The 72,089-nt window shown below is 36.0% G+C and overlaps 1 protein-coding gene across 1 annotated transcript; it reads right to left on the reverse strand.

The window, feature by feature from the left end:
* Positions 1-12,830: 12,830 nt before the first annotated feature.
* Positions 12,831-37,586, reverse strand: AADACL2 (arylacetamide deacetylase like 2). The gene is made up of 5 exons (XM_037055554.1): positions 37,164-37,586; positions 34,055-34,277; positions 27,191-27,260; positions 26,044-26,215; positions 12,831-13,767 (listed from the first exon to the last, which is right to left on the reverse strand). The coding sequence occupies exons 1-5, from the start codon at positions 37,302-37,304 to the stop codon at positions 13,165-13,167; spliced, it is 1,209 nt and encodes a 402-aa protein (XP_036911449.1). The 5' UTR covers positions 37,305-37,586; the 3' UTR covers positions 12,831-13,164.
* Positions 37,587-72,089: the final 34,503 nt, after the last annotated feature.

Below are 72,089 nucleotides of genomic sequence, written 5' to 3' on the forward strand. Positions count from 1 at the left end.
CAGAATATACATATGCATATATAACTGTGTATGTAAATATGTTTGTGCACTGCACAAATTAATGAGAAAAGAATGAGCAACAGACAATCAAGCAGAAAACTTGAAGAAGTACTTCATGAAAAAGAAATACCAGTGAACAGAGGAAGATAACCAAACTCACTGGAATTTAGAAAACCACAATTAAAACTACAAAATATGCTGCATTGCCCAAATTTGATTGCAAAAAGAGAGGCTTAACATGCAATTATTGGAAAAGATACAGATTAATGGGAGTGCTTTTGAGAATGTAAACTGTTACAGCTATTTAGAAAATAATGTGGCACTACATTTTCTATGAGTCAGCAATTCTACTCATATATACATATACATATACATACATACACACACACACACACACACACACACACATATATATATATATATATATATATATATATATATATATATAAAACACAGAGTCCATTCATAACCTTCCACATTTTCATAGGCTCTCTCTCACCCTCAAAACTCTGTGCTGCTCATTCAAACTAGTTTTCTAGCTACCAAGGGTGGGGGATTTAAAAATGTATAACTATTTAAATGAGATTCTTATTTTTTTACAAATAATTAAAATGCTATAGCCACTGATAGAAGTCTATAAAGCAAGAATGGAGTCCAAATGGAAGTAATGGTCAGTTTATAAAGGGTATGAGTAAATCATGTACTGAGATTAAATTTCATAATAGGGATTTGATTTCTGAGGCAAAAAATAAGGTAAAAAGACAGTCTTCTAGGTAGAAGGGTGTGTATGAACACAAGTCTATAGGCATGCTAGTTTGGTGTGATTTGGAGGTTTAAGGTATTTTGATGACTGGACCTTGGAAGGAGGAAGAGGATTCTGTAAAATACAAGCAGAAGAAAACTTAGACGGGTCATTTAGCTCACTGATAACTGTCCTCGTTTCTCTTCTAGTGTGTGAGCTTTAGTTGTAAACCCCCTTCTAAGGCCAGGTTTAGCTGCGCCGCCCAAGTTTTGCTATGTATGTGGTGTTTTCATTATCATTCAAATAAAATAGATTTTAATTTTTATAGTGAATCATTTTTATCATAAATTATTTAGTAATACATTTATTTTTTTAAATAGATGGAGTTCTTGTCACTTTCAAAAAATTATTGTTCAATTACAGTTGTCCCCATTTCCCCCATTACTTTCCCCTGCCCTACCCACCCCCACCTCCCATATTCAATCCTCCCCCTCGCCGTTGTCTTTGTCCATGCGTCCTTTATACATGTTCCTTGACTTGTCCCTTCCTCTTCTTTTCCCTGTTATCCCTCTCCTCTCTGGTCACTGTCAGTTTGTTCTCTGTTTCACTGTATCTGGTACTATTTTGCTCACTCGTTTGTTTTGTTCATTAAGTTCACTTCTAGGCAAGATCATATGGTATTTGTTGGGGATTTCTAATTATTATGTTGTTATTAATTTCTAGCTTAGTCCCATTGTAGCCAAAGAATATTCTTTACCTGGCTTCAATCATTTTAAATTTAAAAATAATTACTTATGGCCAAGGATATTTTTTAAAACTTCCATGTGTACTTAAAAACGTGTATCATGACATTATTTGCTACTGTGGTTAATATGTATAATTTAAATCAATGTTATTAATTATATTTTCAAATATACTCTATTTATTAATTTTTATGGTTATCCTATTAGTTATTGAAAAATGAGTCCTTAGCTTTTAAAAATCCTTCTGTGTCCCAATAAAGACCCACAGAGAAACTTGGATCATACAACCCAAAAAGTGTGGGCAACATAACATGAAGCTTAATGTTTACATTAAGTCAAAATGTAAACAACTTGCACGAAACTTCAAGGATGAGCTGTGGGGACAACGCACCAACAGCTTCAGGACCTGTGCAGCCACAGGGGACCAACAGAGAAGATCTTACTGACATGTATTCAAAAGTCTTCATAACAAATTGAAGAGCAGTTGAAACTAGCAAGCATTTGAGCATCCTGTTAGTGAGTGGGTACAAGCTTTCTGCAATTAGATCTGGAGGGCATGAAACAGTCTGGGCCCTACTACCCAACATTAATCAGTCAGAACCTCTGCCAGGGCAGAGCTCCAGGCAAGGAAGAAACAGCTGAAAATAGAATCTGGTTGAACGGGACAGGGTAAAAGATGATGCAGATTACATGGGGAATACAAAATGTAATATTTCACCAGAACAGAAGAGGGAACTCGAGAGCCAAAAGCTAAAAAACATACAAAAACTTCTAAAAGTTAAGATAATGAATTTCATGAAAATGAGCATCAGAAAATGACTAACATATATTATTCAAATGTCTGAAGTATATCACTCAGAATTAATGTAAGAGGAAGTACAATAGGAAACAGAATAACCTATCTATAGGCAATGAAAAAATAATAGAAAGTCTTGCCCAAAAACAGATGAAAAACTATGAACAGATGTTTTAAAATCACCTTAAGTTATTAAGACAATGATGTACAATGTGAAGAAGCAACATGAACCTGAATGACAAAACACAAAAAGTTATTAGTAATAGCCAAGAAAGAATTCAGAAAACAAAAACAAAACAAAACAGTTTTGTAGAGTGAACACAAGGGAGACCAAGGAGTAGAGATAACAACATCGGGGAAATATAGCTGAAAAACTAGGAAAAGTTTAAAATAGATAAAGAATTTAATGCTTTCGTACTATATGATCCCATTGGTATGATAATCTAGAAAAGGTAAATTCACAGAGATAGGAAACAGATGAGTAATTGCCAGGGGCTAGGGAAAAAAATACTATGATTTCAGTTGATGGAGCTGTTCAATGTTTACATTGTAGAAGAATTTATGTGATAGTGAGCATTTTTCAAAACACATAGGATTGTATGCCTAATATAATTGATTTTAAAGACTATACATGTAAAAAAGTGTGAAGAAGAGATTAGAAACAAGTTAAAGTGATATTTAATTTTTAATATGTTTAAATTTATTTTAGTTTTAGAGAGAGGGGAAGAGAGGCAGAAAGAGAGGAGGAGAAACATCAATGTGTGGTTGCCTCTCATGTGCCTCCCACTGGGGACCCAGCCAGCAACCCAGGCATGTGCCCTGACTGGGAATAGAACTGACAACCTTTTGGTTCACTGGCCAGTGCTCATTCTGTTAAGCTACGCCAGCTGGGGTTAAAGTTTTTTTTTTTTTAATGAACAAATAATGAATACATAGAAAGAACATCAAAGATAGATATGGTGAATTTTCCCATAGAAGAAAAACTAAAGCAAGGGAATGGATCAAGTAGAAAAATACATATATATAATTCAATAAGATGTCCCTGAAATTAAAAATAAAAATTTGAAACTACATACTGATAAGGTACATGAAAATACTTGAGAAAAATTAAACCACAATAACCAACACTGAAATGTTATTAGACTCTAAATTATAAAATAAGAATCTCTTGCCTATGAAGGACAAAGACTAAATAACTTATAGGGGAAAGAAAAATCAAATTGTCTTCAGATATCTTATAGCAATTTTTAGGCCAACATGAAATTTTATATACATATATCAATGATTTTATAGCCTGTTTAAATTAATTTCAAGTATAAAGGTTGAAGAAAAACCACCACCAATAAGAAAAAACTCAAGAAGTATCCCCCCAAGTTCTTCCTTTGAAATGTTAATGTGAACACATCAAACAGCATTGAGAATGCATCAAACAACCAAATGCTACAGAGACATTGAAATAAAAACTGTTGGTGAACATTAAATGTTCACTTGAGAAACTGAGAACAAACAAGGGCCATGAGGAAGTATAGCAAGTAATGTTTCGTGCTTGGAACTAGCTACAGTGCAACTGTACACTTAAAAAAAAGCACTAATGAGCATACTGATTCCCAGATGTTAGTTTCCAAATAGCACTAACTGAAGAAAGAAATCAGGACCCCTTGAATAAATGGCTCATTAAGGGACTGGCAAAGGATAAATACAAGATGAGCCTGGAGCTTCTTGTAGCCCCAGGACTAAGGAGATGCCCAAACACCAAAATGATAAAAAGGTATGTTTAAGGGGGAGCCAACCGGAAAGAGCTGCCAATCGACAATGCTAAGGTAATGTGAATGTCAAAATAAATAACATAGTGTACCTCAATGAAATATTACCAAACCAGATACTGTATTACATTGAAAAGATCATACAGAATAATCAAAGGAGATTTATTCCGTGGATGCAAGGTTGGTACAATTGCTGCAAATGTGCTAAACAAAAGAATCAAAATGGAGGATAAAAATCACATGATCGTATCAATAGATGCTGAAAAAGCATTTGATAAAACCCAGCACCCATTTATGATAAAACTCCCAGCAAAGTGTTAATACAGGGAACTAACCTCAATGTAATAAAGGCCATATATGACAAACCCACAGGTAGCATCATACTCAATGGGCAAAAACTGTATGTGCTTTCCTTAAGATCAGGAGCAACACAGTGTATCCACTTTTGCCATGCCTATTCAACATGGTACTGGAAGTCCTAGCCACAGCAATCAGACAAGAAGAAAAAATAAAAGGCATCCAAATTGGAAAAGAAGGAGTAAAACTGTTATTTGCAGATGACATGATACTGAGAGAGAACACTAGAGGTTCCACCAAAAAAAAAAACTACTAGAACTGATAAATAAATGCAATAAAATAGCTGGATACAAAATAAGTATCCAGAAATCAATTGCATTTTATACAGCAATAATGAGCTATTAGAAAAGGAAACTAAGAAAGCAATTCCACTCACAATTGCTTCAAGACGAATAAAATGTCTAGGAATAAATTTTATCAAGCATGTAAAAAAACCTATTCTTAGAAAATTTTGACACTGGAGAAAGAAATTAAAGAAGATACAAATAAGTGAAAGCATATACTATGTTCATGGATAGGAAGAATTAACGTCATTAAAATGTTTGTACTACCCAGAGGAAACTATAGATTCAACATAATTCCTGCAAAGATATCAATAGCATATTTTACAGAACAAGAACGGATATTCAGAAAAATGATATGAAACAACAGAAGACCCTAAAGATTCGCAGCAATCTTGAGAAAGAAGAATGCAGTTGGAGAAATCATGCTGCCTCATATCAACTATACCACAAGGCCATGGTTATCCAAATGACATGGTTCTGGTATAAAGCAGACACAGATCAGTGGAACAGAATAGAGAGAACAGAAATAAACCCATATCTTTATAGTCAATGGATATTTGACAGAAGGAACTAAAACAGACGGTGGGATAAAGATAGTCTATTCAATCAAGTGGTGTTGAAAGACTTGGACATGTATGTGCAAAAGAATGAAACTAGACCACGTTCTTATATTATATACAAGAATAGACTCAAAATGGATTAAAGACTTAAATGTTAGACTCAACACCATAAAAACTCTAGGGGAAAATATAGGTGGTAAAATCTCAGACATTTCCCATAGGAATATTTTTTCTGATATATATCTCCTCAAGTATATGGAACTATATCAAATTTAAAAGTTTTTGCACAGCAAAGGAAATCATCAATGAAATCAAAAGACAATCCACCGAATGGGAGAATATATTTGCCAACAATACATCTAATACAGGGAAAATATCCAAAATTTAGAAAAACTTACGCAACTGAACATCAAAAAAAATCTAATTAAAACATGGGCAAAAGACTTGAATAGACACTTCTTCAAACTGGACATATAGATAGCCAATAGACACATGAAAAGATGCTCAATGTCACTAATAATCAGGGAAATAAAAATTAAAACCACAATGAGATATCGCCTCATGCCTCTCAGAATGCCTATCATCCATCAATCAGCACAGTGATTGTTGGTGAGGATGTGGAGAAAACGAATGTTGGTGGGGATGCAGATTGGTACGGCCATTTTGAAAAGCAGTCTTATGACCAGTGATTCCACTTCTGGGAATTTATCCAAAGAAACCCAAAACACTAAATCAAAAGAACATACGCACCCCTATGTTCATTGCAGCATCATTTGTACTAACTGAGATTTGGAAGCAGTCCAAGTGTCCATCAGTGGATGAGTGGACAAAAGAGCTGTAGTTCATTTACACAATGGAATACTACTCAGCTGTAAAAAAGAAGGAAACCTTACCCTTTTTGACTGCATGGATGGACCTGGAGAACGTTACGTTAAATGGCATAAGCCAGTCAGAGAAAATAGGAACCACATGATTTCACTTACACATGGAATTTAATGAACAAAATGAACTAATAGGCAAAATAAATAGAGTCAGACTCTTAGAAAGCAGGCAGACAGCAGTTGTGGAGCTGGCTAAGGGGCTAGGTTGGGGGTCAAGGGATTGAGCAAAAAAGAAAAAAATCTCACAAACACTGACAATGGTGTGGTGATTGCCCAGGAGAGGGTGTGTTGGGGAAGGTGGAAGGAGTATGGGGGGAAAATAGTGATGGAGGGAGATTGACTTGGGATTGTGAGCACAATCCCAAGTAATACAATGTAGAGATGATGTGTCGTGTAATTGTGCACCCGAAATCTGTGTAATTTTAACCAGTGTCATCTGAATGGAACACACAATACAATGTAGAGATGATATGTTGTGGAATTGTGCACCCGAAATCTGTGTAATTTTAACTAGTGCCACCTGAATGAATTTAGTAAAAACAAAAATAACTAAATAATATATATAAACATAGTCTAACTTGTAATTCCAAATACAAAACAATTATTTATATATATATGGGACATGTATATGTATATATTTTAGGAATATATATGTATTTATACATATATATACATACATGTTCCAACTGATACACAAAAATAATTGAATAAATAAACAAATGGGAAAGAAAAGACAAATCTTGCTTTAGAAGAATTCCAAATAATTTCTGTAAGAGATCTTGGTCTGTAGGATGTAGAATTTAATTCTCCCTGTGCCTTGAGTTTGGATGCTCTGAATGACTTCCTTCCAAAGAACAGAATATGGAAAGATGAAGGAAAAAGTAACTTTACAGTGGAGACTTTTGACCCAAACTACCTTGGCCAATGGTTAACATCATCAGTTATGAGTTATATTGACAGCATTGTATCCCTTAATATAAAGATATGGTAAGGGCGTTTCACCTCTGAACTCTTTCTTCCAAAAGCCCACAATCCGGTCTGATTGTGAGAGAACATATCACAGACCCAAACTGAGGATACAAAATACTTAACTTGTGCTCCTCAAAATTGTCAAGGTCACAAACAACTAAGACTGAGAAACCAGGAGACTGACTAGACATGAAACAAATGCAAATATGGTATCCTGGATCAGATCCTGAGATAGAAAAAAAATTACATGAAAAAAACCAGTGAAATTTTAATAAAACCTGGAGTTGGTTAATAGTAATATACTAGTGTTGGTTTCTTAGTCGTAAGTGTATGATGGTTATGCAAGAGGTTAAGACTAGGAAAAAATGAAAGAGAGAGGTATACAGGATTCTCTGTGCTATCTTTGCAATTGTTTTCTGAAAATATAACACTTTCAGAGAACAAAAGTTTTATTTTTTAAAATGGAAGCAAATAGAACAAGTACATGGAAAAATTTCAAACATTTTCAATCACTACATCATTGGTAGTATATTATTCTGGAAATGATTTCTGTGTAATGTGGAATAAAGCAGGTGAACAAATACATGACATAATTCTGAAACCTCCAGTATATGCAAGAATTCCAGTGTCAAGAAAAGAAGATAAAGATGTAAAATAGAAATGTGGATAAACACTCTATAGTCTGTCTTTGAATTAGAGATATCAGTATCAACTCATGAGTTATTTCAATCAAGGAACAAACACTATTAATTACCATTTCAAATCAAAATTTGTAGTCATTAATTATTTGTAATAATATTTTTTGTTGTGTTTGCTAATTTAGCCTTTACTGGGTTAACAAATTTTCATCTGTTATTTTCCATGTATACATGGCCAGCAATTAATTTTATTGTGCCTTTTTCAAATTTCTCTTTTTTATTGTTGTTCAAATGCAGTGGTCTCCATTCCTCCACCACTACTCTCCCCCACTCCACTGACCCTCACTTGAAGACCACCTTCAGTTTTGTTTTACCTCTTCCTCATCAGTAAAATATTTCCCTTTGTGGACTTTTTCATCCATGGAAACAAAAAATTTGCTTGTGGCAAGACCAGGTGAATAAGGAGAGTGGGGCATGGGAGTCATGTCACTGTTGGTCAAAAACTGCTGAATACTCAGTGTGGTGTGGGCAGGTGTGCTTGTAACTCACCCATCATGAAATGGGCAAATATGTTGAAACAGTCTAAAAAAAATTCACTGAAGCTGAACACAGCCTCTCACAATAACACCATCTGGTACCCTGATACAGATGGGTTCCTAGGGCACTCACCTAATGGGGGAAGCCTGTACTATAAGGGGCCCACCCTCCAGAAGAAAAAAACCTGTTTGGGGGGTCCCCTTTGTATGTTGAGTTACTCTTTTTTATACCCATGTTATTTAGTGTCTTAATCATAAATAAATGTAGTATCTTGTCAAATGCATGTTTATGCATCTATTGATGCTATCATATGATTTTATATGGAGTATCACTTCAATCAATTTGCACATGTTGAACCATCTCTGTGCCCCTGAAATTAACCCCATTGATTGTGATGTATTACATCCTTTTAAAAGTATTTTTGTGCCCTGGCTGGTGTATGCGCTCAGTGGATTGAGCGCAGTCCTGCGAGCCAGACGATCGTGGTTCGATTCCCAGTCAGGGCACATGCCTGGGTTGCAGGCCAGTTCCCAGTGGGAGACACATGAAAGGCAACCATACATTGATATTTCTCTCCCTCTCTTCTTCCCTTTCCCTTTAAAAATAAAAATGTATAAAATCTTTAAAAATAAAATCATTTTTGTATTTGATTTGCTAATATATATTTTTTAGGGTTTTTGTGTTTATATTCAACAGAGATGTGTATCTGTAGCTTTCTTTTTTTGTATTATCTTTGCCAGATTTTGATATCAAGGCAATTTTGACCTCAAAAAATGAGTTAAGGAAGTATTGCTCCTTCTTTAAATTTTTGGAATACCTTTGGAAAATAGGTATTAAATATTTTTGAATGTTTGGTAGAATTCACTAGTGAAGCTATCTTGTCCTAGACTTACACTTTTGAGAGGATCCGATGAATTTTTTAATTTCCTTACTGTTGATCAATCTACTTTGATTTTCCAGTTGTTTTGTGATTCAATCTAAGATTATATATTTCTAGGAACATGCCCATTTCTTCTAGGTTATTGAATTTTGTGTTATATTGGTTTTATATGTTTCTTGTATGTTTCTTTGTATTTCTGTGGTGTTCATTTTACCTTCTCTTTTATTTCCAATTTTGTTTAAGTCTTTCATCTTTTTTCCTTAGTGAGGCTAACCAGAGGTTTGCCAATGTTATTAATCTTTTCAAAGTACCAGCTTTTTATTGCATTAATTCCTCTCTATTGCCTTTGTTTGTTCCTTTTCTAGTTCTTTAAGGTGAAATGTTAGGTTTTTTATTTGGATTTTTTGTGTGTTTTTGAGGCAGGCCTATAATGATATAAACTCTCTTATTACTGCTTTTGCTGCATCCCCAAAGTTTTGATGCGTTGCGTTGGCATTCTCGCTGGTCTCTACACATCACTGGATCTCTCCTTTTATTTTTTCTTCGACCCAGTTGTTGTTGAGCAGCATGTGGTTTAATCTCCACATTTTTGTAGTTTTATCCACTTTCTTTTTGCGGCTGATTTTCTATTTTAAAGCATTTTGATTGGAGGATACACTTGGTATGTCTTCAGACTTTTACAATTTGTCTAGTTTTGTGTTGCAACATATGACCTATCCTTGGGAATGTTTCACATACACAAGAGAATAATGTGTAACTTGTTGTTCAGGATGAAGGGCTCTATAAATATCAATTATGTCTGTTTGTTTTAATATGTCATTTAAGACCAATATTTTCTTACTGATTTCCTGTTTGGAATATCTACCCACATCTGTCTGTCAATGGGTTAGTTAGGTCCCCTGCTATGACTGCTCGTTTCCCCAGTTTCTTTAGTTTTGTTGGCAGTTGCTTTACGTATTTTGGTGCTCCCAGATTGGGTGCATATATATTGATGTTTTATGCCTTTTAAATGTATTATCCCCTTTATCACTATAAAATGCCAATCTTTGTCATTTGTTACATTTTTTATTTTGTAATCTTCTTCATCTGATGGAAGTATAGCTACACCCAATATTCCCCTGAGGCCCTGTGAATACCTTGATCTCACACTTCTACCCTTCATAGCTGTACGGCAAAAAAATGCATGCTGTATAAAGCCACTTGGTTTGTGGCACTTTGTTATGGCAATTCCAGCAACTGATACAATGCCAGAATGGATGTTCGAGGAGGAGTAAACATAGATCTTTTTCTATATGTTGGAGTATTGCAATTATACTTTGGAAGTTGCTACTTATTTACATTTTGTTATTTGTTTACATTTTGGAAATCTGTGCTTCCTATGTTTCTGGGGTACATAGATGACTTGAATAAATTTGGACAGATGAGGCTTAGAATTTCTTCTGTGTAATTTCCCAAGGTGTTGCAAAGGTGAATTATGGAGATACATCAACCAGGTGTAGGTGTAGCCTAAGACACAAACTACAATGGAAATCTTTCTCTTGATACCTAAGTAATATTTATCCTGATTCTCAAATACCACCTCACTATTTATCTTTGGGAGAGATACAGCATGTAGAAATAAATCAATGTCTCAGTAGCGTAGCCATGACAGTGGATGAAAATCTTGGAACTTTTAGTTGTATGGTTATGGGATGTAATCAGGTCGTCCCATAAGCTGACAGTAAAAAAATTAGAACAGATTACTTTTATTTGGATGTTTCCAAACTTAATGGCTCTGCTTAATCACACTGCTCAGGTCCATGACATAAAAGACAACCAACTTCTGGAGTATAGCCCCATAAAATGAACCCCATAGCATGTGCACAGTAACCAATGCCTGGATAAAGCCACGGAACAGGATAGCCGGCTGCCTGTGTTCTGTTAGGGGCTGCACTGAAAGCCTGCCCAGCAGTGCCTCCTTTAATAGGGCTCTCTTCCAGAAATAGTTGGGACCAAATTTGCAAAATAAGTAAGTGAGGATTAAGTGGGCTACTTTAGCATACATTTCTGACACATTTTTTAAAGGCCAAAAAAAAAAAAAAAGGAAAAGTGTTTTCTTGCTTTGCAGGATGTAGGGTTTTTCAGGAATTAAGACTTCAACTCCTGGAGCTTTTCTCTAGCTGTGAGATAGACTTCCTCTCCAAGATGTGAAACTGCATGCTAGTGAGGCTGCATGCTGATGCTCACAAGATCGAGAGTCTTCTGTCAAGATCACGATGGAGAATGTTGACAGTAGGACAATCAACAAAACGTGCATTTGGAGAGCTGCACCTTTATGCTTTGCTTGCACATCAGTTACTTCTGCTGAACATGCTGTTGTGACAAAGAGGTTCCCAAGAGGTTTTGATTTTTCCTTGATTAGAACTGGTGGCCAGTATACTAAATGATGAAAAAGACTGGAATCAGATTCAGTATCATGAAATAAATTATAATTTAAAAATCTTTTAAAATAGTTTAAAGGAAATTAAATTCCAACTATGACTTTATTGTTCCAATATCAAATTTCTGTATAGATTTTATGAACCTCAGTGGGGAAGACCAACTGATTCCAATGCCATGCATTTTATTTGTATTTGCTATGATTATCGATGCATCTTTCATCCTGTGGGTGCTGAAACTGAGCTGAAGGAAAGCAGCTTTTTGCACACAATTTCTTTCTACATTAAAATCATATATGGTTTATGGATTATTGAAATTGTCATTTTTAATTGCCTTTTTAAAAAGGTGGTAATGATATAATGTCTGGTCTCAGCTGAACAAGTTAGGTATCTCTGTGGCTCTTAGGTCAGTAGGCTTGTACATTTTCACCCCTGCCCCTGCACCCCATAGGTACACATATTCCCACACGCACACACTTTTTCCGCCTTTTTATTTTTAACCACTTAGCTTGTTTCAATCAATTATGCTCAATACCCAAGGTTCATACTACTGTACTACGCATATTTTTCACACCAATAAATCTTCAGCTTTAGTTACATGAGTCCAGTAAACAAAAGGCTTACAGAAGTGATTTACTTTTGGGGTATTTTGAGATGATATGTGTGAGCACGTTTGCAGAAATTTTTTTCACTATGTACCACATTGCCAAATACATATTTAGATAAACAGAATTATAACATTGACCTGTTGCTTTCTAAGAAATGAAATTTGACCAAAATGTAAAAAATAGTGTCCTCAAAATACGTAAAGCCTGATCCCTTTGAATGTTACCTTATATGGGGATTAAAAAGGGGGTATTTTTGAATGTAATTAAATTAAGAATCTCAAAATGGGGAGATTATTCTGGATTATAGGATAGACCCTGAATGCAAACACATGTATCCTCGAGAAGACAGAGGAGAAAACCATGCGAAGATGGAACAGAGAGAGTTTTAAGAATACTGGCTTCGGAGCTGAAGGTGATTTGGCCACATCAAGGCATGCTGGCAACCACCAGATGAAAATATAAGGCGCACAGCATATAGAACCTTCAGAGTGTGCGTGTCTTCTGCCAGTGCCTTCATTTTGGCCCAGTGATACTAATATTGGACTTCAGGTCCAGTACATCTAAGAGAATATATTTTTTGCTGTTTTAAGCCACAAAGTTTGTAGTAATAGCCGCAGGAAACTAATATAATTACTTTGCACCTTTTCCCTTATTGTTTCTCTTCCCACTTATTACTACAATTTCTGTGCTTGCCTAGAAGTTGTCTCCTGTAACTTGCCAGTGTTGTTTGATTTCTAAATTTGAATAAGCATTGGCCTCTATTAGGACCAACATACTTATAATAACTATAAGTAACGGGAAAATAGACAGGATTATAAACATTTTATATACAGAGGTTTTCTGAGTCAAAAAATTTACTAGTTCAAGGATAAGCAGTATTATAACGACTGGTTGAAATCTAGATTTAGACAACAAAAATGACATTGTTCTTTGCACTACAACTACAAAATATCACTATCACAACCAACTAAGCGATGGTCATATATATTTTATAAATTATTATCCAGCCAACTAATATACATATCTTTTATCCTGAGACCCAGATGTAAATAGGTGGGTGGTGTTATATATGATAAAACTCCATGGAATCCATTCTCAATATGTTCATGAACAACTTGAACTCCAACATTTTGAAGTCTTGACACATACATAAGTCCGTCATCTCTCAAAATATCGTGCTGACAGGTCACAATGTAGGTTAATGGCAAATTCTGTAGCTGGGAATCACTGGCCAGCAAGGGCGACTCTCTGACATCCATAAGTGCTGGCAATGAAAAATTAGTTCTTCCAAGAATTGGTTCATTATAAACATGGTCCTTCCTGTATTTCTTGGGTAAGAGAATGCTCCAGTTAACATACTTGAACAAATGTCTTGATTCCAGAGGCATATGTTGGTTTTTTCTCATTGCTTCGGGCAATGTTTTATCCTCACTGAGATATAAGCCCAGGAGTTTTATGGCTATGTCCCGTGTCACAATGATACCGTTTTCATTTTCTCTGAGAGATGGCAGATAAGAATCAATTATCTGTAAGCTAGGGTAAAATAAAGCTTGTATCTTGATTTTATGTTTCATTTCAAGATCATTCTGCACCTGGAAAACACATAATAATATTTTGTATGGCAGAGACTTTCAAAATATCAAGAAAAGAACATTTTATTTTATTACTTCAAGCAATATTGAGACAAACAAATCTATATAAGCTAAGGTTATGTTATAATATTTCCACAATACGTAGAATGTCTTCCAGTGGCATTGGAAGACAAAAAAAATGTCAGGTTAATTTTAACGGTGAAGTTTTTAAAACTGTGTGTGAGAAAGAGACAGAGACACAAACTCCCAGTGACAAGATACACGAATTCTGAGGATCTAATGCTCAGCATGATGCTTAGAATTAATCATACTGTATTGAATAGCTCAAGTTCCTAAGACAGTACAACTTAAAAGTCCTCATCACATGAAAAGAGCTGACTACGTGAGGTGATGGGAGTTAACTAGACAATATGGTGACCACCCCACAATATCTCCATTATTTGGGGGGTGATTATGTTGTGCACCTGACACACAGATAATGTTATCTATCAATTATGTCTCAATTAAAAAAATAAAAACATAAGGCAGGACTTTAGGTACTAATGAGCTGTATCAAAGAGGGACTTGAAAGGCTGGGAGCACACCACAGTGAGATCTTCAATCTGAGATAATGACAGAAATAGCAGCAACCTGGCTTCAATCTATTGCTAGATTGGCTCTAGCAAATTGGATGCCTCAATATCAATGGAATTAGTGCACAAAATGAGTTCAGCAGAGTAGGCAAGGGGGAGGCAAAAGAAGAGAGAAATATTATACTGTTTTTGTCAAAAATCGTCAGTTCAAAAAACACTAAATACTATAGCTTTGTAAAAACTCTTATTTTTTTTAGGCATAGCTTTTTTTTTTTAAACTTTCAGTCTGGATGGCAAAGTAGGAGAGTAGGTAAACTCTGAGATTGCCTCCTCCCACAATCACGTCAAAATTACAGCTAAATTATAAAATAACCGTCAGTGAGAACACCTGAAGACTATCTGAACAGAAGTCCTATAACTAGCGATATGAAGAAGTCATATCGAGACAGGTAGGAGGGGTGGGGAGGCAAAAAGGGCAGGTCCCATGCCCACATGTGGTTAGTAAGACAAAGGAGAGAGATCTCAGTCAAAGCCCTCATCTGGGCTCCCAAATTCAGAGCTAGGAAGAGTAGTCACCATGACATGTGGCTTTAAAAACCATTGGCAATTGTGTCCCAGAGAGACCAAGACATGCTGCTCTTAAAGGGTCAGTGCAATGACTCATTTATTCTAAGTTCCAGCACAGAGGCAGCCACTCAAAAAGTGCTAGGAATATATGGAGAGGAGCTAAATTGACTAACTTCTGGGTTGGAGCTGGAGGTGCAGGGATTGGGGTATTTATTCTCTCCAGGAACAGAATCACTAGCCAGTACCATTGTTCCTTTGTTGAAGTCTCCTCCCATCAGCTGGCTCAGCATAGAAGGATGCCCAAATCCATGCTCTCCATTAACCTAGCAAACATAGTGCAACCCTACCCTAGTGATCCCCTGAGACCCCGTCCAAACTCCCTCACCTGGCCTGAGCCTCTTCCAGAAGTTCCTCCATATGAATGGCCTATCTTGGCTCATGCTGCAGATACACTAGAAGGACTGCAAACTCCACATGTGTGGTGGATCCCTTGGGCTTCTGCTGAAGACTTGTTTTAAAAGTCTACAAATTCTGTGGAAGTGGTTGCCCTAGGCTCATGCTATAGATTCTCTCAAAGGTACCAAAATCCCACACAAGCGGCAGAAGGCCTTTGCTTAAATTTTAAGTCCTGCCAAGTGGTCATAAGCTTAGCAGAAGTGATGATCAATCTCAATGTGCATTATAACTCCTATTAGGTGGCCCTAAATCTCCGTAAGTGGAGCCAGTCTTGGCTTGTAACATAGCTCCAACTAAGCAGCTGCAAGCCTGGCACAAATGACAACAGGCCTCAGACTGCATCATTGCATCCACCAAAAGGTATCAAGTCCAGCGCAAGTCACAGCTAGCTTTTGTTTGCAGCATAGCTTCTTCCAAGCACCTCCAAGTCCAACACAAGTGGCAACCAGCCACAGGTCACTTTGTATTTCCTACCAAATAGCCCCAAGACCTGACAAGAAATGGCTAGCCTTGGTCTACACCAGAACTTCTCCTGAGAGGTTCCAGACCCAACAAATGCAGTAGTAGGCTTCAGACTGCACCAGAGTCCCACCCAATGAACCTCACAATAGACACACCAAAAGAGCAGAGTTGGCTGGAACGAGAGGCCCTGCTAAAGTGACTCCCACTCCATGGGGTCAACTCTTGCACCACTGTTCATCTATGGTAGTCACGGCCAGTCCTAACAGCCAGGTCACCTGAGAGTTAGCCCCACCCACTGACATACAGGCAACAATCAAATACCAAGTACAAAAAGAGGGCACACACAGGTGACACCCCCTGGAGCACCCAGCTCAAGTGACCAGGGAGACTGTGCCACTGAGCTCTATAGGACACCTTCTGCATAAGGCCATTCTATCAATACTGACAGAGAGAGCAAGGAATTAAAAACTTTTCTGAAGCAATAATGACTTGTAAACCTCCCTAACCTGGCAAAAGAAATAGCTATACAAGACCAGGAAGTACATAAAGTTTCAAATAATTTGAACACAAAGTAGTTCAAACCAAGACACATCATAATTAAAATGCCAAAGGTTATAAACAAGAAAGAATCTTAAAATGAGCAAGAGAAAAGTAATCACGTAGGAGGGAGGTCTCATAGTGGTGTGAGCTGATTTCTTAACAGGAACTTTTCTGACCAGAAGATATTAGTGTACGATATTCAAAGTGACAAAAAGCAAAGACTTACAACCAAAGTTACTCTACCCAGCAAAGCTATTAGTTAGAACTGAGAAATAAAGATTGTCTCAAACAAAACCTAAAAGGAGTTTATCACCACTAAACCAAAATTACAAGAAATGTTACAGGCTTCAAGTGGAAGAGAAAAGATAAAAAATATAAAAAAGAAAATATAGCAAAGGAAAAAATCTCACTGCCAAAGGCAAACATTTTGTAAAAACAGTGTACTGGCCAATTATAAACCCTATACAAAGATTAAGGGACAAAAGTAAGAATGCTATGTGTAATTACAATAAATGAAGGGATACACACAAATACACCAAACAAAAAAAATAATGACTAAAAACATAAACATGAGAGATGAGTATAGATTAGGGATTGTAGATGTTCAAACTGAATTAATACTCGTCAACTTAAAATAATTATTTTTAGACAGACATAAAATTTTTATTGATTTAATGAGCAATATTGGTTACATTGGATTGGACAAAGTGACATTGCATTGCACCTCTATTTCAAACACAAGCTTCACTCCTTGAAGTTTCCTGTCTATTGGAACTCATATACTTTCTGAGAAATCATAATTGCTAATATTCAGTGAACAATTGCTACAGGTGGGACACTGGCTAGTGAATCATAGTGAATTTCTTCTTGTATATGTCACAAAACACCCCTTTCTCATCACCCCTACTTGACTCCTCTTTCTTCATTCCCCACAAATCAAATTAGGCCTGTTGATTCCACCTCTTTTTATTTCACTAATTCATCCACTTTTCTCTGTTCCCATAGACATTACCCTAATCTGTAACTCTCCTTTGCTTAAATACTGCCATTCTTTCACTATGTTCTCCTTTCCACTCTTTCCCCACTTCCAATCTACTCTTCATTTTGCAATGACAATAGTTTGAAAAAAATACAAATGGGATTAAAATTTTTCAATGACTTTGCAATGCTTTGGATGTTAAGTAAAAAATCAATCAATAACAAGACCGCTCAATAATTTGCCTTTGTGAAACTTTCTTACCTCCTCATTTACCTTACTTTCCTTTTTCCTTTGATGTAACATTTACAAACTTCTTCCATTTTATTTTTTACCAAGTTCCACACAAATAAACAGTGACTATGTAAACAGGTAGGGAACAAAACGAATCCACCTACACTTTCCTCAGGCAAAGGACAAAACCAACTTAATTCCAAAGATGAGTAATCAGTTGCTGCTCATTCCAGTGGTGTGAAGGATTGTTTTTCCCCATGAAGAAACATGGAGGGTGAATTGTGAAATGGTGTCATGCTGTTGCAAACGGGATTAGCTAGATAAAATAATCAGGTAAAACAGGATGAAGAGAGGTAGACGCTAAACCCTGAGGTGTTTTGAAAGGTGAAGCAAGAAGACAGGAGGTGTGCAGGTATAATGTCAGCATTTAGAAATAAACAAATTAAAACTATTGTCCTAGCTTTCAAAATACTCTGAGTTCCCTTGGGAATATTTTCTTTCTTTCTTTTTTTAAGTTAAGAAATATTTTTAATTGTGCAGAATGTCCAATGACTTTGTTTACAAAACTTGGTAAGACCAGTGAAACATTCGATTCAGATTGAGCTAATACTCATTGCAGACACTGTTCTAGATACTGTTCCATACACTTTATAAGAATCCTGTTGGCTATTTGGCCAAATTACACATGATAAAATTGAGGTACACAAAGTTTCAGTAAGTTGCTTATAGCTATACTTTATTATAACAAATGGGAATTCTGAGCCTTGAACTTAATGAGGGCATCAGACTGAAAAATCTAAATGTTCTTTTCAGTAAACCATGTGGCCTCCCTAAATATATATATTTTTCCAATTTTTTATTTAATTATTTTTCAAGTACAATTTTCTGTCTATTACTCCCATCCCATCCCACCCCCATCCTCCCCCCTCCCTCCCATTTCCACCCTTCTCAGTTGTTGTCCATGTATCCTTTATATAGGTTCCTCTAAATCCCTCCCTTATTTCCCCTGAAATTCCCTCCCCTCTCCCCTCTGGTCACTGTCAGCCTGTTCTCTATTTCAGTGTCTTTGGTTATATTTTGCTTGCTTGTTTGTTTTGTTGTTTAGCTTCCTGTTAGAGGTGAGATCATATGGTATTTGTCCTTCAACACCTGGCTTATTTCACTCAGCATAATGCTTTCCAGTTCCATCCATGTTGTTGCAAAAGGTAGGAGCTCCTTCTTTCTTTCTGCAGCATAAAATTCCATTGTGTATATGTACCATAGTTTTTTGATCCATTCATTTACTGACGGGCACCTAGGTTGCTTCCAACTCTTGGCTATTGTAAATTGTGCTGCTATGAACATTGGGGTGCATAGGTTCTTTGGGATTGGTGTTTTAGGGTTCTTAGGATACAATCCCAGCAGTGGAATTGCTGGGTCAAAAGGCAAGTCCAATTTTAGTTTTCTGAGAAAATTCCATACTGTTTTCCATAATGGTTGTACCAGTCTGCAATCCCACCAACAGTGGACCAGAGTCCCCTTTTCCCCACACCCTCTCCAACATTTGTTGTTTATTGCTTTGTTTATGATAGCCATTCTCACCAGTGTAAAGTGGTATGGGAATATTTTCTATATGGCAACTATGTACAAACTGCTGCAGGCAATATAGAGGTATAGAGAGGAGGTCTTCCTGGAGACGTTTGGGAGCTTGTGGAACACCCACGTGGAGAAATCTACTCAGGTATAAAAGTTCTGAGCTCAGGATAGTAGTGGCAGTGGATGATACAGACTTGAGAGCCTTCAGCAGGTAAATCAGAACTCAGAGTTGAGTCAGTACACCATGGAGAGAAAAGGATAAAAGACAGAATCATCCAAGAGTTGAGCCCTGGGAAATACCAGGGAGAGTGAAAAAAGAGTTTGTCTCGCATAAAACTGAATAGAAGAAAAATAATAGAGAACAGAGAGAGGGCCATTTTGAACCTCATGGGAAGAAAAAGTTTTCTCAGATAAAAGTTGTCAAATGTTTTAAATGATGAAAAGACATTATATACGAAGAAGAACAACAATTTCCTGTAGATTTAAGGGGAAAGAAGATGGATTGGCACACTTAGCCACATAAAGTTAAAAACAATCTGTAGGGCAGACACAAAGTAATGAACTGAGGAGAGTAGATATTATAAGTATGTAGAAAAAGAGAGGAAAGTTTGTTTTTAATTGAAGTTGGGTACAAAAAATGATTAGTGATAGGATAGAATATTACAAGGGTTAAAAAGCTTATTAACTTTTTGTTTTGATTTTAAGATACAAAAAGCTTAGATATGATTATATGTTGAAGTAAAAGAGCAAAGAAAGTTAGAGATTTTGAAGATACTGCAAAAAAAAGAAAATAAGTTTTAGAGAAAGATCCTTAAGGAGATGGGAGATGGAAGGCAAATAATGCAGCAGAGGTGGTGGGATAATTTCAGATGGTAAAATAAATGGAGAAGATAAGAATTTTTTCTGTAATTATTCCTTATCAGGCTAACCTCAATGTGTCTTACCCTTAAACTTTAATATAAAGAAAACTGCCTACTTAAAGAAAATAATGCCCCATTGAAAACATATTCAACATAATCATGAACCAACTGGAATCTAAAATTCTGTGGCATTAAAATACATAGACCCTTCATGTCTTATGAGTTCATGTCAAACAGTAAGTTAGTGGCAGATTAATTACCTAATTGTGAACTATTGTCCCATTCATAAGGGAGAAAACAACCTAAATTTGAAAAGAAAAACAAAATTATGATGGTTGAATTTCTGACGTCAGGCTGGAGCAAACTAACTTTTTTTTCTTTTCTCTGCCAAATTGACATCACAACGTGTCAGTAAATAGCTTTCTCATGTTAAACAACAATAATTTCAAAGCCCTATTTATTTCAGCCTTCATCAGCACTATTGATAAAGGTTATTTCAGTTTTAAAAACTGGAGAAGTCAGCCAATGTTTTAAATGTAGCGATTTTACTGAGATATTTCTTTCCCTGAGATGAGGATACACATCTCAAGACAAGTTGCTTTTCTGAGACAGGTAATCTATTAGGCAGATATAGAGAGAGGGAACTAACTGACCCACGATAGAAGAGTTAAGGAATCATTCTCGGTCTTAGGGTTACTCAGTTCAAGACCTACCCACTTAAATTTTGAAAAATTCAATTAGCTTGATTTTTTTAGCAAAAATTTTATCTAACCAGTGGTGATAGGGGTTATCCTGGGACTGTATGTATTAGTAGCTTTGGCAATTCATCTTGATTCTGTTAGGACAGATGGATAGAAGCTTCCAGAACAATCATGATGCAAGATTCAAAGTAACAGAAGACAGGTATTTTTGTTTTCAATGGATGTCAGGTAGTTGCATAACCCAGAGATGTTGTTATTATTACAGAGATAAAAATGGCAGAAAGTAGTGTCCCATATCCAAGGGTGCTGAATGCCAAGTTTTTCTTAAAGCATCACCATTAATTACAGTTTCTGATGATTATTTACTATTAAGGCTATTTTGTAAAGAAATTTTTAAAAAAATTTAAGTGTCAAACATGTAAGATCATACATGGCCATGGAAATGTGGTCTGGAGGGGCCACAGAGAACTGTTGCAAGTCATATCACAAGGCCACATTGCCACCTTAAGGCAAATGATCCAAATTAGTAAGAATGCTGCATTGAGAAAGGCCAAAGCTATAAACTTTAATAAATATACCTACTTTATATCCAGCTTCCTATGTAAATGATCTATATTGGAAAATATGGTTTTTAGAAATTAAAGAGAGTGGGACTTAGTAATTACTTCAAAATAGAAATAAGTTCACATTAGTTTCTCAATTTGAAAAGATATTTAGAACTCTAGATTAATAAAAAGCAATGCATAGACTACTTTAAAATAAAATCGGGAGAGATGACAATGAAATTGGATTTAAATGCTATGAATAGATTTTAAAAATATTGTCCCTTTTGATTAAATCTTAATTAAAGATTGAGGAATTATGTCCAGAAAAGTTTCCTTAATTATTGTGAACCTCCAGATCATTGTGATTGATAGTGATCAATAGTTAATAATTATTAATGATTAATCCGTGAGAACATCTTTTTGTATTATGAATTCTATCTGAAATATTGAGTCATTTTTTGTATGCATGTAGGAAAAATAAATCTAACATATTCTGTTGTAGTCTTCTTAGAGTATACAAAAATAATGATCTCTTTGAGGTGCATTCTTATTGAAACAGATTTTTAATCTATAATTCCAAACATACTATTAGCCACAAGCTCATGAGATATTAGTAAAAAAAGTTTAGAATAATTATAAAGTAAAAGTTAGTTCTGTTAACCCATATCAAGAATAAACCTAGCCCTGGCTGGTGAAGCTCAGGGGATTGAATGCCAACTGCAAACCAAAGGGTTGCTGGTTTGATTCCCAGTCAGGGCACATTCCTGGGTTGCAGACCAGGTCCCCAGTAGAGGCTACATGAAAGGCAATCACCCACTCATGCTTCTTTCCCTCTCTTTCTTCCTCCTTTCCCCTCTGTCTAAAAGTAAATAAATAAAACCTTTAAAAAAGAAGAAGCCTAGTTCAGAAAATAAAACTTTTTAATGAAAATATAACAGATGTAGAAAGTTTAGCATACCATGAAGGAGAAGTAACTTAAAGTGTAATCATAAAAAAAATCAGAAAGAGTGAAGAAAATCACTTCTTTATATTATTAAAGAGCACTGAGTTTTTAATGCAGTATTGTCAGCTGTAACAATCTCTTTGAACATATAGATCAGAAACTTATCTGTATACTATATTCTGATATAATTAATTAAAAGAAAAATATAGTGCCAAATTTTAATTTACTTCAAGAGAACAATTTGTACTGACCTACAAATTTTACTTAGAATTGCATTTATTTTGGGGGGCTGTGTTAATATTTAAGATTACCCTGCTGGAAAGCTGTGAGGTGGGTCTTTATGTCTTCATAACTCTCTATGGATATATCAAATAATCATTTCAAAAGCTTTTTTCATTTACACAACCAAGCAAACATTCCATTGTGTATATGTAGAAATTATAGGTGTGGCAAGGGTTGCTCATCATTATAATCATTGGGTGACTGTTGGACAATTTTCAGAATCTCTACATCCACAAAACCAGCTTTTGATAAAAATCAAGGTCAGAATGCCACATGACTTGGCATAGCAACTAGTATAAGAATCTGAAGGTGGGGACAGTCTCCAATTTTCTTTCCCCATCATATGCCCCACTCATACCAACAACATTCTTCAAATGAGTGACATATTATTTCAAATACACAGCAGATCAGTTCAGGTTGAAAAAGACCTCAGGACATAAGTGTAATGGTTATAAACTTTCTTTTTTCCCCTAAGAAAACTTATAAAGTCCTCTAAACATGAAAGGCATTAAAGTGGAGCATCTTGGGTTAAAAGAGGCCCAGGATACAGAGCAAAAGGTGAAGTTTGCTACCACTGCCATACTGGCTCCAAAGCGGGGTTTTATATAGAGGTGTGTGTACGGTTTTACAGATGTATATACATATAGGCATAAGTACATATGTGTATGCATGTGTACTTGTGTACAGTATATGTAAAAGTATACATATGTATGTCTCTGTGTATGCCTGTGCAATCTTCTTTTAAGTTTCCCAGCATGACTAATTTATTTTCATATTTAAGAGAAAAGAAATTTCTAAAAATAAAATCAGAGTGCTCCTCAAATGACTTAATTAAGCCAGAATAACCCTTATATCAATATTTGAAAAGAACATTAAAAAATAGAAATCAGGCCCTGGCTGGCGTAGCTCAGTGGATTGAGCGCGGGCCTGTGAACCAGACAATCGCGGTTCGATTCCCAGTCAGGGCACACGCCTGGGTTGCAGGCTGGTTCCTTGCAGGCTAACTCCCAGCAGGGGACGCACGAAAGGCAACCATACATTGATGTTTCTCTCCCTCTCCTTCCCCTCTAAAGACAAAGAAATAAATAAAATCTTTAAAAAAAAATAGAAATCAATCCCTCAAACAATACTTCATCTTTAAGTTTAGAAAATGGAAACAAGGAACATATATAATTTTTATTCATCATGACCAAATGAAGTTCATGTCTGGAATGTACACATAATTTAGTATCTGAAAGTCAATTGACATAATTTATCAAGTTAAAAAATTAGAGTGAGAAATCATATGGCCATCTGAATAGATGCATTAAAAATATTTAGCAAATTCACTATCCATTTATGCAAAGGCTATTAGTATACTAGGAATAGAAAGGATTCTTCAATCTGATAAAACCCAGCTATGGAAAACATTCAGTTAGCATAATATTTATTGGTGAAATACAGAACAATTTCCTCCTAAGTTTCAGAGCAAGACAGTTATATTCAATATTTTATTAGAAGCCCTAGCCAGTGCACTTATTAAGAAAATAAAATAAAAACATAAAAATTGGAAAGGAAGAATTAAAACTATCTCTGGTTGCAAAAGATATGATTACATAGAAAATATAAAAAATTTCCCAGAATCTCTAAGTAAATTTTTCAAGAATATGGTTGTAAAGGCTAACTTAAAAATAAAGTGCATTTCTATATATTATTGATAAACATTTGGAAAGTGTTATTTTAAATGAAGTTTTCCAAAGTAACTCTGGAATAAACATGAGAAAATATTTGCAAGACAAAAGAGAAAATATTTGCAAGACTGAAAAAAAAACAATGCTAAAGAAATTGAAGAGGTCTAAACAAAATATGATATACCATGAACATTAATTGGACAAAATGAACAAAAGACATACAGAGACTGAAAGTGAAGGGATGGAAAAAATATTCCCGGAAAGTGAGCAGGAAGAAAAAGCTGGTGTAGCAATACTTATATCAGACAAAATAGACCTCAAAACAAAGGCCAAGAAAAGAGACACACAAGGACATTTCATAAACTGAAGGGAAGAAATTATCAAGAAGATATAAACATTATCAACATATATGCACCCAACACAGCAGCACCTAAATGTATAAGGAAAATCTTGGAGGACTTCAAGAAAACTATAGACAGCCAAATACTTATAATAGGGGGTTTTAATACCCCACTGTCAAAAATGGAAAGGTCTCCCAAACAAAATATCAACAAGAATATTGTGGCATTGAACAATGCCCTAGATCAAATGGACTTAACTGATATTTATAGAATCCTTCATCCCAAAGAAGCAAGACACACATTCTTTTCAAATGCTCATGGAACATTTTCATAGCTAGAATACATGACAGGACAAAAACTAAGCCTCAACAAATTCAAGAAAACTGAAAACATATCACAAATTTTCTTAGACCACAGGAGCCTGAAATTAGAAACCAACCTCAAAGAAAAAAAGTAAAAAACACTCAAATTCATGGAGATTGGATAGCATGTTATTAAACAATGAATGGGTTAATAATATCAAGGAAGAAATAAAAAAGTTTCTGGAAAAGAATGAAAATGGACGCACAACAGTCCATAACCTGTGGGACACAGCAAAGTCAGTCCTGAGAGGGGAGTTCAAAGTGATTCAGGCCTACCAAAAAAATAGAAACATTTCAAATAAACAGCCTAACCCTCACCTATGAGAACTGGAGGAACAACAACAAACAAATCCCAGAGCCAGTAGAAGGAAGGAAATAACCAAGATCAAAGCAGAATTAAATGGTGTAGAGACTAAAACAACAATCAATAAAACCTGAAACTGGTTCTATGAAAAAAACAAAACCAACAAGCCTTTAAGCAGACTCATCAAGAAAAAAAAAGAGGAAAGACCCAAATAAATGAAATCAGAAAGGAAAAAGGAGAGATTACAATAGATATAACACAGATACAAAGGATTGTAAGAAATCACTATGAAGAACTACACGCCAAGAAATTTGAAAACCTGGGTGAAATGGACAAATTTCTAGAAAAATATAACCTTCCAAGACTGAATCAAAGAAGAAGCAGAAAGCCTGAATAGACAGATAACAGCCGGTGAAATCAAAGCAGTAATCAAAAAACTTCAGGCACATGAAAGCCCTGGACCAGACAATTTCAAAGGAGAATTTTACAAAACATTTAAGGTAGAGCTAACCCCTATTCTTTAAAGACTATTCCCCAAAATCCAAGAAGTGGAACCTAATCAACAAAAGAAACAAGCAAGCAAAATATAGCCAGAGACATTGAAATAAAGAACAAAATGTCAGTAACCAGAGGGGATGCAGGAGAGGAATAATGGGGGAACATAGGGGAAGGGCCATCATCGAATATGTATAAAGGACACATGGACAAAGTCAAAAAGGGTTGGATTGTGGGTAGGAGGTGGGCATGGATGGGGAGGAGGGAAGTGGTGAGGGTCAAATGGGGACAACTGTACTTGAACAACAATAAAAAAAGAGAGAGTTCAAAACCAAAAATAAATAAAATACTTATTGAAATTTTTTTTAAAAAAAGGAATAACGTAATGTACCTGCTGCGTCACTGCGGCGGCTAATCTGCCTCCAGCGCTGTCTCCTGAAACACATATTCGGGTGGGATCCACTCCATATTTTGTAAGAACTTTATCTTGAAGGAAAAACTTGACTACAGCAATGCTGTCTTCAAACGGAGCTGGTGAGAGGTGTTGGGGAGCTAGTCTATAGCTTTAAAAAGATTAAACAGTTTAATAAAGTACCATTATGCTTCTATCTGTCTATGTAGCTTTTACATACCAAACAGATGCAATTTAACACCATGCTTTATTGCTTAGTCTTCCAAAAATCAAACCTGAGTTTTTTAGTATATGAAAAACTAAAAACTTATATAAACTTTTCAATATCATATCTCAGGTAGATGGATGGCATTGCACATGAGGGGGAAGGAAAGTGTTATGAACTGCCTGATACTGCAACGATAAATTTTAGCCCATTTTGGATTGATGACACTCCATAGCTTACATCAAATTCTCAATGTAATTGGTGGCCTAAACTTTAAAAAAATATTCATAAAGCACCATCAATGTTTAAAGGCAGAAGATCTGAACCATATTCTAGGCAATGTCCTATTTTTCCAAGGTCCTTTATTCAATAGATAAAAGTTTTACACACTGTAATACACATAACTCATCATGGATAATGCCCAGGAGTTGAATCTAGATAAAAACTTTGAAATAAAAATAACATTTAAATATGCTAGAAATCTTGCTAGTTTCTGGTAAACATATTTAGAAGGCACAGCATTTGAAATAAAAATAACATTTAAATATGCTAGAAATCTTGCTAGTTTCTGGTAAACATATTTAGAAGGCACAGCATCAGCAAATTCTTTTAATACATGCAAATAGATATTTCCTCATACCTGTGGGCAAGCAAAAGCAAGAGAACACCTCTATACAAACACTTCCCAGAGGTAACTTTTTCTTTTTGTTCTTTAGAATGTGAAACTTTGTAAATATCTTCACTTAATATTAAATGTTGGCCAGATAATTCTTTGAGGATTACTTAATGTTATAATGGTGACAAATAAAATATCTTAGCTTAAAAACGTTATATTTGAGGCATAGCTGACTTGATTTTGTAATCCAACCTCTACTTTCTAAAAGCAAAAATCATAGTAGCCAAAGAAAATCATTCTCTTACTCCACTGCCACAACCACGGCATCAAGTTTGTTTGCTGTCTCTCTGTTGAGCAAGTCAAAACCCGAGTGCTCTGAAATGAAGAAATAAATGTTACAGTACTCCCTGTAATGAAGCAACAGAAAAGTCATAGCTATAAACTAGGGGGCAGGGGGGGGGAGGGGGATGTGATTTGAGTCTTACAAGCAACCTCTTTCCCCGCGCCGTTTTCATGCGTTTTCATGCCGAGGGACCTGAATTGACATGCCACTTTCCACAAGAGTGGGACTTCAGTCACTCCCTCTGATGATCTGAGGGTGCTTTGGGAAGTTGCAGTGCAGGTAGCCCATTCTAATGTTCTCTTGTTATATGCTGTCTACACATACTGATCCTCCCAAGACCCCACCATGGCTTGGGGCTCTGCTCCTCGGGGAAGCTAGTTTCAGAGGCAGCAGGGCTGTGCTTGCTCATCAGCCGGGCCAGCCACTGCAGCTGGGTTAATCTCTCTGACTCAGCAACATCTAAACCCACATTCTCCAAGCTTCACTAGAAACAGTGGTTATGTTTTGACTTCCATTTACCTGAATTCTGTGGATAGCTTAGAACACAGATAAACAACAACATAGTGGATGTATTGACTTTCTAAAACTGTAACACTCAATAATGTGTTTCCTTAAAACCTTCATTTTCTCCAAATACGTCACATAATGATGGGGCTCAATAACCTTGGCTTTTAAGACCGACCTGAGGAAAAGCAGCTAGATTTTGAGAGATGCTCTGGCAAGTCAGTGTGTGGACTTAGGTGTACGTATTGGTTTTGGCATGCTTGGCACTCAAGCCATCTCCTCCCCCATGAACATACACCCCCCATATCTATCTCCATGTACCCACAAATCCAATTGACCAGTGCTCTGACCATACCACTTTGGCAAATCTGTGACATCTGCTATTACTCTGTTCATCACAAGATTCTAGAAATTCAGAGAATTCTAGAGTCGTGATTAAATTCCAAACTATTCAAAGGTGTCTACTGCACATTATCAAAATTTCAAATTAAATACTGGGTATGTAACTACCTTGAAATCAGAAAAGTGAATCACCTAGCACTGTAGGAAGAAAAATAATGTTTTCATTAAAGATGGAAGTGATAAGTATTGAGAAAAGGCAATGCACAGATGAGGACCAAAGTGTACAAGATACAAGGACCTTCAGACACTTGCCCTTAAAGTCCCTCAATGATGTATTCAAATGTTTTTATTTCTATCTCCCAATGCTTTTTTGTCCTTACAATAAGCCAATTTAATTTTTTGTTTTCCATTCTGTATCTTAAACTGCCCAAATGCACACAATATTGGCTGATAGCAGTTGTCAGATCATGTTTTCCTCTTCTTGATGCCCATTTTGAATTTATAACAATTTTAGGACCAGTTAGAAACAAGACAACATGAGGATAAATGTTGAAAATCAAGCACAGAAGTACGTAAAAAGTGTACTAGAGTATTTTTTTAAAGATTTTATTTATTTATCTTTAGAGGGGAAGGGAAGGAGAGAGGGAGAGAAATATCAATGTATGGTTGCCTCTCGTGTGTCCCCTGCTGGGAACTGGCCTGCAACCCAGGCATGTGCCCTGACTAGGAATCGAACTGCGATTGTGTGGTTCGCAGGCCCACGCTCAATCCACTGAGCTACGCCAGCCAGGGCTCTACTAGAGTCTTTTAAAAAGTATTTCTTAATTCTTAAAGCAACTTTGGCAAATTTTAATTTAAAAAAAATAGCCTAGAGAAAAAAAAGGAAAATCAACATTTGTAAGTACCAGAAAACATTTGTGTGTGCATTCTGATTTTTCAAAAACTAAAATGTATCTAAGTCATTTATAGTTTGTCTATGTGAATTTTGGAAGATCCAAAAACAAATAATACATACATATAAAATAAAAATATAGAAAAATGAGTCAACTGGAATTTGGCTGAGAAAGATGTTGGAATGTTATTTCTTGAATAATAATAATTCTCACATTTTCACATTTTATTGACCATAATCACTACCCTTGACAATGAAAGGGAAATCAACCTAATAATAAGGAATACTTTCACATTCCAAATTCCAAGGTGATATTGTCCCCTCTGTGGGCATTTCTCTTCTCTTAGCGAATCCTGAATAATATGAATATGAACACTTGGGTATTTCGCAGACCTTATCAAAACTTTTGCAGAATTAATTTTCCTCTTTGGAGTCAAATGAAGTTAACTTGGCATTTAATATATTTAAAAGGAAGCATAATATTTTGACCATCTTAATGTCCAATGTAGATTGAATTATAGATAAAATCTAATTTACTGAAAACATTAAGGAGATGAAAAAGACATGAGAAAAGTACTGGGAAAAATTCTGGATAATGACAGGAGTCCATTCAATCATTCAATTTTTTGTTCCCCAAAGACATTTGTTGGATATTCACTGTATGGGGAGTGCTTTGTTAGATGGTAAGCGATGATGCCACCTCCAGGGAGGTACTAAAACAAGCATGAAACAACAAGAATTGTCCCTATCAAGCTTATACAAGCTGCCGTGGACATCCAGATTGCTAAAATATTTCAGAACAAGGGGAGCCTTCACACACACATGTGCATACACACATCCACATATATGCACACACACGCACGTGCTCACTATTTAGGTAAGGTGAAATGTGAAAGTGTACCTTTCCTAAATACGGAAAGATGAAAGAGTTTTCTAGAGGTAAGATCTGAAAGACATTCTAGGAACATGTAGCCATGGAGAGAAATGAGAATGCATGGAGTGTTTGGGGAATTAAAAGCAGCTCAGTATAGTAGAAATGAAATTATGAGGAAAGCATTGCATTGTCAGGGACAAGCAAGTTAAAGAATGTAAGAACATCGGAATCTGAGCACTATGCTAAGGGGTTTAGATTTATTTCATTAAATGATGAAAGCCCCTGAAAATTGAAACAAAGAAATCATATAATCAGGTTTGCATGTTAGAGAGGCCCAGAGTACTAAACATAGAAGATGAAATAAAGTTGAGTCAGAGAAAGGCAGAGACATCAGAAAGGAACATGTGTAAAAGATCATGAAGTACTAACTCGTGTCAATGAGGTCGAAATATTCAAACAGGGAATGTATGGGATGTTGTAATTGAATGTGAGCATTAAGGAAATATAGAGAGTTGACAATAATTGCTGTTTAGTAGATCCAGACTGGTTGTCAGTAGCGTGGGGGTATTTGGAGAATTAGGAAAGAGAGCATGTAGAGTTGAAACTGGAAGGTAGAGATTAAATTCTGGGGGACAAGAATACACACAAGGAGTCAATATAGACAACCAGTCATTTTGTTTGTTTGTTTTTGAAATGAGAGATGGAAAAGAGTGATTGAGAAAACAATGAACAGCAGAGAAGACGCAGGAGATCATTTGTCACCGAAAACCAAAGGAGGACCAGTGAACATTAAAAAGGAGGAAAAAGTGGGTGTCATCAAGTGCCATAAATTATAGAGCTTGAGGAACTAATTAAAGGGGGGAAATGAGGAAACAAGGGAGAACAAGCGCTTATAGTGCATAGAGATTAATCTGAAAAGGAAAGGAAAATGAAAGAGGACTAGAAAGAGGAATTCACGGTCAAGTAGGAATATTTTTAAAGGTAAAAATGGACATAAATTATTCAGGAGGAATCATGTAAAAAGTAAAAATAAACAAACAAAAACATTAAGACAGTGGATTGACATAGATATACTAATGCCAAATAATAGGGTAAGAGCCCTGTGATATAAAGCAAAGGTAGAAAGACTACTTTTGTCAAAGGGATTAGGCCTCTTCTGAGAGTACTAGAAAGAAGCTAAAAATTGGGTCTGGTTGATAAGAAGTTCACAGAAAAGAGTAATTGACTAGTGACCAAGGGTCCAAAAGTTTGAGGACATGCACTCTCTCATGTCCTCTATTTCCTCTAAAATAGCAGTAAGTTTGATCTCTGGCTAAGTGGAGGAGCTGATGTTGCCAGTGAAATCAAGCTCTTCCCCGGGATCATGAAAAAAGAATTCCAGGGACCCACACATGGGAGATTGTGATGTGTAAAGTTTATTCAGGTGGAAATAGAAGCGCCCCCTGGGTTTCCATTTTCCCATCTGTTTCTGTCCCACCATGTAAAAAGTCCAACTGTGTCCTCAGCAAGACCAAAACAAAAGCCAATGTTCAGAGTTTCTGCCTCATATTAAAGCTTAGTCCTTTGGGCCCCACACAGTCTGCTGCTGGCCCTGGTAGCTGCTAGACCCACCCAGTCGTGTGGTCCTGGGTGAGAAGTTGCACAATGCACAGGGCAAGTGTGGGTCACCAAGGTGGGAAGAAAGAGAGAGTGTGTATTTCAGTTCCCCTTGGATTATATTAGCTTGGATATGGGATGGACTAAGTGCCTTTTAAAAATAGCCAATCACTTCCTAAGCTTTTGCAAGGTTTTTGATAGAAGGCCCTAATTATACTAACAGGTCTCTATAGTCAAGAGCCTCCTCCTGTGCCCTCCAACAGTCCTGTACCAGAAGGGAGAAAGGAGGAGTGTTCATCTTGGTGGACCAATGCTATGAACCCCTGCATGTGAAACTATAACTTCACGGTCAAGCAAACAGCCTCATGCTTCCCAGTTCATTAAACTCAAAGTCTAATTCCCTTAGGGGGCTTATTAATAACTAGTTAACTACCTATGGTAACACTCAGAGGCCTGGAGTGACACAGTCTCAGAAGAGTCATTGACAAAAAGAGAGACAGAACCGATGAGCTACATGGGACAGGATGTCTGAGCCACAGCAGGACAATAGGTGGCAGTGGTTCCCAGCGTAGTGTGGTGTCTAAATCAGTAGCATCAGCATTAACTGGAAATCAATTTGAAAAGCAAATTCTAAGACCCCCCTTTGACTTACTTACTTAGTCAAAAATTCTGCAGGTGAGGCCTGACAATCTTTTAACAAGCCTTCTAGCTGATTCTGGGGCCACTAAAGTTTCTGGAGTGCCACTGTCTTAAGGTTTTATATCTCACTAGCAATAGAAAATGACCATTGTTCCCTTCCTTGTCACAGTGTTTTTGAATTCGCTTTTTCGGGTTCATTCAAAATCTTTAAGAAAACAATTTTTCTAGTATTTCCCAAAGGATATACAGACCACCTGTTTCACTGGCTGTTACAAAAGTCACCTCTGAATCACACCCCAACAGATTCTTTGCCTTTTATTTCATCCTGTTACCTGCTGCTAAAATTGCTTTTACTTATCTTTCTATAGCTATGCTCCCAGCATGTATTTACAAGGAGGATCATAAAAATCATATGTGTTCTTCATAGAATAGGAGGTCTTTTTCTAGGATGAAAAAACTGAATTTCTCATCTCATTTTGGAAATCATTTAGTTTTATATTGTGTTTGGTTTCCACTAAGCAGACTGTGCAAGGAATAAAACAAGCACGAGAGAGGGTCCCTGTTTCCTCGAGCCTTCTACATTCCCCTCCTTATTTTTCCTGTATTGATACCATCTTACCTACCCTGTAAACAATGAGTAGTTAACAAAACATAAGGCTTGCAAAAGCAATAATACACTCTGTTGGTTTTCGTGATTCTACCAATCAAAGCAAGCGTGGGACATGAGCCCATACATGCCTGGTCCTCGACCACTGGTTTTTGTTAGAATTGAATGGTACTGCCTGAACAGTACAAGGGCACATACTTACTTCACTTTTCCAAGCCTATTTAAAAAAATCCCTCCACTGAGAAGCCATGTAGTCTTTAACTGCTTCCTGAAGCGCAACTAAATCAAGTCTTTAGCCTCTATTTGAGTCATTTAAATTATTTTATTTTGACAAGTCACTGTAAATTTTGGAATTGCTTATGGTTCCCCCCTCAATATGTTAGCTATCAAAAAGCTGGAGAGGAGAAAACTAGGAAGCCAAAATTGCAGCTTAACTATTTTAGCATTTTGCATATTAACCAAAGCCTTTGAGCTTCATTAATTTTTCATGCTTATTTTCTTTGACTAATCCTCATTGCCAATATTTGGTTCAATGTCGCTTAGTATATTGCTTATATGTTAAGATTCTAAAACTACTTTGAATCAAGTGAGGATGAAAGACAAAAGGTGAAAAATGCATTTATGAGCTATTTATTTTTCTTCTATTCTACTCATTTGTTTACTGTTATTATTTTAATTAAATAGAAAACAACCCTGCTAAAATACTACCACCATTCTAGGATTTTTCCAGAGTTTTCAAAAAGGTAAATTTATTCATGTATTTGTTTTGAAGCTTCAATATTTGCCTCTCAGAATCGTCGCCAGATGTAAGTAGGGACACTGGACTTCATGAGAAGAGTTTATTATTACATAGTTCTATTTTGTGTGTTTATTTCATAATTGAGCCAACAAAAGCCTATTTAGGCTTTTCTGCAGTTAGTATTATTGTTAACAGTAACCACAAACTATTCTTGTAGCAACCAACAGCTTTTGCTTTCGATTTACAGTTTAAAACATCTGCACCACTCCACTGTTTCTGTTCCTGAATATAATTTGATCCCAAAGATAAGGAGTTTGCTAATTGACTTGCTCATGCCCTACTCACTTGATATAAGTTCTTTCAATAACAAAAAGAAGCTGAGAAGAAAATGCTTACCAAAAAAACCAAAACAAAACAAAATGGAAATACCAATCTCTGTGATATATTTTTTTAGGCATGTCTGTCTCTCTATTAGATACTTAGAATTTAAAGCTATACTTACATATAGTATATGAGTACCTCTATAAGTTTGTATACATGTATGTGCACATAAATACGTATATTTATATAAGATAGATCTTATAGCAGAAAACATATGAACAGTTACACTTCTTGCTTATATGATGAACTTACTGAAACTTCCAAAACAGTAAGCACCACCATGAAGATAGATTACCGCTCGTCTTGGGGTTTCTGACTTTCTCTTGGGCAAGTACAAACGTACTGGAACATCAACAAATGCCGTATCCATCACTGTTACGTGTTCATCTGAAAGCGGTTGGGTATAATCCAGCCTGAATATCATGGAAATAAACTCTTCATATTTCATAATACCTATATGTTCAAGACATCTACCCTGTAAGAACAAAAATAAATATTTTCACCTTGAAAAAATATCAAATGCATATAGAAAGTGAAAACATAAGCAAAATGAGCAGAAATAGAATGCCTATAAAATTATTTCCAAATATAGCTCTTACTGAATAACTTTATTGCCTTTGAAAAATTTTTGATGAGATGGCTATTTTTGATAAATAGCTATCTCATTCAAAAGTTGCAATTTACTAACAGTTTATTTTATGTCTGTCATAATTATTACTTAATTGTAAATTCTTATCTGAAAAATTTTGAGGTCTTATAACATCTTTCTTCTTTTTTTCTTTCTTTCTTTCTTTTTCTTTTTCTTTTCTTTCTCTTTCTATTGTCATCTTTTCTTATTTTATTTTTCATTTTATTCAATCCAGAATCTTAAGTGTCATTTTATGACTACTCTACTAATGATTCAAACATCCTGGTTTTCAATTACAAACAGATTCCCGTTTCCTGCCCTTCTGCTCTCCCAATTCCCAAATCCCATATTTGATTGATAACACTGGAAAAAATCTCTCATTGATATTTCTGACCAGCTTCTCCTGGACCCTTGTGGCATGTCACTTGACAATTTATTCAAAGGAAAAACCTTAAAAAATACATAGTCAATAGTACATTAAGCAGCCTTTACCACTACAATTATTCCAAAGAATTTAAGGTACTATCGGGTCTTAGAGAACATCTAATCCCTATACTTTAATGATGAAGAAGCATACAGAAACTATAAATTGCAGTCAATAATCCATAGCAAACTATAAACTACAGTCAGTAAATACTGAAGTCCAATTGGAATCTATTTTTCTAGACCAACCTCCTACTACCATGGACCCAAGCAAATTACTCTGTATACTTCAATATCTTTGATCTGTAAAACTGTAGTAATAACAATAATTAAATTCCTCAGTGAGTTTTAGAAAGTTTTAAATGAATTAGGACTTTCAATTCACTGGAGAAGAATGCCTGGTCCAAAACGCCTTGTTTTACTATTTTGTAAGTATTCCTCACTAAAATGAGTTTTGAATAAAGTCACATAAAAATCCCTTAAAGCAAGTTTTTGGTAAATGGTTAAATTAGGTTAATTTTCATTTGGCAAATTGGCTTTTAAAAATTAGATTTTTGGCAAAATGTCTTGTTTTTATTTTCTAAGAAATTACCTGTTTTTTAATGCATACTTAAGTATTTATGGAACAATAATAAAACCTACCATTTTAGAGATTATTTTGTGCTCTACTAGCATATGAGATCTCTAATTCTCAGAGTAGTGCTGCAAAGTATTTATTATTAGTACCTTCTTTTTAACAATAAAAATTGCATGAAGAATTAAGGAAGTTTTTTAGGATTGAGCATGTTTCTACCAAACTCTCTCTTCTAATTTAACACATTAGTGCATTGTAATGTGTTTATTTTTAAGGCCATTTTACCAAGAACTCAAATTTTTACTTCCATATCATATATTAAAAATATTAATTTTCTTACTGGTACAACATTGAGTCACAAAATTCAGTATTAACAACAGTAAAATTGGCCTACAACACCTAGATTGCTAATTTTACTAGAATAATCTTTAAAGTAATTATATATGTGTTTTCCTTAAATTTTTTAAATAAAGGAAAATACATTATGATACCAAAACCATAAAAAGCTGTTTTACATAAGATATTATTTTATTATAGATGGGTATGAATCATTTGTAGCTGAGAAAGTGAAAGTACAACTTTAGAGTAGGCGCTGCTGCTAATGTTGTAATTTAGATGATGATATCAGTATCAGTCACTCTGAGTTGTAAATACACATGAAATAGTCAAGGAAGATAATGGCAGTTCCTCTGTGGAACTGGTACTCGCTATCCCACATTTTCTTTCACTTTATGTTAAATGAAGGAGTGAGAGCATTGGGAAAAGACAGTTATGGTGCAAGTGAGCCGCTGGAAGTGATATGAGAGAAAAATCTCAGGATTTAGCAGACACAGACAGGGACTGGCTGGCATTTCAGAAAACTGTTGTCCACTCTATAAAGCTCCATGGGAAAACCTCTCCCTCTTATACCATGGAGTGCTCCCTCTTCTCTGATCATCTGCTGCTCTTGTCGCCTTCTCCTTTCAGCCTCCTAATGTTAGTACCATCAGAGGACACCTTGAGAGCCTCCTGGTTTTGCAGTGAGAGTATGGGTTTTGAAATAAGGCAGTCCTGAGTTCAAATTCTAGAGTTTTCAATTTCTAGCTGCATGAACTCTTCTGAACCTCTTTTTCCTCCTCTACAAACTGTAAAAATAATTGAAAGATAGTGGGGATGAGCATACATATACATTATAACAAATCTATACATTGTAAAACCTCAAAAATATTTATTACCATATTTCCCCTTTACCAAGGAGTTATTTTTGCTAGAGCTTACAACCTACTATCTGTATTTCAAGTCAGACAATCTCTGAAACCCACTAATTTAGAATTGAAGATGCACAATAGAACAGCTTGAAATAGTAAGAGCCTTATATTAACATCGAACAGGTATAAACATCAACCACATTTATTTCTGTATTATGAGGTACTTATAGGACTAGGTCGTCCCTGAAAACTCAAATGTAAGTCAAGTTATCAAATAAACTTCAAAATTTTCCCTTCAACAGTACCATTTATTTTATGCCTATCACAACATGTGGAGTCTTTATATTTAGACAAACTCTTTGGAAACAAAAATTCTGTCTCACTCTGTTTGTACAGATGCAACAATTTTAATTTACTCAATTTCATGTAGATGATTTATTCAAACACACAAGCAATATTTATTTTAAAAGATAACTCATAGAAAATTCATAAGTACTGGTTTTCAGTTAACAAAGCACCCCAATATTCAGGAAAAAATGATAATCTTACCACAAATGAACATGTTCTAGCAATTCCATCCAAGGCCATTACTTTCCAGCGTTCTTCAATGTTGCTTGGTATGGGCACATGAATATGAATAGCAAAAAGAACACAAAACAGCCCCAAGCAGAGAGCTTTAAAACCTGTCATACTCCTTTTTTCAGTGTTGTCACGGTGCTGAGATTAAATTATTTCCATTAAAACTGAACAATAAGTAGCAGAACAAGGGTAGACTGAGAACCCTTTCAGGTAATAAGAATTTCTTAATAACCTGAAGCTATTTAACAAGTCGAATATTACAATATCAGTAGAAACTTGCACTTACACACTGCGTTGGAGACTCACAGTGTCAGTCTATGCTTACTTCATTAGCATGCAATTAAAAACGCCCAGAGTATTTCCTCACCCTTTGACCGGATAATGTGATACCATTATCAGGGACTAATAATGGTATTAGTCCAGCACTCCATAATGTGATGCCATTATCAGGTCAAAGCAAGTCTGTTGTTGTGACCTAAATCAGAGCTTAAATGAGAGCTATGAATAACTTCTGAATTGTCATTTTTGTGATTGGTTGGTCACAATGTTTTGTAAGAAGTTTAAAGAAGTGTATACTTAGTTAAAATCCAGGCTAATGCAATTAGCATGGATTACTAACCATGTTAATAAACCTTCCTTGTGGTGGTGAAGTTTTGGGTCAAATAATAGAGGGATCTTGTCTAACTTTCATCATTCATGAAGCTGAAACTTTTGAATACATCGAAGTAGCACAAGGCTAGGGAGAAGTATCCCAGAATGCATTCTGCTTTTTAAAGGTTTGCATAGACTTCGTTCATATATTTGGCAATTCTTTAAAATTAATCTACATCAGGAATTCAGCCTCGTGTGGCAGGAATAGCCAGTAAAAATATTGGACTTGTGCCTACCACAATCTGAGAGCCTGCTGGAACCTGTTCATTAAGCTGGGTAACTGCAGGTTCTTGCAACATGCGAGGATGAGAGATTTCTGTGTAATGTCTCAGGAGCCATAAAATAAATGAGCAGTCACAATGCCATAAATCCACAATTCCCAAGCTGATCGATAAGGGGTCAGCACTCAGGGGATGTAATTTTAGTGATAGACTTCAAGCCCACCATGGGTCTAATAAAAGCATGGGACAGTATTCAGACCTCCTGATAGCATAAGTATTCATTTCAAAGCCTATTATAGACTTAATTATTAAAATGTTTCCTTTTATTCATCTATGTTCCAGTTGTCCTTGAATCTCATAAGCAGAACTTAGTAATATAATTTATCACTCACTGTTAAAAGTAAAATAAATAAACAATATTAATAATGCACATACACTGAATAAATTGGGATTTATGGTCATACCCTAATTATAACTCTTACCAAATTTAACTAATTGGTATGCCTGACTTTTCAAGCAGACTATACATTTATTGAAAGAAAATACCATACACATATGTATATTACATACATTTTACTGAGTCTAAAGGCACTGATAAGGTTCATGTTAATTTGAACCAATAGAATATAAAGCATATCAAATATACCCCATCCCCTAGGTAACATCAAGTACCCAGCCTGCCATCTAACAGACTAGAACAGCACTCCTCCCTGCCCCTCTCCAGATTATACACACTGATCTTTTTGCAGACAGCTATATGACGTTAGTATGACCATCCAGTGTTGTATGGGTGGAGAATACTTGTGATCAAAGGATCGGCTAAGGAATGAACAACAGCATAGGCAACACACAAAATGTCCAACCGAATAATTGGCCTAGAACAATGCATTCCTTCTCCGCCTATCGGGTCTCATTTTTTAAATTAATTACTTGATTAGCTTATTTAAAAAACATATTTCATAACTTTGTTTATTCACTTATTCACTTACTTATCTTGTGTGACATCCTCAGCCAGGGTTTTGCTGCACACAAGGTAGAATCTAAATTCACAATGTACACTCACATTTAATAATTGGCAACTTGCTCGCATGCTCTAGCTACTCTGTAGTTCAGTTCTATTCTTTTTGAACTTTCAAAACTACATGTTACTATTAATAACTTATATAGCCAAGATGTTTTACATATCAACACATTAATCTTTATAATTGTTCGATATTTCTTAGGTTCCAACTGTCATTGTACAATCATTTCTTTTATTGAAGAAAACTTGAAGTTCCTTTGGTTAAGGTGATAAACATTCCAAGGTTTTGATTTCTGGCCCTGACAAACGTTGCTCAGTTGGTTGAGCATCATCCCACAAGGTCAGAGATCCCAGGTGTGATTCTGGGGCACATGCCTAGGGCACATGTGAGAGGCAACCATCAATGTTTTTATCTCACACCAATGTTTCTCCCCCTCTCTCCTTCCCTTTCCCTCTCTCTAAAAATAAATAAATAAAATCTTTAAAAGGTTAAAAAGTGATTTTTTAAATTGCTGATACTGTAACAGATGCCCCCCCACTTTCCTTTCCTTTGCACCCTGCTCCCCAGCCCCTGACCCCCTTCCGCTGGCCTTTACCACACTGTTTTCTGGGTCCATGTGCCATGCATATATGCCCTTTGGCTAATTTCTTCACCTTCTTTCATCCAGTTCTCCCCATATTGCCAGCCAAAAGTGCCGGGAGGACACCTCTGAATGCTTGGGAAACTGTCCATAGGGAAATGTCACTCCACGGAATTTGCTGTGAAGCTGCCCTCGAAAGTGCCAGAGAAAGTTGCCCAGTGCGGGAGGCGCTGGGCAGCAGAACTCACAGGGGCACCCCCCGGTGTCCCGTGTGCTGCTGGATATTTGTGCACCACAGGGGCAGGCAGAGGAAAGCACGTTTCTTCGTGCAGAGCTCTCTGGAGCCATTGCTGACAACACACATTATGTCATCTGAGGAGAGAAACATGCTTAAGGCTGCAGCTCCAGTATCTCAAGCAGGATGGTGAAGGTGGATTTGTAGATGAGGGGTGTACAATTGATAGTGGGCACAAATTAGCTAAGATTGGTTCCTCTTTTCCTAAGTGAAAGCAAGGGACTTTGCAAGACTTGGAACCCAATGATATATCTGATAAGGAAAACGGGTCCTTGAAATAATTCTAAGTACAACTTTATATAGGTGTTTAAACTACAAAAACAAACAAAAAATCATTGATATTTAGTTGTGAGGATATTCCTTCGAAATATTTAAGTATTCTTAAGCATGGAAAGTACTGGAATTTCTAGTTTTAGTCCGTGAAAATGCTCTGTTGGAAAATAATTTCTTATCAAAGAAACAGCTTGCCTACAAACAGTCCATTTCCTAAGAAGAAAATCTGCGGTGTCTTAAGACTTGAGTTCAGATTGTATCTGCGTGGTTAGGGCCACGCTGACTTTGATGTTACCCCTGGATCCTCGAAGACAGGAACTGTATTCCATCTAACATGATCGGACAGGAATACACAGGCCATCAACTGAGGTCGCACGTACAACACATCCATGGACTGTAAACTCACACGTGTAAAAAGTGTTCCAGAAGGTTTTCTGTTTGCCTGTGTTTTCTCTGACGTCATTTAACGCCCATGAAACATTCCCAACTCCATTGGTAGAAATGGGTCTTAAAAACTGTCGAAGTGATATTGCAGAATTCAACAGATGGGCCAATTTACAGTTTATGCTTTGTAGTTCTCTGCGATTATTGGAGTTTGCTATAAAGTAAGAGATTCTAAACATAATCTATAGGAAAACTAACTGCATCCCAAGTGAATCTGAACATCATTAGAAATTCAGACAGCTATTAGCTCCAGGGAGTTCTTCCAAGACAACATACTACTTTTGCAATATTCGGAACCTTTATTATCCAGAGTTTCTTCTGTGATGGTTGCAGAACCAATCCGAGAAGAACTAAACTGGGCCAAAGTTCTGTTATTTTCTAAAGTATTACGCAAAAAAATATGCCCAAATCCTAAATACCAGAAAGAATGTTATATATAGTTGAGCTTATTTTTGTGCTTAGATTTCTAGAGTTCACCAGCTAACATAAAAATTAACCATATCTCAGAGTTAATTTATAAAGGCATAAGAGTTTCTGAATATCACTACTGTGTTTTCCAATCATGAACAATCAGTTGTGATTGAAACAGAATAAAAATACAGCATGGATAAAGCTAAAGCATTTGCATCTCTTATTTCCATCTAAACTGTAGAGCTGAAAGCGTAGATGAATTGAATACCAGAGAGGGGGGCATGGGCTGCTTAGCATGTGTTGTTTTTGTAAAGTTGGTATGATAGTGTCGTCATCTAATTACATAGTGAGGTTCCCCCTCCCCTCAAGTTAACTCCTCAGCTCTTAATTACAGCAAATAATGGTTTCATTTTGTTTGAAAGTAATTTCAGTTTGCAACATTTTTGTGGTTTATTAATGTGAAAAAAATTATAGTCTGTGTACTCTCCTCCAGATAACTCTGTAATACTACAGAGTCCACAGTAGAAAACTTCCGTTTCTGTGTTTCGGAACATTTTCAAGAACTCTTATTCACTGCAGTCAGTTGGTTTTATTTGTTTTATGAGGAGCATTTCCTTACAAATATGGCAACATGTTAGAGCTTCAGAATAAGACAAGAACAAGCCTGCCTTCCTTCCTTCCTTCCTTCCTTCCTTCCTTCCTTCCTTCCTTCCTTCCTCTCCCCTTTTCTCTCCCTCCCTTATTTCTTTTATTTCATATTCAAAATGATTCACATCCCTTTTTACCCTAACAGAACATATCCATGAAATTCACAAACCTCTAAATCAAACCAGTAAAAGTAGAAAGAGACAATTTATCTTTTTATATTTGTATAAATAGAAAAGTTAGTCATCTGCTTTTTTGTGTTGAGATTAAGACCCAGGTGAAAGATATCATGTGAAAGCCAATGATCATGAAGTGAAGTATCTAATGGTTCTGAAACCATTGCAGGGTCTGCCAACTCTTGCTTTTAAAAATGGAGAGATTTATGAGGAGTTTTATAGTCTTATCTCAGAAGGAAAAAAATTCTGTAAAAAGCCTTGTGTTGCATCTGAACCATGACATTATCTTGTAAATAAAGACAAACTTTGACTATAAAAAAGAGAGAGAGGAGAATAAACAATATTTGCTATGGAATAGCATCTTAAAGACAATCAAATTTAAGGAAATAGTTTTAGTTTTGTTTTAAAGAAACTAGATAACAACAATCTTAAAAAAGTAGTTCAAAACAAATAGGAAGTTAATCATTTGAATTAAAATTTGATGGGCCACTTGACATTTCTGATGTGTCTCAGTTTAATGCAAGCAAGGGGTAGCCAGATATTTGGCTAACCATTACATTTGGGTGTGTCTGTGAGACTGGTTTCAGATGATGTTAATGTTTAATGACAGACCCAGTAAAGCAGACTGCCTTTGCCAATGTGAATAAGTACCAGTCCACCCACCAAATAGAAAAAAAAATAGCAGAGGATAAAAGACTTTGCCTTTTCTGATTTCTGAGCTGAGACATTGGTTTTCTTTTGCCTGTAGGCTCGGCCTATGCCACAAATTTCCCTGATTTCAGGACTCCACACTCTCACTGAACTACACCATTAGGTCTCCGATTTGCACACAGTGGATTCTGGGACTTCTCAGGCTTCATAGTCACATGAGCTAATTTACTCAAACTAAATCAATCTCTTTCCTTACATCTTTCCAGATAAAAAATAGATATAGAGGAATATATATATAGGTGCATATATACAGATAAAGATACAGAGATACTGGTAAAGATTAAGATATAGTTATAAATAAAACATGGTTAGATAGATAGATAGATAATCTCCTACTGATTCTATTTTTTTTGGAGAATCTCGACTAATAAATCTTCACTAGATTTCATATCACAAATAATATTCATAATTATGTTTGCCTAGATTTGAATAATTATAATTTATAAGCCATTAGATATTAGGCACTTTTAAGTGACTATAGGGTATATGTGCAAGAGTTGGGAGAGATGGTAAGAATATGGAAATAAACATTTGTGGACAAAAACCCCAATCCATTACTAAGTTGACAGTGGTTTGATAATAATTGATGTAGGTAAAATAAAACATGGATAATTCATTACCCTAATTCTTAATTTTTAACCAATATTCTATCTCATTTTGTAGAAAGCCATTATCAAGTGCCATCATTAATTTAATGGTTGTTAGTATTGGGTGACCATTTTTACAAATACATTTCATTAAATGTGAATTATAGCTTATTAAACATACTTTAATTGAGCTGCACACTTCACTGAGAAACTAACAGTAATAGTACATCTGCTAAGAATGATAAAAATTTTGTGTCAGATAATTCCAACATCTGGGGCATCTTTGCATCAGCATCTGTGGCTTCTCTTTTTTTCATTTGAATTGAGTTTTTCCTGGTTCTTGGTAGGATGAGTAAGGCAATTGTATCCTGGACATTTTGAGTCATAATGTTACTGGATCTTATATCAACCTCTTGGTATAGCAGGCCTCCTGTAGAACTGGCAGGGGATGTATGTGTTCCTCTTCAATATTGCCAGGAGAGGGTGTGGATCCAGAGTTCCCATAAGGCCTCGGTGGACACCTCCGTATGGAGGCATTGTGGAAGGGAACCTCATTTCTTCTGGCTTGAGGTAAATATTCTGGCTTCCCCCGAGACCTTCGCTGATACCTCTTTGGCTAGAATGTCTCCTTATTTCGTTCTATGTGGCCTTCACTTCCATGTGGGACAAGGTAGGGGGTAGCTTCATTACCTCTGAGCACTGGTAAAAGTTCTGACTCTTCCCTAAACTTCATCGGACACCAGTGAAGCCCACACAGGGAAGGGTGCTTTGTTACCGTAGCCTGGGAGTAGAAGTTTAGTTTACCCATGTGGTATGCACTGACCCCTGCCAAGTAAGGCAGAATTACATATAGCCTGATGGAGACAGACTTCCCAACTCCTCACTCGGTCTTCTCTGACACCCTGCCAGTAGGGGCGGAGTCTGGAGGGGCACCTTGGCTGATGGGTCAGGGTGGAAGTCCAGGATTCCCACGAGCTTTTGCTGACTTGTGAAGAGGGCACAGGGCAGCAGTTTTTCCTGTGGTGTTTGTTTAAGAGTTGAGTTGTTATTGTCTAGGCTACCCCTTTTATGGTCCCCTCTGTAGGGAAAATGACTCTAGTTATGGCTTAATTGTCTGTCCCGTTAACATTTCCTGCTTGCTGGCTCCCTCAGTTTGAAACAGGGATGTATAAGGCAGAAAGGAAAGGTCGGGATCAAGCTGTCCTGTTACCCCTCGGTCCACAGTCTTCTGGCGGTCTGTCTTCTCTCCACCATTCAGATATATTTTCCAGAATATTTAACTGTACTGAGTGGGAAAAATCTCTTTCTTCCTTCCTTCCAAACTGATGATGATTTATTTTAGTGATAAAAGGTAAAGATATTGAAGAAAACAAACAAACAAAAATGCTGCATGGGAGTGGGATAAAGTAAGGTAATAAGAAAGCCAAAAATATGGGAGGGGGAGACAGACAGAGACGAATTTGACTGAATATGGCAAAACTGCACATTGGCTATTACAACCAGCATGTTCCCACAATGTTATTTCCCAGCTACAGCCACGCTGTCCACAACTATGCAGACTTACCCGTATGCCCTCCCCCTGGAATGATTAGTCATGCATGCTCAAATCTCTGGGGAGACATTGGCTGAAGCAATAGTAGTCCATTGAAACTTTCTGCAGGATTCCTGCTTAAGTGCTGGGTAGGTCCGGCACCACTGTGACTTCCTGCCTTCTTGGTTATATCATAAACAAGTATCATTTGTTTATTTTCATTTTTCTCTACCCATATGCAAACTTGACTTCCCTCATTATGGTTTCAGGGAAAAGCAATGCAAAGCTTGGTGTTGCCAGAAATTTTATATAAGACAGAATTTTGTGGTTTTACCAGACTTGTGAGCCCTCAGATTTTATTTTAACCTGCAGCTTAAAACCTCAAAATATTCAATCTCATGTAAATCAGGTTGTTTTTGGAAGAGAGGAGTTCTCTAGAAATCTAAAAATCTCCTTTCATTCAGTTCTCCAATGTTCCATCACTAAAGTCACAATTGTCATATTTATTACAGGAAAATCATATCTGGCTTTCATTTCTCTCTCAGTCTAGCCAGCTGGGGTGAGAGTTTGTACAATATGGATTGACATTTAAAACCAAGATAGAATCACAGCTTTGGAACCAGTAAATTTTATTTTAGGGGATTTAACACCCAGAATGTCACCTGGGACCACTGTTGGAATTTACTCTGCATATTTAATCAAGAAATTATAGTTTATCCAAGCATATATCGAGTACACATTTCAAATATGTGCTCCTTTGTTCCGTTTTAAGGAGTGAAGCAGGCCCTACAAGGATTTGAGGAAGGAGCAATTTTCTCAGCTATTTGAGTCCTAGATCACAACACCTCACGAGTACTTTGCACAACTGGGTGGGGAAATAAGGAAATGTTTCTCAAGTCAAGAGCTGGACTTGAGAGGCCCATGGCACCAACTTTCTAGAAGTACGGGAAGGAGAAGTACATTAGTCTTTTCACATACTGACATAGCTAGATATGTCCAGGGACATGGGGGCAACTTCATTAAGACATCTGTGGAGAAAGAATTATACAATATTGCTATGGTCTCTGTCTAGTACCACCATCTATCTCAATATGGGTCATGCTTGAAGGAGAGGGTGTGTTTCCATTAGACACTTGAATTTGAGAGAAGCCAGAAATACTTGGTCATTCCCATATTTGCCCTTCTCAAGATTTCAATACCAATGACAGTGATTGGAATAAAAAGTAGGTATTAAATAAACATTTGTGCATTGAGTGATATCCTCACTATCAAAAAATATTGAGTAAATAACATCAGAAGTCTCCTGGGCCTCTCCCCTTGAAATGACAACAATTTGAGCAGTTTTAGTTTAACAAAAGATTCCCTACTTCTGAGAGATTTGTACATAGAAAACTCCAAAGGTGAGTGAGTGAGTGGGAAAAAAACTGGTGAGGAGGCAAAGGAAAAGAGCTAAGATTGTGCTACAGAGGCAACCTGGAGCTCACTGTGGGTCTCGGGGGAGACACTGGCGGTCTCTTCAGCTGGGAGGAGCAGAGACCTATAAAGAGTGTTCTTATGGTAATGGTCAGAATGCACTATGGCTGAACCCAGTTACCTGAGAAGTGGCAAAACACAGAGGTGTGGCCAAGACTGGTATGCATCATCTCCAGACAGAAAAAAGAAAGCTACAGTGCCTCACCCTCCCAGACTTAACAGCAGACCCCAGAATAAGCTGTATTGGTGAGTATTGCATTGCAGAACGCATCATCGGCAAACCTGAGAACTGGAGCCACAGAACCATTTTTACACTGAACAACAGGCATGCACTTGGACTGATCCCAGGTGGAGACACAGAGATGAGGCCACTGAGGTCTGCCAGTCACCATTACTGGGAGAACAAAGCCACAAAGTCACAAACCAGACTCTCCCAGCTCACCCCGTCCTGACCTGTTGTGGCTGCACTGCCAGCAGCCTCTGGTTGCAAGGGTCAGTGCTCCGATTTCACAGACGTGGGACCCCATTGCCTGCCACATTCTCTTGCAGGGTTGGGGCCCTGAGACCAAGGTGACCTGGTCACAGAGAAGACATCCACTTACCCGAGGAACACAGGATATCTTCCATCACCCCACAGAGATGCAAAAAGCCAGAGTGGTGGTAAGAGAAACTGAAAACAAACAAACAAAAACCAAAAATCAAGAAACAAACAAACTTATGCTTGAGTGCCCTCTACTGGAAAACAAAAGAAAGATTTCAACCTATGCCCAGACAGAGAAGGAATGTGTTAAATATTGTGAATAGCCAAGATGATGAGGCAGCTCAGAAAGAAAATGAAAAATACCTAAAAAATTAACCTGAAGATGTAGAAATATGTGGTTTAAATGAGAGAAAATTCAAGACTGTAGTTCTGAAAAAATTCCACAAGGTGTAAGAAAATGCAGATAGTCTGTTAAATAAACTCAGAAATAGAGTCAATGAAAAAACAAACAAACAAATAAGTATATTACTAAGGAGCTTAAAACTTTAAAAAGAACCAAATAGAAATTTTGGAGATGAAGAGCTCAGTAAAAGAGATAAAGAATGAACTAGTTAGCTTAGGAAATAGAACTTAGCACATGGAGGAAAGAATTGGTGAAAACAAATATAAAGATCTAGAAATGTTAAAAATGAAAGAATAGAGAGACTTGAAAGTTAAAAAAAAAATAAGTGAAGCAACTCTACGGAAACTGGCTCCACCAGGAAGAGTACTATAATTATAATAGGTGTACCAAAGGGAGAAGGGCGTGGGAAGGGAACACAGAATCTAATGAAAATGGATGTCATCATCTATAGATGACAACTTCCCCAGCCCAGGGAAAGGGTTAGATCCTCCAATCCAAGAAGCAACCAAAATACCTAATGATGTCAATATAGAAAGGCCTTCTCCAGGGAACGTTATATTAAACCTGTCAAAAATTAATGACCAGGAAAGAATACTCAAGGTAGTCAGGGAAAAGAAGAAAGTAAACTATTTTAAAAAAACATTAGATTATTTTTGGCTTTCTCAGCAGAGACCCCACAAGCTAGTAGAAAGTAGAATCAAATATTCAAATTATGGAAAGAAAGAAATTATTAAGTATTCAAATGACTAAAAGAAAGAAATTATCAGTCAAGAATAATACATTCAGCAAAGTCTTTTAGCTATAAAGGAGAAATAAAGACTGTACACACCTACAGAAGCTGTGGGAATTTACCACCAGAAAACCTCCATTATAGTAAATACTCAAGGAGGTAGTTTTATATAAAACAAAAAACAAAAGATACAAAACAAAGAAGAAAAGAAACAAAGAAACAAAGGAATAACGAATAAGATTATTACAGACAGAACCAGGATAATGCAGCCCTTTCTCAGAAAAAAAGTGTTATACACATAAATATCAAATAAAAGTCAAAGGAAATAAAAACATTAAACAGGAGAGAAGAAAATAGCTATTGCAATTTGGAAATGAACTCACAGTATAAATAGAGATAATTTGTGATAACAAAAACATGAAAGGGGAGGGGTAAAGGTCTAAATTTGCAAAGGGGAATACAGATAAGGTGCATTTTCCAAAGGGAAGGGCAATATGATGTGTTCAGAAGAAAAAGAACTACCATATATATGAAGTTTTATTTTGTATAAACCTAATGGTAACTACACACACATGAAACCCAAACCAAAAAAAAAACCTTAAGTACATAACTTACTAAAAATAAAACAGAAGAAAAACATATAGAATATAACCAAACTAAAGCAATTAACAAACACATAGGAAAAAAAAATCAGTGGAGACACAAAATGACCAGAAAAAAGGTTAAAAAATGAGTGTAAGAAATCATTATACTGTATCCTCCTAAATGTAAGTGTACTTAACTCACCAATAAAAAGACACAGAATAGCAGACTGGAAAAAAGAAACAAAAATCCAGCAATACGGTTCCTTCAGGAGACAAATCTCAGCTGCAAAGATAAATACAGGCTCAGAGTGAAATGGTAGAAGATGATTCTCCAAGCAAATGGCACCCATTGAAAAACAGATGTAGCGTAATTACATCTAACAAAATATATTTCAAGATAAAAACTGTAAAAGGGGCAAACATGGGCATCTTATAATAAAAAAGGAAACATTACTTTAAGAAGACATTTCTCAGTTTATATGCACCCAATAAGTAAGCACTAAAATACCTAAAGCAACTACTAACAGAACTAAAGGGAGAAACTAACAAAAACACAGTCACCAAAGGGGACCTAAATTCCCCACTAACAGCCATAGATAGATCATCCAAAGAGAAAATCAATAAAGAAAGTTCAGCCTTAAATGAAACATTAGATCAAATGGATGTAATTGATATTTACAGAGCTTTTCATCCCAGAACATCAGGTTATACATTCTCAAGGGTAGGTTTTTATTGGAACACAAAACTAGCCTTAAAAAAATTTAGAAGATTGAAATTATGCCCAGCACATTCTCTCACCACAATGTTTTGAGATTAGAAATGTTTTGAGATTTGAAACACCACAGAAATAGAAAGGATACTACAAGAATACTCTGAATGACCATCTGCCACATAATTCAATAACCTAGACAACACGGATATGCTCCCAGAACTATGCAACCTTCCTAGGTTGAATCAGGAAGAATTGGAAAGTCTTAACATACTAATCTACAATGAGGAAACTGAAACATCCCCCAAAAGTAAAAGTCCAGGACCATATTATTTCACTAGTGAATTCTGCTAAATATTCAAAGAAGATTTAATTCCTGTCCTTCTCAAACTCTTTTAAAACTTGTAGGAGAAATAATACTTCCCAATGTATTTTATAAAACCATCATAACTCTGATACCTAAATGTGGCAGGGGAACAGACACACACACACACACAAACAATAGAGTAATATCTCTGATGAATACAGATGCAAAATTCTTCAAAAAGCAGTGCTGGGAAAATTGGAAAGCCACTTACAAATGAATGAATCTAGACTGCTGATTATCCCCATATACGCAAATTAACTCAAAATAGATAAAAAGCCTAACTGTAAGACCTGAAATAATAAATTACATAGAAGAAACCATAGCTACTAAATTTGTAGACCTTGTTCTAGAGAGGGTTTTACGAATTATACCCCAAAGGCAAAGGAAGTAAAAGCAAAAACAGATGAATGGGACTGTATCAAACTTAAAGGCTTAAGCACAGCAAAAGAAGCCATCATCAGCACAAAAAGTCAGCCAACTGGATGAGAGAAGATATTTGTAAACAATAGTTCTGACAAGGGGTTAACATTCAAAATATATAATGAACTCTTACAACTCAACAACAACAACAACAAAAAAACCAAACAATCTGATTTAAAAAAAATGAGCAGAGAAACTAAACAGACATTTCTCCCAAGAAGACATACAAATGGCCCACAGATGCTCAACTTCACTAGTTATCAGGGAAATGAAAATCAAAACCACAATGAGACACCACCTCACACCGGCTACAGTGGCTATTATCAATAAGACAAAAATAACTAGTGTTGGAGAAGTTGTGGAACAAAGAGAACCCTCGTTCACTTGATGGTAGGAATGTAAACTGGCACAACCACTGGGGAAAATAGTATGGAGTTTCCTCAAAAAATTAAGAATAGAGTTACCATATGACCCAACAATCCCTCTCTTGGGTATCTACACAAAAATTTTGAATAATGTTCATTGCAACATTATTCCCAGTTAGCCCAGACATGGAAACAACCCAGTGGCTTCTGTCAGATGATTGGATATAGGAGATGTGGTACGTATCTACAATGGAATTCCAGTCAGCCATAAGAAAATATGAAATGCTACTAGTTGCAACAACATGGCTGGATTTTGAAAATATCATGTTAAGTAGACAGAAAATGTCAAGAACAATATGATTTCACTTATATGTGGAATATAAAAATAAAGCAGAAAATGAACAAGCAAGAAAAACAAAACAAATACAATCTCATAGACCCAGACAGACAACAGTAGGGTGGTTACCAGCGGGAAGGGGAGTCACAGGAGTAGGAAAGTGTAAAGGGAGTCAAATATGGGGTGACTGGAGATTTGACTTGAACATACAATGCAGTATTCATACAACAAGTCACAAAATTGTACACTTGACACCTATAGAATTTTATTAACCATTCTCACCTCGGTACACTTAATACAAATTTAATCATTTAAAGTATTACAATTTCTTAAAATCTTGGTAGTGATCACGCTAATTACTGGCCCCAAGAGATAATGCAATTCTTAGTGTGTGATGCATTGATAAAGTTCTGCAAGTGCCGGGGGGTAATACTTGAAAATGTTAGTGAAGATGCCCCGACCTGTGCTTTTCTTTTTATTCTTTGCTCTTCTCTCAATTAATTAGCTAGTGTGTTATGTATTTTCTTACTTATTTCCAAGTTATCTAATTAATGCTATTCTAATCTCTTCAACATGGATTTTAAAAAGGAGAATTTGATAGCATGAAACTTTCTGCCTTGCCACCAAAACCATAAAAATTCCTAGAGCAGGAGGAAAGAGAGAAGTAAAATGGGGAAGGATCACAAGGGAAAAAATGAGAGTTCTTTAGAAAAAGGAGACAGACAGCAGCTTTCCTGAGTGGACTCAGGCACTTCAGGTAGATTGGGGGAATTGGAGTGCAAGTGTAACTGTATTTCCTTCCCCAAAGACACATAGAGGCATCAATGCTATAGACTAGAAATTAATGTTTAATTAACATACTGAATCAGAAGGGTCGATGCCTTAGTTGGGATACACTGGCCTGTGGTGAGAAATGAACTCAATCCAGTAATGGCTGGACAGGGACAGAAGTTTATTTCTTGATCAATAAGTCAGTGGGTGTTCCAGATTCTGACTCTCTAGAAAATCCTTCAGCAAGCAAGGTCCTCTCCTGCTTGTACAGCTTCTATCTGCACCCACTAGGGTGATCTTTGTTGTGTTATGACAACAGAGGGAGAAAAAATAACATACAGGAGCATGTGTGGAAGGTTGTGAGCCACGTTGGGAGTGGCCCATAACTCCTCAGTTAAAACGCAGTTACATGGCCACCTCTCCACTAAGGGTGGATGAGATACTGGCCCAGGGAAAAGACAAAAAGGACCTAGGTGGACAAAAGCCATGGCTCAACTTATAACACAGACTTCTCTCCAGGCTAGTAGTACCTGAGAAGGACAAATATCTCCTGAAACTAGGAAGAGCAAGGAAGTAATGAGAGACAAAATGGCTTCTCACCTTGTAAGTCTGTGCCTTGTGTGATAAGGAGCAGGAGAATGATACGCTGCAAGAACAAGGGATGTAATTAATACAGAGTGTTCATGAAGGAGCTTTTGGATGGGAGGGACCAATGACATTTTTTTAACAGAAATCCATGGACCACAATGAATTTTGGATTTCTCAGATGATCTCAGGAAGATGTTAGCAGGTACTGATTATAACACAAGGGCCATAGACCCAGCAACTCCCGCTCACCCCAGCATTTGAAACTTAGTGATATGACAAATGAATAGTAAATGCTCGTGATCAGACTGCTTAGAGGCATGTCATAGAAAATAAACTGAACAGTAGAAAAATAAAATTGCATTTTCTGGGTGTGAGAATTTTATACTGTTTTGAATTTACTAATATATTCATTATTTAAATCTCATTACAAAAAAGTAAGGATCTGTTTAATTTTCTGTAAATACATTAGGTCTTTCAAATGCCTTCATGGGCTTCTGAGAAACTAAACTGAGATAAATAGCCATAAAAATTTATATAAAGTAGTCATATACCTTTAAGTACATTCTTTATTGCATAATGGATTGTGGGGTATGCTATCGGGTTCCTCTCAGGTTCCGTTCCTAGACTTGCTTTGGAAGAACTCTGTGGCTTTGGGCAAATTATAATATCTTTCTGTGCTCCTGTTTTCCCATCTGTAAAATGGCTACATGGAAGTACAAACTCTTAGAAGTGAATGAGGTAATATATTAATGACAGCACACTGCCTAGTGGAGAAGGTGCATCTTGTAAATATTACTTACAATTATTGGTACTTTGGAGATATATGTGAACTCTAGCTACTGACTTTTTAGCACCTCCCACCCCAACCTCAGGTTTCCTTTCCATTGAAATTATATGTATTCATCCATGCTCATAAACCATACCACACATCACCTTCTTTTCAAAATAACAACCATTCTCTCATGTCTGTGGATAAAACACTTTCTACCTGTTTTATTGGGAATACTGTTGTTGGTGAAATAAGAATTGTAATTTTTTGTTTCAGTCACTGTGATTTTTAACTATGTTACCATGAATCTTTGAACTTCCCAAAACTCTTTCTAGGTGTGTTTTATTATTTGTACTTTATGGATGAGAAAACTTAAACTTTGAGAAGTAACCTGCCCAGCATTTTATTGCTCATAAAGATGAATCTAGAATAAAAATCTAGTTTATTTGTGCTTTTTTTTTAAGATTTAACTTATTTATTTCAGAAGGGAGAAGGAGGGGAGGAAGAGAGGGAGAGAAACATCAATGAATGGTTGCCTCTCATATGCCCCACACTGGGGACCTGGCTTGCAACCCAGGCATGTGCCCTGACTGAGTATTGAACCGGCAACCTTTTGGTTTGCAGGCCAGCTCCCAGTCCACTGAGCCACACCAGCCAGGGCTAGTTTATTTAGTTTTTATTCATCACATTACTTTGTTATTATTTCTTACCTGTACATTTCTCCTCCACTAAACTAAGCTTCTTGATATTAGAAGGCATACTGCTCATCTTTGAATCCTTAATGCTTCAGTGAAAAAAGATGAAACCATGAATCTAATGTATAGAGTGTAATTGTCTCAAAGAATTTTATGTCAATTATGTATCTGCATATGTGCATATGTGAATGCTGGTCAGGAGAGAGAGTATCAGAGAGTTATCAATAGACTGGTGTAGCTCCTACTAGGTTATATTGGTTATATGATCATTAGTTACATTAAAAACCAAGCCTTTGATTTTTTCATGGCACATTTTCTTCATCTATAAAATAGGATCAGAGAATTGCCAAATAAGACCACTACTCAATATCAGCTCAGCAAGTGTCAAAATTCCAGGATAAGAAAGGAAGACTCCTAATGACTGGGCATTATTTTGTAGAGAAAAACAGTTTGACAGGCCTATGAAGACTTTGTTTATATCTATTAGTGGGTAACATGGTGTGCATTTAACATTATAAGAAATTACCAACCACTTCTGCAAAACTGTATAGTGTTACATATTATCAGCAATGCTTGAGACTTCCATTGTTCCACATCCCTGTCAACACTTGGTGTTGTCTGTCTTTTAAATTTTATCTATTTTATAGATGAAATATTTATTTTAAAACTTGCTTTTAAAAATATTTTATTTTATTTTACTACTGAATTGTAAGAGTTCTTTATGTATTAATCCAGAATACAGATATGCAAATTTTCAGATAGGTAAATTGCAGATATTTTCTCCTGGAATGTGGCTTTCACTTTCATTTTTATAATGGCCTGTTTCCAAAAAATGCTTTTAAATTTAATGAAATCTTTTTATATCTATGATCCATTTTAAATTATTTTTTTCTGCATAGTATGATATGAGTATTCAGAATAGTTTATCTTATACTGATACCTAGCTGTTTCAGTACTTTTGTTGAAAAGTTTACCTTTCCCTATTTAATTATTTTGGTATCTTTTTTTGAAAATTAATCAACCAGTCATATATATGTGGGTATATTTGTGGATGTTCTAGTTTATTACATCAACCTATTATTTATCTGTCCTTACTTTCAATACTATGCTGTCTTAATTACTGTAGCTTTCTAGTAAGTTCTGAAATCAGATAGTAAAGTCCTTCTAAATGCTTTTTAAAATTGTTTGGCTATTTGATGTCCTTGGATTTTAATACAAATTTTAGAATCTTTTCAGTTTTGGTCTCTTACTATAAGTCATCTTGGATTTCATTTGGAATTACATGGAATCCATACATTAGTTTGTGAAAAACTGACATTTTAGTGGGATTTGTTCTTCTAGTCTATGAATATAGTATATCTCTCCATTCATGTAGGGCATCTTCGATTTCTCACATTAACATTTTATTAGTGTTCATTGTTTAGGTTTTGTTCATATGTTGTTAAATTATTTCTGCAATGGTTTTTTTGTGTTAAATACTTTATAATGCATTATTATCATTTAACTTAATGTGGCAAGTCATTTACTTTCCTTATACTAAAATGTTGCTTATGAGAGTTTAATTCTGACTCTTATAGTATATTAAAAATACTTAGTATGTCTATTTTCATGTATTGCATGATATATAAATTCTCCCAAGCTTTCCTCTTGTTCCAAGAAACATTCAGACAGTACAATGATTTTGTTTGCCTTTAACTTGTGTGAACAGACCAGTTGAGTGGTATGTTGGTTTCTGTTTTCTCAGTAGCCTGTAAAGGGAAGATAGTATCATTAGAACCTGTATGTAAAGAATTGCAGGCACCAGACCAGAAGACAACATTGGTGCTTGTGTAATTATGAATTTTAGATATTTATCTGTATGATAAAGCAATTAACAAATAAAACCATTTTAATAATATTTAGAGAGCTCACAGGGCCTTGTTGTTGAAAAACTGATTTTAGTAACAGAGCAATAAATTATAGTTATTCATATGAGATAATCCTTCCTTGCACTGATCTGATTCTGAAATATACTACATGTTTGACCTTTATTTAGGTGGTTTGACTTATAATATGAAAATCACTCAGAAATTAGAAAAATACGGAAAAAATTACACTACTTTATAATTTTCTTTTTATCACACTTTCTCAGCATTTTTTGCCATAAGATTTGTTTGAGCTAAATAAATTTGAATAACTATCCTGTCATAAATTTAGGAAAATTGCTTATGTGTCTCTGTTTCCTCATTTGTAATATAAAAATAATAAAACCTGACCCATAAGATTGTTGTAAGGACTAAATGAGAAAGCATTTGAGAGTTCCTGTGATAGAGAAGATGCTAGAAATAGTAGTTTCCTACCTTCCTTGACACCACTGGATAAGGAGTAGAAAAAATGCTTTAGCTAATTTGTTTAGAAGTTAATTTTTATTAAGTAATAAAAAAGAGGTTTTAGTTAAGTTTAGTCAGAATAATGATTTTGTTTCTACATGTCCACAAATGGATAAAGTTTAGGGTTCCAAATGTATTTTTATAATAATTATTTAAATTATTTTGAAGCCTTTTTTAATGTAACAGCATAATAAAAAATCTCACACATATAAGCCCTGTTTTTTATATCTCACACTTCGACACTATAGGGACCACTTTCCCAGGTGTTATTTAACTCAACGGAGGAAGTCCACATGAGACTAGACTGCTGAAGACTTTCCTTCCTTTCATATAGTGTAGACGTTGATTGGAAATAAGAGCTTCAGAGTAGCATAGAAGATGCTACTAAAACAGTATAAACTGAAAACAGTATTCACTTAACCGTGGCATAAATTCAATAATAATTGTTTTATAGTATAAAGTACAATTAAGCAAAAATTGTTATGATCTCAGTTTATGTAATTATTACGATAAAAGTAATATATATATAATAATGTTTCAATTAAATCCAGTGATCCCTTTTGTCTCGGTTTTTGTATCCCAATTCTCTGTTATACTTTCCACTTCATATACGTGATCTTCTGTCTTCCCTCCCCTTTTAAACTTCCAATACATACCTTTTCATGCAATTTCCACATAATTCCATTTTCTATGAAAGAGCAAACGGCTCAGTAAGGGAAAAAGAACAATAATATCAGCCTTTACCAGGGTGTGGGCAAAACTAGCAGGTACTTCCCTTTCAGCTCTGTTTTCATTTCAAGTCACTTAAACTCTTTCTAAAAACCGTTTCATGTCAATATACCCATATAATGTGAATACCATCCATACTGAACATGCTAAAGCCTTATACAGTTAGGAGAACAAAATTCATTAAGTAGTTAGGAGAAACAACAAGATAATGTTCTGATATAATGATTATTAATATTGAGAATGAATGACAAAAAATGATGTGGCATTTGGTTGTCTTTGATCAAGAAAAGAGGTAGATAAGTTGAAAACATTTATGTTCCATTTCCAAGCTTCCTCAGTTATTATTCTTACCTCCTACTGACTTTAAGTATTCGGTGTTGAGATTTCCAGTACATATAAATATGTGTTGTAAGCTGCTGATTTGCTAGTCATTAAAAATTCTTGAGCTTAAAAAATGACAAATTATCTAAAAACAATTAGTAGTTATTATTGAGTTAAAAGTAATTGCTGTATTTTAGCATTGTCTATTTCAAAGCCTTTTCTCATTGTTTAACATAGCTTTCAATGCATCACAACAAACTAAATACCAGAAGCGTGGCATAAAGTTGTTCTGTACGCCTTTTCTGAAATTCCAATCATTAACCTTTTTCTCTTCCTGAAGTCATTTGACAGAACACAGTCCACAGGGTTCTGCTTCACTTCAATGCACTGTGTTACCACAACCTCCGTTTTAGGGATTATTTGACATCCAGGGATGAATGTCCCTTAAGAGGCTCTTTTAATTTAACTTAATTTTAATTTTTTGTAATCAGTTTCCCTATTGAGTGAAACCTTATAACTCCTCTGACTAAAGGGCATTTGCCTTGAGACTTAATTATCTGATTTCTATTTAAACCTAGAAAAAGAAATTATGAGTCAGACCTCATTCTGTTATTTATTTGGTAATTATAATAATACATCAAATTAATGCAGCCTTTCTTTAGATTTTAAACTAATTTTGAAAGTATTCCTTTTTTCAAAAAGACTTCCCAGTCACTTTTGTTGGTTGTGATCATGGCCGTTTGGTGATAAAGACATGAAAACCTTGATTTGTGGTGGTCACAGAGTCCTGATGACTTTAAACCAGTGTCCAGGTCCTCTATCCCTCAACTTCTGTCTTCTCACAAGACTTCACTGCCTAGTCTGACCTCCACTCATTTTTATCGCATGGATTCCTTTTCATGTCCCTGGGTAAGCGAGGACAATGCAGCTTTCTGTGTTTTTTCAGCTGAGGGAAGTGATTGGAGGGGTCACCAGGGCTGAGATGACAGCAAAACTCTTAGCACTTTCCTCACCAGGCTCAGCTCTTCCCATCCTGCTGCCTCTAAAAACAGACTTCTTTGCAACGTAAAATGTAACTCTTTACATCCCAAGTGCTCCAAGGTGGGTTAATCTTGTAGAGTTTAATTTGTCGATTTTGCTACTATAATTCTCAAGGTTGGAATTCTGTTTAAAATGTCTTTGTGTATAAGCATCTCATATATCCAATGTTTATAAAATTTATGTAAGAGGGATGGGAGTTTAATAATATAAACATTATTACTTAAAAAAAAAGAAACAGTAAAGGATCATTAGCTTTATCAGAGCAATTTGCAAAGGGTAATAAGAGAAACAATGTTCATTAATTTGTCTCTTATGAGTATTTAGGGTCTTGTGACAGGCAATGAAATGATCACAAGTAATTAATAATCATCTAAGCAGATGAGAGAGATAATTAATTGATAGGGGGCTGATTAGTGTTTATCCCATTTTCCATTGTCTGAACTACTGTTAAGAATGGTTTCTTTAGCCCTGGGTGGTTTGGCTCGGTGGATTGAGTGCAGGCCAGTGAACCAAAGGGTCATTGGTTCGACTCCCAGTCAGGGCACACACCTGAGTTACAGACCAAGTCCCCAGTAGGGGGCACACTAGAGGCAACCACACGTTTATGTTTCTCTCCCTCCCTGCTCCCATTCTTCCCCTCTGTCTAAAAATAGATAAATATTTTTTTTTAAAAAAAGAATGCTTATACAGTGTACTTATACACTGTATAAATACAACAGGACAGTGTATAGAATTCCTCCACAATCACTTTCAACCCCAAAACCATATTGTTAGAGGAGGAGATTAAGATGGCGACAGAGTAGCACAGAGGGAACCCAGCTTCCGTACATCTGGTAGAAAATCCAGGCGGATCTACTGAAGAACAGGATAATCAGCCAACAATTCCCCAACATTTATGAAAATAAGAGGCCAGAGAGTGTGACAGAGGAACCAGACACCTGCAGGTCGGGGAGGACTCCAGAAGGCGAGTGAGGACAAAAGCGGGTGCGCCTGCGGTGTGCCCAAGGCGGGCGACCTCCGGCGGTGCGTGAGTATGGACGAGAAGCAGCGGGCAGTCTGGGCCAGCACCATCAGTGGGAAACAGAGGCCTCGTCTGAATCCAGGGCTGGGGCGCCTGTGGTGGAGGGAACTCCAGAGGCCCAGCACCCGGTAGGCGGGCAACAGACTCTGTGGGAGCCCTGGGCCTGCTACAGGGTCCGTGGGAGAGAACTGACTCCCCCCCTCCCCATCTAGGCAGGCTGGGTAATACTGGGCAGAGACCTATGGGCTTAAGTTAACGTAAAGGGTGACAAGGGCGGAGGGCCCTGTTCAACTGCAGACTCTGTGGTCACCAGCCCGCCAGCCCAGCCTGGGGGATTTCAGAAGGACACTGTCGTTGCTGGTCTTTTGGGATTGGGTTGGGCTGAGAGGCAGGCTTTGTGGAGAAGTCTCTATTGGAAAGTGAACTGAGGTGCTCTGCAACAGCAGCTTACCTCACGGGCCAACCACCCAGCAGCCATCCAGGGGAGGGGTGGGAACACCTGGGTCTTGCCCGGGACTGAGAAGGACAGTGCCAGATACCAAGGGACCCAGGCAGCCCGCCAGGGGTGCAGGGCCCACATCCAAATCTGATAGCTTGGCTCAAACACACCTGCATACCTGCCCTCAGAGAGGCCCAGCCTCAACCAGAAAAACTGGTTTGGACAGTTTGAAACCGACAAAGGAAGGGTTTGTGTGTGTGTGTGTGGTTTTTTTCCCCCCCCCCTCCTTTTTTTTATTCTTTCTCAGCTTCTTTTCTAAGTAATCTTATATCTTTTAAACTGTACTGTTGCTCTATCTTTCAATACCCTGTCCCTCATTTCTTTTTCTTTTTGTCCGGTTTTAGTCCTTCCGTTCTTCCCAAATTTTCGGCTTACTCCTCCTTTCTCCTGACTTTTGTGTGTGTGTGTGTGTGTTTGTGTGTGTGTGTGTGTTGGATTGTTTGTTTGTGTGCTGCTTAGTTTCCTTTTAGGTGTATTATTATTTTTTGCATTATTCTCACTTCTTCTTTTATTTTAAGAATATCTTTGTATTCCTCCTCTTTCTGTACAGGTTTCTTAGTCCTGGCTGGTTATATTGTATTACCTGACAGGTTCCCACTGCTCTTTCCTCCACAGTGTATTGTTAATTTTCTAAACTTCACTTGCTTCCCTTTGGCATACTACTCAAGCTCTATAACCCCCTTTTAGACAGATCACATAGAGTCTATCACGTGAATGTTGCTCTAATATTATTGTAAATAAGAGCTGTTCTGTACAATCGTAATACTTCATAACACATCTCTCTGACCTTAGACCACCTTACAAGTTCCTGCATTCTATTACTCTATTTACTCACACACTACACCTAGTTACTAAGCTATACTCACACCTTACCTCAAAATCTGACCACCCACAACCACACTGCTTTCTAGATACAACTCACAAGCCCCTCCCTTCCCAACAAGAGACTTAACTTATGTCCATCCTTTCCTAAAAGTGGCAAGCTGGGTGGAAGAGCACGGTTAACTCTATACATAGCCTAAAGATTGTCTATTTCTTCTCTACCGACTGTGACTGTAAATAACATAAAATAATCTTCTGCTATCATAAACCATTTGCCTCCCCCTCCAACTGATCACACACGCACAATAAAGAAAGGAGTAGGTGGAAGCGGAGAACACCAAGATACCTGCAGGAGACTGTACCACTGAATTTCACAGGTATCCTACCACAGAAGTTCACACCATAAACCCAGGGAACCAGAACAGATCAATTTAAGAAGCTGAGGCCAACAAGAAGAGTATCACAAACAATGGGAAGACAAAGAAACAATCCCCAAATAAAAGAAAAGGAGGAAGCCTCAGAAAGAATGTTAGATGAAATAGAGGCAAGTCAACTATCAGATATGGAATTCAAAGCACTGGTTATCAGGAAATTCAAAGAGCTTACAAGGAGCTACCAGAAACTACAGGGGAGCTACAATGAACTCTCTACAAACTATACCAACATGAAAAACGAAATAGAAACCATCAGTAAAGGCCAAGAGGAAATGAAGAATACAATTTCTGAACTGAAGAACACAGTAGAAGGTATGAAGAATAGGATTGATGAGGTGGAAGACCGTATAAGTGAGATTGAAGACAGGATAGAAAGACTGTCCCAGATGGACCAAGTAAGGGAAAAGAGAATCAGAAAAAATGAGAAGAATTTAAGAGAAATGCAAGACAATATGAAATGTAAAAATATCCAAATATTAGGAATACCAGAAGGAGAGGAAGAAGAACAAGGGATAGAAAACCTACTTGAAAGAGTAATAACGGAAAATTTTCCTAAATTGAGGAGAGATAAAGTCACATGAATCCAGGATTCGGAGAGAGTTCCAATCAGGTGGAACCCAAAGCGGCCCACTGCAAGACACATCATCATTAAAATGGCAAACCTCCAAGACAAAGAGAGAGTCCTAAAGGCAGAAAAGGAGAAAAAGGAAGTGACATACAAGGGGGTCCTAATAAGGTTGGCTACTGACTTCTCAATGGAAACATTCCAAGCAAGAAGAGAATGGCAAGAAATACCCCAAGTAATGAGAAACAGAGGCCTACAACCAAGGCTACTGTACCCAGCAAGGCTCTCAATCAAGACAGAAGGCCAAATAAAGAGCTTCCAAGACAAAGGAACTCTAAAAGAATATGCCTCCACCAAACCAGCTCTATAAGAATTACTAAAAGGTCTGCTTTAAGGAAAGGAAGTAAAAGAGAGAGATCGAGAGGAACACAGGTACACAAATGGCAATGAGTAAGTACCTTTCAATAATAACCTTAAATGTAAATGGATTAAATGCACCAATTAAAAGACATAGAATAGATGAATGGATAAGAGAGCATGACCCACAGATATGCTGCCTACAAGAGACCCACCTCAGGTCAAAAGACCACCACAGACTGAAAGTGAAAGGATGGAAACAAATTTTCCAAGCAAATGGACAGGGAAAAAAAGCCAGGGTAGCAATTCTCATATCAGACAAAATAGACTTCAAAAACAGGGCCATAAAGAGAGACCCATAAGGTCACTTCATATTACTCAAGGGAAGAATCCACCAAGAAGACATTAAAATCGTAAATATATATGCACCCAACACAGGAGCACCCAAATATATAAAGAAAATCCTGGAGGACTTCAAAAAAGATATTGACAGCAATACAATTATAGTAGGGGATTTTAACACCCCACTGTCAAAAATGGACAGATCTTCCAAACAAAATATCAACAAAGATATTGCAGCATTAAATTACACCCTAGATGAAATGGACCTAACTAATATATATAGAGCCCTTCATCCCAAAGAAGCTAAATACACATTCTTTTCAAATGCACATGGAATATTTTCAAAGATAGACCACATGATAGGACATAAAACAGACTCAACAAATTTAGGAAAATAGAAATCATACCAAGCATTTTCTCTGATCACAGGGACTGAAATTGGAAACTAACCCCACAGGAAAAAAACCCAAAACACCCAAAATCATGGAGACTGAATGGTATGCTATTAAACAATGAATGGGTCAAGATAGAAATTAGGGAAGAAATAAAAAAGTTTCTGGAAACAAATGAAAATGAACTCACAACAACCCCAAACTTATGGGACACAGTGAAGGCAGTCCTGAGAGAGAAGTTCATAGCAATACAGGCTTACCTAAAGAAGATAGAAACATTTCAAACAAACAACCTAACCCGACGCCTGCAAGAACTCAAGGAACAACAACAGAGACAGCCCAGAGCAAGTAGAAGGAAGGAAATAAGCAAGATCAGAGCAGAATTAAATGACATAGAGACTAAAAGCACAATTCTAAGGATCAATGAATCCAGGAGTTGGTTTTTTGAAAAGATAAACAAAATAGACAAACCTTTAAGTAGGCTCATCAAGAAAAAAAGAGAGAGGACCGAGATAAACACAATCAGAAATGAAAGAGGAGAGATTACAACTGATACCACAGAAATAGAAGGGATTGTAAGTAATTACTATGCAGAGCTGTATGCCAAGAAATTTGAAAACCTAAGTGAAATGGACAAATTTCCAAAAAAATATAATCTTCCAAAACTCAATGGAAAAGAAGCAGAAAACCTGAACAGGCCAATAACAGCAAATGAAATTGAAGAAGTAATAAAAAAACTCCCATTACACAAAAGCCCTGGACCAGATGGTTTCACAGGAGAATTCTACAAAGCTTTTAAGGAAGAGCTAACCCCGATTCTTCACAGACTATTCCAAAAAATCCAAAAGGAAGGAAAACTCTCCAACTCTTTTTATGAAGCCAGCATCATCCTAATTCCAAAGCCAGATAGAGACACAACAAAGAAAGAAAACTTCAGGCTAATATCGCTGATGAACATAGATGCTAAAATCCTCAATGAAATATTGGAAAATTGCATCCTACAATACATCAAAAAGATCATACACCACGACCAAGTGGAATTCATCCCAGGGATGCAAGGATGGTTCAATATTCGTAAATCAGTAAATGTAATACATCACATAAACAAAAGCAAAGACAAAAACCACATGATCATATCAATAGATGCGGAAAAAGCTTTTGATAAGGTACAACACCCATTTATGATAAAGGTACTCAGAAAAATGGGAATAGAGGGAGCATTCCTCAATATAATAAAGGCCACATATGAAAGACCTACAGCCAACATCATACTCAATGGGCAAAAACTAAAATGTTTTCCACTAAGATCCAGAACAAGACAAGGTTGCCCACTTTCACCACTTCTATTCAATATAGTATTAGAAGTTCTAGCCACAGCTATTAGAGAAGAAAAGGAAATAAAAGGCATTCAAATCGGAAAGGAGGAAACAAAACTGGCATTGTTTGCAGATGACATGATAGTGTACATGGAAAATCCTATAGCCTCTACCAAAAAACTGCTCAAACTAATAAATGAATTTGGCAAATCAGTGGGATACAAAGTCAATATCCAGAAATCAAAGGCATTTTTTGTATACCAACAATGAAACAGCAGAAGCAGAAATCAAGAAAAAATCCCATTCGATATAGCAAAAACAAAAATAAAATATCTGGGAATAAACCTAACCAAGGAGGTAAAAGATCTGTATGCAGAAAACTACACCACGCTGAAGAAAAAAATCAAGGAAGACACAAACAAATGGAAACATATACGGTGTTCATGAATTGGAAGAATTAACATCATCAAAATGTCCATACTACCCAAAGCAATTTACAGATTCAATGCAATACCTATTAAAGTACCAATGGCATATTTCACAGACATAGAACAAACACTTCAAAAATTTATATGGAACCATAAAAGACCCCGAAAACAGCTGCAATTTTGAGAAAGAAGAACAAACTAGGAGGGATTACAATACCTGATATTAAACTGTATTACAGGGCCACTGTAATCAAAACAGCCTGGTACTGGCATAAAAACAGGCACATAGACCAATAGAATAGAACAGAGAGCCCAGAATTAAACCCAACTCTCTACAGTCAATTAATATTCAACAAAGGGGCAGTAACATAAAATGGAGTAAAGACAGCCTCTTCAACAAATGGTGTGGGGAGAACTGGACAGCTATATGCAAAAAAATGAAACTCTAGCACCAACTTACACCATACGCCAAAATAAATTCAAGGTAGATAAAAGACTTAAATATAAGCTGGGAAACCATTAAAGCCCTAGAGGAGAGCATTGGCAGGAAAATCTCAGATATTCCACGCAGCAATATTTTTACTGATACATCCCCTAGAGCAAGGGACATAAAGGAAAGAATAAACAAATGGGATCTCATCAAAATTAAAAGCTTCTGCATGGCTAAGGAAAACAGTATCAAGATAAAAAGAGAAGCAACTGTTTGGGAAAACATATTTGCCAATGATACCTCAGACAAAGGTTTAATCTCCAAAATATACAAAGAACTCACATTACTCCACTCAAAGAAGACGAGCAACCCAATTAAAAAATGGGCAGAGGACTTGAACAGACACTTCACCAAAGAGGACATACAGAGGATCCAGAGACACATGAAAAGATGCTCGATATCACTAGCTATCAGAAAGATGCAAATTAAAACCACAATGAGATACCACCTAACACCAGTCAGAACGGCTACCATAAACAAAGAAACAAACAACAAGTGCTGGAGAGGTTGTGGGGAAAAGGGAACTCTAGTTCACTGTTGGTGGGATTGCAGACTGGTACAACCACTATGGAAAACTATGGAATATTCTAAGAAAACTAAAAACGAACGTGCCTTTTGACCCAGCAATGCCACTGTTAGGAGTATATCCTAAGAACCCTGAAGCACCAATCCAAAAGAACCTATGCACCCCGATGTTCACAGCAGCACAATTTACGATAGCCAAGAGTTGGAAGCAACCTAGATGCCCATCGGTCAATGACTGGATCAAAAACTATGGTACATTTACACAATGGAATTCTATGCTGCAGAAAGGAAGAAGGAGCTCCTACTCTTTGCAACATCATGGATGGAACTGGAAAACATTATGCTGAGCGAAATAAGCCAGGCAGTGAAAGACAAATACCATATGATATCACCTTTAACAGGAATCTAAACAACAAAACAAACAAGCAAAATGTGACCAAAGACACTGAAATACAGAACGGGCTGACAGGGTCTAGAGGGGAGAGGGGAGAGAATCACAGGGGGAAAGGGGATGGATTCACATGAACAAGTATAAAGGCCACATGGACAATAACTAAGGTGGGGGGCGGGAATGGGAGGGAGGTGGAGAATAGGGGGTGGGGCAGGGCTCAGAATACAAGACAGAAAACTGTACTTGAACAAGAATTAAATACAAAAAAGAAAAATATATTTATAAAACTTATAAAAATTAGACCACTTCACAGAACTGATTTATTTAGAATCAATGCTACAAAAACAGGCAGAAGAAATATGGGTTATTCTGAAAGTAAAGTTTAGGCAAAGTATAAACTAGGTATCATCAAAGTAAAAAGTGTTACCTTAAGCAGATATGACTCACTTCACATAATTTTGTCAGTTGTCTTTCACACTGCATAGCAATTTAGAAAACAACACTTTTGCCCAAGAGAATTTCTTTTCTGGAAATATACCTTTGAAATATCTTTAGAATATACCATATCATCATAATAAATAATAAAGTTATGTTTTACAGACATATTAGCAAAGCTCAATAATATATATGTGAAATACCCTATGCAATTGAAGTCCTATAGTTTTTAAGCTGTGCAGGTTGTTTAATAAAATTATAGCAAAGGTGTTTATTTTGCAAAGAACAACATTGTCATACACATCCATGTTACTTTAAAATTTAATTCTTTTCCATATGTAATATTTTATATACTGACCTATTAGAATATGTGTTATAAAAAACAGAAGTTTATTAAATTCATTGAACAATCTAAGTCTAACTTTTCTCCTTCCTCACTTCTTCATCCACATATTTTTGTCCAAGTCATTTAAATAAAAACAATATTTTGGCTGAACTAAAGTTTAAGAACAAAAGTACGATGGGTAGAGTTGACATCAAGCTGTCTCTTTCTCAGCATCATCCCTGACACTGAGTTTTGTGTACTAATTCACTCAGATAAATGTGTCCGAGTGCAATTGCTAGGTTGTAGGTAGTTACATTGTTAGTTTCAGGAGAAGTTGCCGAACTGTTTTAAAGAGTGACCATATCATTTTACATTCCTACTAGCAAAATATGGATGATGGCTTCCCAAATCCTCATCAGCATTTGCATTGTCACTATTATTTATTTTAGCCATTCTGATAGGTATGTAGTAGTAATACCTCATTTTGGTTTTCATTTGCATTTCTTTAATACCTGATGAGGTTGAACACATTTTAATGTGTTTATTTGCTGACTGTATATGCTTCTCAGTGAAGTGTCCATGTCTTTTGTCCATTTCTAACTGGTTTGTTTTATTACTATTGACTTTTGATAGTTGTTTATGTATCCTAAACATCCATCCTTTGTTGGATGTGTGTTTACAAATATTTCCACTTGATAATTTGTGTACAAGTATTTGTGTGGACATATGTTTTCATTTCTCTTACATGTGTACCTGTGAGTAGAATTACTGGGTCTTATAGGAACTCTGTGTCCAACATTTTGAGGGACTGCCAAAGAATTTCCCAAGTGGCTGCACCATTTTACATCCTGACCAGCAGTGTGTGAGGGTCTGGATTTCTCTGCATTTTCACCAGTACATTCTGTTATTATCTGTCTTTTTCATTACAGCCATTTTAGTGAGTGTGAGGTAGTATCTCACTGAAGTTTTTATTTGCATATTTTCATGGCTTATTATATTGCCATGAAATATTGCCTCTATCTTTTCATGTGCTTTTGGGTTATTTGTGTGTTTTGTTTGAAAAAAATGCCAATATTCAGAAACTTTGCCCATTTTTCTCGGGTTATTTGTCTTTTTATTATTGGGTTATATCAATTCTTTATATATTTTGGATACAATTCTATTATCAAATATATGATTTACAAATACTTTACCCACACTGTGGGTTATCTTTCTGTTTTCTTGATGATGTAACTTGTAGTTATAAGTTTTCAATTTTAATAAAGTCCAGTTTACTTAATATATATATATATATATATATATATATATATATATATATATATTTAAGTTACTTCTGCTTTTGTGTCATTTCTCTGAAGGCTTTGCTTAGTCTGAGGTCATAAAGGTTTACTCCTTTGTTTTTTCTAATGGCTTTATAGTTTTGGCTCTTACATTTAGACCGATGATCGTTTTGAGTTCATTTTTACTTATGGTAGAAAAAAGAGATCCAACTTCATTTTTTTTTTTTACTTGCAGATATCAAGCTTTTCAAGAAGCATTTGTTGAAAAGACTTTTCTTTCTCCATCAAATGCCACTGGATCCCCACTTGAAAAAAATCAATGGATCATAAATGTAAAAGTTTATTTATGGACATTCAGTCTATTTGATTGATTTATGTACTATCTTGTTCACTGCAGTTTTGTAGGAAGTATTAAAATTAGGAAGTGTGACTCTTCTAACTTTATAGTTGATGTTGATGGGGATTGTGTTAAATCTGTACATTAATTTATTGAGTATCGCCACCTTAACAATATTAAATCTATGCTGCTTATTGATTTTTGACAAATGGGCCAAAGTGATATACCTGCAACACTCTGGTCTTCTCGATAAATGGTGCTGGACAGTAGACCTGAGTGCAATAGGTAAAACTGTAACACTTCCAGAATAAAATATAAAAGGCAAAATACCTCAGGTTAAGCAAAGATTTCCTAGGTATAACATCAGGAACATAATTCCCAATAAAGAAAATTTGATAGTCTTCAAATTATCAAAATTGGACTTGATACAAAATTAAATGAACTTTAAGTGACACCATTAAGAAATTGAAAAGACAAACACATGGGGATTACTACTATGGATACTGACTCCTTATCTGTTTTCTCTAATGGATTCTTCTTTCCCACTTACTATCTCTGAATTGAAAAAAATAACAACCCGAAGGGACTGGTTCCTCTGTATTCCATGTTATTTAACTCTCTCATTATTCTCTCTTTTAGTCATTGACATACTTCAGTTGATCTTCCACCTGCATATTCTTAGCTGGCTGTCTTGCCTGTCAGTTCCTTAAAAACAGATTAGCAACTTGAATGTTTAAGCAATGTTCAACATAGCTATATTCTAGCCTCAGATGATAAACCGACCCTGCAATGCTCCCATCTTTGTAATGAGGGGCATAGTTTGAGCAGAGTGTGATCTGCATGTGCGGATAAGGTTAAAAAGGCCAAGTTTTATAGGTGGCTGTTCTGCTTTGGGTTGTAGCTATCGTCTTTTTCCAAACACCTGTCACTATAGTCACTACCCATGTGTCCATCACAATTGCAAACGCCTCTGGGTGCATATTTCGCCGGTAGGCTTTGCTTAAAAATACAGCTCATTACAATTTCTTAGAGCTATAGAATATTCAGTGCTGCTGGCAGCAGGAACTGTTGCACCTGTTATGTATTGCTTATGATTGAGCTTCAGGGAATCTCTACACATGTTTTTTTCTCTCCAGTTATACTTACATAATTTTATCCTTAATACTATGACTGATAGTTACTGTACTCCCAACGTTTTTATATGTCCAACTTGATAGTTTTAAGTTGTTTTTCTGATGAAAGACTCTTTACTATAGTAGTGATAATGTAAGAGGATATAAAGTCACAGAAGACGGGATTGCAATAATGGCATCTTCCTCTCCAATAATAATACAAAATGATACATATGTATGTGAAAACTGTGGATCTTTTATTATATTCTTATATTTTATGATTTAATATACATATAGAAAATAACTTTTTAAATCTTAGCTGACTTTCACTGTCAGTTTATGTCTTTAATTTTGGATGTTAACTTTTTAAAGGCTAACCTTACATGTCAAGAGGGTGCTGTATCAATGAGTTAAGCCAAAGGTAAGATTCCAAATGGTGTTCTTGGTTATTGTTTATTTGCTATAACTAGGATAATCATACAAATATTTTGATGTTGATGATGATACCATTTATTATGTTGATAACTTTTGCTGTAGGGGTAGTATGGGCATGTTGTTCTTGAATGCCAGTTTGAAACTCCTTTTTTTTTAGAATTACAGAGGTCAAAACAATATTCTAGGAACCTATCTATGAAATAAACATTTATCACCAAAAAATAAAATGAATGCTGTGTAGTGTGTTTATTACTTGAACTGCTAACATTTTAGATGTGCTTTATATATCTTTTTATATATACACTCAGCTAAATTAATTTTTATCAGATACTTTTCTTAAGTCAATAGGCAATTCCATCCTACTGGTTCTGATATGAGATCATTCATTCCATTTCAGATTGTGCCTCATCAGAAGGTGAGGAGAGCAGTGAATTTAGTCTTGTTAGTTCATGGTACTATACTGGTAAATGATCATTTTATATGCCCATTCTTAAAATATGCATGTACTTGAGACTACAAAAGCTTTTAAGTTTATTCAGTATAGAGAAAATATGAATTATGATTAAAAGTCATTAAAATATGGCACTTTTCATGTAATTCTTTCGTGTTATAAGTAGTTGAATGTCTCAAATCCATGTTAATAATTATTAATAGAATACATTAATTATTTTTAATTAAGTAAAGGTCAAGAGTAATACATTAAATTTAGTATAAATTAAGATGATTTATAGTGTAGCATATGATGAAATTCTGTTATTGTTTTTTTAAAGGAATACCTGAATAGATTTTCTACTCAGGTATTCCTTTAGTAGAAATGGTTTATAAAGTATGACTTTTAGTTAAAATAATTGTTCTCAAGCCATCCCATTTCCTTTCCTATTATGGTGAACATGCTGGCCAGTTGAACTATTGCCAGCATTTGGGCCCCAGAACNAGGAGAGCAGTGAATTTAGTCTTGTTAGTTCATGGTACTAACCCATTTATTCAATATGAATTATGATTAAAAATCATTAAAATATGGCACTTTTCATGTAATTCTTTCATGTTATAAGTAGTTGAATGTCTCAAATCCATGTTAATAATTATTAATAGAATACATTAATTATTTTTAATTAAGTAAAGATCAAGAGTAATACATTAAATTTAGTATAAATTAAGATGATTTATAGTGTAGCATATGATGAAATTCTGTTATTGTTTTTTAAAGGAATACCTGAATAGATTTTCTACTCAGGTATTCCTTTAGTAGAAATGGTTTATAAAGTATGACTTTTAGTTAAAATAATTGTTCTCAAGCCATCCCATTTCCTTTCCTATTATGGTGAACATGCTGGCCAGTTGAACTATTGCCAGCATTTGGGCCCCAGAACTAAAGAGCCTGAGTCTTTCACTTATTCAGTCAATGATATTGATGATATTGATGTCTCATTAGACAGGCTAGATTAATGGAAAAAAGTTAGAGTAAAAAATATTAGCCAGTAAAATGGGGAAATACTGGAGAAATTTTTTTATAAGTGACAACAGAAAAAGTACTAAATTTTCTTATACTTTGACTATCAATACTCAATTATTCCTCTACCCTGTTAGATAGAGATAAGACTTGAATTTCATGATATGCATATTTATTGCTTTAACAAGCTGTTGCTATGAGAATGGCTTAAATCAACAAATTATCTCAGATGATGAGACTTGGAAGCTTAAATTTTGAATATCACAACATTTTTTATAAATTTTATATTTGGTCTTATAAAAATATTCACTCTAGAATGTTTAGAAAATAAAAATCACCAGAAAACAATCTAAAATCACTTATTATCTCACTACCCAGAGGTAATCTCTGTTAATCATGTCTTCCATGGCATTAAAGTTTTAATAATATACCCAGATTTCTCTAATAAACATGCACTTGTGTATATTTTATTATGTCCTACCAAAACAAAACTATTATTGAATTCAAGTGTCTTTGGATCTCCTTTGCCTTTATGTAGAGATGCAGATATGGTGACCTCTTCAGATTTTCTGGGATTTGCCAGAAAATTCTTTATAAAGAAGAATAAATTCTTTATTCTTTATTCTTCTTTATAAAAATGCAACTCTTGCTCAAAATGCAATGATACTATGTCTGAGAATATTCTATTTGTACACCATTTGTTTGTAGATGCTCTTTTGTCTTCCTTGCCATACAGCCCTGGTGTCACCATGTTCTGATGGTACCACCATACCCAGCAGACTGTTTCATAACATTACTGTGCCCACCAGGCTTCTCCATTGGTCTACTGGACGTCACCACAGATGCCATGAGGTCTCGTGAAGTAAATGATGCGGGGAATTTAATGGCATAGTCCTAGTGAAAGGCTTGCCTTCACGCTCTTTATGTTATGGTCTGTTAGAGGGATATTAAATGAACACTTGTTAAATGATTACTACTATAACCCCATTGTTGCAATGGGAATATAGTAAAACAAATTAAATTAAAAATAGTAACACAAAAGAGTAAGACAGTAAAATACAGCCACTTAAACTGATACTGCTTTAATATACTATTCTGTTTTAATGTACTAATAAATGATCAAATCATGTGTCCCATCAAACCTTGTGAAGTTAGAGACACCTATCATACTGAAGGTGCTCCAGGCGCTGGCTCAGTGCAATGAAAGAGAGTAAACAGAAGACACAATGTGGAGACAGTGA

The sequence above is a fragment of the Sturnira hondurensis genome, unplaced genomic scaffold, assembly GCF_014824575.4.
Source record: "Sturnira hondurensis isolate 20B ecotype Veracruz unplaced genomic scaffold, ASM1482457v3 Scaffold0008710, whole genome shotgun sequence".
Classification (NCBI taxonomy): domain Eukaryota; kingdom Metazoa; phylum Chordata; class Mammalia; order Chiroptera; family Phyllostomidae; genus Sturnira; species Sturnira hondurensis.

Coding starts and splice junctions, on each gene's coding strand:
- AADACL2 (XM_037055554.1), bottom strand. CDS start 37,304: ATGACAGGTTTTAAAGCTCTCTGCTTGGGGCTGTTTTGTGTTCTTTTT. Junction 34,278..37,163: donor CTAGAACATGTTCATTTGTG/GTAAGATTATCA, acceptor TTGTTCTTACAG/GGTAGATGTCTTGAACATAT. Junction 27,261..34,054: donor TTACTGTTTTGGAAGTTTCA/GTAAGTTCATCA, acceptor TCTTCATTTCAG/AGCACTCGGGTTTTGACTTG.